General features: G+C 30.7%; 4 protein-coding genes and 1 long non-coding RNA gene across 5 annotated transcripts in view; 1 reads left to right on the forward strand and 4 right to left on the reverse strand.

The window, feature by feature from the left end:
- Positions 1–1,863: 1,863 nt before the first annotated feature.
- On the reverse strand, positions 1,864–15,972 carry LOC132717275 (complement component C1q receptor-like). Its single transcript, XM_060700711.1, has 8 exons — positions 15,881–15,972; positions 14,117–14,180; positions 13,599–13,733; positions 11,639–11,785; positions 10,712–10,831; positions 6,208–6,342; positions 4,826–4,895; positions 1,864–2,945 (listed from the first exon to the last, which is right to left on the reverse strand). Coding segments are annotated over exons 1-8 (675 nt in total). The 5' UTR covers positions 15,884–15,972; the 3' UTR covers positions 1,864–2,944.
- An 11,663-nt stretch (positions 15,973–27,635) lies between these two features.
- On the reverse strand, positions 27,636–41,209 carry LOC132717281 (cell death abnormality protein 1-like). Its single transcript, XM_060700715.1, has 9 exons — positions 40,998–41,209; positions 34,359–34,416; positions 33,180–33,305; positions 31,403–31,522; positions 30,988–31,122; positions 29,781–29,933; positions 29,413–29,547; positions 28,737–28,806; positions 27,636–28,440 (listed from the first exon to the last, which is right to left on the reverse strand). Coding segments are annotated over exons 1-9 (801 nt in total). The 5' UTR covers positions 41,001–41,209; the 3' UTR covers positions 27,636–28,439.
- On the forward strand, positions 36,012–39,757 carry LOC132717283 (uncharacterized). The gene is made up of 4 exons (XR_009623937.1): positions 36,012–36,585; positions 38,072–38,223; positions 38,541–38,647; positions 39,583–39,757. It is a non-coding gene; the product is annotated as an uncharacterized LOC132717283 (long non-coding RNA).
- A 7,617-nt stretch (positions 41,210–48,826) lies between the features above and the next one.
- On the reverse strand, positions 48,827–56,890 carry LOC132717277 (adhesion G protein-coupled receptor E1-like). The gene is made up of 7 exons (XM_060700713.1): positions 56,855–56,890; positions 53,533–53,602; positions 53,215–53,346; positions 52,016–52,141; positions 50,858–50,998; positions 50,425–50,513; positions 48,827–49,996 (listed from the first exon to the last, which is right to left on the reverse strand). Exons 1-6 carry the CDS (start codon positions 56,855–56,857, stop codon positions 50,437–50,439), a joined length of 549 nt encoding a protein of 182 aa, XP_060556696.1. The 5' UTR covers positions 56,858–56,890; the 3' UTR covers positions 48,827–49,996; positions 50,425–50,436.
- Positions 56,891–67,672: 10,782 nt separating this feature from the next.
- Positions 67,673–72,089, reverse strand: part of LOC132717278 (protein draper-like) — a 7,370-nt gene continuing 2,953 nt past the window's right edge. Inside the window, exons 2-7 of the mRNA XM_060700714.1 lie at positions 71,897–71,966; positions 70,780–70,938; positions 70,155–70,307; positions 69,637–69,756; positions 69,144–69,281; positions 67,673–68,827 (exon numbers count right to left, since the gene is read on the reverse strand). Coding sequence (XP_060556697.1) covers positions 68,763–68,827; positions 69,144–69,281; positions 69,637–69,756; positions 70,155–70,307; positions 70,780–70,938; positions 71,897–71,966 — 705 coding nt within the window. The 3' untranslated portion in view covers positions 67,673–68,762. The remainder of the gene's footprint in view (positions 68,828–69,143; positions 69,282–69,636; positions 69,757–70,154; positions 70,308–70,779; positions 70,939–71,896; positions 71,967–72,089) is intronic.

Raw genomic sequence — 72,089 nt, forward strand, 5'->3', positions numbered from 1 at the left:
AAATGCCACAAAAATAATTAACCAGACAAAACATTGTTCAGCCCATATCAATATTTCATGTGCGACTCTTTCGACCACTTCCAACGCTCAAACCCACTGACAACACGCAGGTCAGCAACCAACGTCAAGACAATGAGGAAGTATACATTCGGATACAGTAATGACTCTTAAAGTTATCAACACATGACTATTTCGAATCAAAAAGAAATACAATTTTCAGAAAAACGATTAATACAAATAATTTTGTTAGTTATAAAATTACTTTTTTCTCTAAACCCGTATTATGCCGGTTGTCCAATTGTCTGCGAAGGTTTCGCTATACAAGCTATTCGAGAATTGTTAAAGAAGAATATTTATTGTAAATCCTTTAACTGTTTCTGTTTGTTCTAACGGCAATCGGAGACTTATTTTAAATATGTTGATATCAAAATTGCTCTGGAATTTCGTAAAGAAGGTTTGTGGATGCTAACGTTTCATATTCATTCCGCTTATCATTTTATTGAGAATTTCCCACCACATATTACTTTTTTCCCTGAACAGAATTGCAAGGCAAAGCTGTCCCGGGCTTTGGCTTGCCCGGCTATAGACTACATGCCTATATTTGAAAGGAAATCAAATAATAATGATAAAAAATAAAAAAGTATACAAAATTCCTTACCTATCAGAGAAACATTCAGTATCATTTCATGTTGGGCGCCGTAATACAATGAAACTGCGGGGTATTGTGACAAATGACTACAGTTATTATTTTTGTCCTCATATATGTTTTAATTGTTAGGTTAACATGGAAATGAAGCTTATTATTATTTACCTTATATTCGGCATAAAGTCTCTTGCAATAAATTAAGCTATTCGAAATGTCTTTGTTCGTTTCTTTTCTCTATATTTTACTTTGTAATTTTGCAAACATTTTGCAATGATCTTGGGGGAGTTAACTTATCTACGTTATGGAAACAATTGTAAAAGTTGTAAAAATACTTTTAGTTATTTTATCTTTTTGATTATTTCAATTATTGCTTTAATTCTGTAAGACTGATTTTACCATTTTTAAAAGCTAATCGAATCAGTTAAAACACTAACTTGTGAATACCGGTACAGCTATGGTTTATTAGATGGATATTACATGTACTTAGGTCGGTAAACGTTATGTTAATATGTATGACAGTAACTTTATTCCGGTTACTGCTAAAGCAAGTTTAAAATGCAAAATAAACTTATATTTATTAAAGTGAATCGGTCTACAATGGGCAACTTTTCAAAAAGTATTTCAGAAATTGATCAACAACAGAAATGTACCATATTAAACAGTTTTTTTTTTGAAAAAACATTAGTATGGACTTATATATCATGAACAATAATATTTTGTTTTAGAACAAATCTCCTATATATAGATATGTTATATCGGATCATTTATCTTACACTTACCAAGAACATTCATAATAAATGTTTAATGCGTTCATGTTTTGTTTTTATGTATGATACTTAATGTTTTCATCGTAATTATTTATGGTATTGCCATGATTGCAGACCTTCCTTGACGTCTATGGAACAATCACTTTAAGTCTTATATTCTATGTCAGTTTTTCATGTAAATCTTTAAAAAAAATAAACAATTAGCTCTGATAGACACACCCTATTATTTTTCTATGTACAAATTCAAACACATATCTATTCTGCATATCTTTTATCCAGCGCTATGTGATTAGAATCTATGGAGTTTTGCCACTAAATAGATACTCGTACAACGCTGTTTTTTTTCGAACTTTCTTAGAAAAGCCTTAAACGTTTATTACATTAACATTTAATCAACTACAGTAGAACCGCACAACTATTAAGCATTCAAGCAAGAACATAAACATTCAATTTATTACAACTGTTTATTCAGTAGACAAGATTTGAGCAATATTCATATCAAAATAAATATTCTTTATAAATCTATATTTAGTAAAATAATCACGATTTCTCTTAGTTCTATAGAAAGGAATTGTCTATGATGTTCAACTTAACTTCATTGACAGCAAGTTATGATGTATCCTTTTTTTTCTCTTCTTTGTTAAGGAATAACTAAATTAAATATTCTTGCATGAAAAAGAGTTTGTACGTAATCACATGGCGTTCGTCGGAAATAGTGTCTTGTCAACAATAAGTAATTAATTTTAAAGATGTTCACATTAAAAAAAAGAAAGGAAAAAACCAAAAAAAACAACAGAAAAACCCATAAAAACGAAAAAAAAAGCAACAGTAAACCAAGTAAGCACCAAAACACTGTTCATTTAATGTTAATCAAATATGAGTTATATCCTTTTTTATGCATTTATTGATACTCAAAATGCTGAGATGTATTGAATGATGTTTATATACACTATTTACTTTTAATTTCATGCTAATTCCTGCAATTTATATTCCATTCTTTTTTCCAATTGCACTAAGTCTGTCTTCGAATATTTGACACTATTTTCACCGATTAATTGCCCATTATGCTTAAAGATTAAAACACATATTTGGCGTACCATAAATGCAATGTCTCAAAATTTACAAGCAAAATGATTTCATACATACAATAACATTTCTCATGCAAGAACTAAACAGTTGACTTTTGTAATTTTTGAAAAACTCTTTACACACAAACATAAAACAAATTTTAAAGGAAAAAGGTAAACATTAAAGGAAATAGATACAGATTGTGAAAAAAAATGATGGAAACAAACGTATTATGACTGTGTAGAATACAGTACATGTAGTTCCCTTTCTTGATTAATGTTTATTCATTTTTTATTTCTATTGAAATAAAGCGATTTTTTCTTTAAATGTCAATTCTACATTTGATTTGATAAATGAGAGTATATAAAATTCATTGATTGTGATGTAAAAAAGAGCAGTGAAGAAGGTATAAATTAAATGTCCATCACACACACACAATAGAAGCTTTCCTTTTGCGTCCAAATCTGAAATAGATGATTACATATCCTTCAACTTGTTGCATCAAATACCAATAAAAATCAGTCATTGATTAATTTAAAACGATATTCAGTGATATATTGTAACATATTATTATCAAATAAATAAACAGTAAAATTATGTTGTTTTCATATTCCATTGCTGATTCTAATGCTCATTCTTATTAGCAAGCATGCGTATTGTATGTAAACAGATAAAATGTCCTGTGCTGCTATTAAAAGAAGGTAACCATTAACAATTTAGCAATTATTCTTTCATGTGCCATTCCTTCTTAAGGATCAAATTCAAATATACTTATTTCATACTGTAACAGTTATAATGTAAATATTCTTTTTAACAAATGATTTAAAGTACAGGCGGCAGACATAAGGTTTTATAAACTTTAACAAAATAGTGAAAAACAGAATCCCTAAAGAAAGTCCAATACAACAAAATTTAAAATGTTGCAGGCTCGGTTTGATTGAGCCTGTTCATGGACGGTACTGGAAAGTGCAAGTTACCGTCCAGCCCCCCCCCCCCAGCACCGGCTTAAGCAGGATTCAACATTTAACATGAAAATGGTGAAATTTTGAATTTAGAAACATCCATTTACGTATGCCATTTATTTAAAGTTAATCAAGAACAAATAAGTATAAACGAATTTGAAAAAACCCAACTTACAATAGCAAGCAATTATCATAGTATTGCAAGCAATCCATAAGTCCCCTACCGGTTAGAACCCCAACAACATTCTTATGGGCCATTGACCATTCACTTATGTTTCTATTTTAAGTAAATTTGTTGAAGAAGTTCTTTAAAAGTGATCACAGTAAACAGTTTTTATGAACAGACAGACAGACGGACTGAAGGACACTGAAGGAGTTTGAAGAAAATCCTATAATGATTGAAGAATTTGGAGTAAAAATTACCAATTTCTCGAAAAAAAGTTCAAAAGGGACATAATTCTGGAAAAAGTCTTGCTAAAGTATTGACCTTTCTCACAAATGTTGAGTGATAATAAGAAACATGTATATAAAGTTTGAAGTAGATACATTCAGAAAAAAAGAAGTTATTAAAAAAAACAATATTTTTTTCATGAAAATTTTAAGTTCAAGGGAGGTAATTCTGATAAATTTCGTGCTAGAGTTGTAAACCTTGTCACAAATGATGTGGTTGATGACTAGCAACTTATATTTAAAGTTTGAAGAAAATACCTTAAGAAATAAAGAACTTATAGTGAAAAAACTTAAAAACTAGAATCAGAAATCTTGAAATTCAGTCTATTTGTTGCCATAGCAACCAGAATTTTCAACAAAGGAAGATAAGAAAAGGATGTGCATAATTTCCAGACTGCCATCTACTCATATGTCAAGTTTCATAAAAGTATTTTCAGTACTTTTTGCATTATCACTGGATCCGGGTTATGTGTAAAATTTGCCATATTTTCAGTATATTTGTTGCCATAGCAACCAGAATTTTCAGCATAGGAAAAAAAGAAAAAGACGTGCATAATCTCCATACTGCCATCTATCCATATATCAAGTTTCATAAAAAATATTTTCAGTACTTTTTGCGTTATCGCGGGATCAAGTTTTGTGGACTGACGGACGGACAGACGGACGAACAGACGGACGGACGGAGGGTAAACCTAAAGTTCCCTCCGGTAAACCGGTAGGGGACTAATAAGCATTGCATTTGTGTGCTATTGAAAATATGCAGTACGGCTATCCTCAACAGTGCGTATAGGATAGACGTACGACACCTACGTACGACTAGAACTTATGGAAAAAGTGATTTTTCTAAAAGCTTATAAATCAGGTAAAAACTTCAACATTGATGCGACCTATATTTCGAGAGACTTTATAAAAGTGTAGATTGTTGTATTTACCAGAATTGCTGTATAAGAGTTGCCAAAGCACACAGAAGAACCGTAAGAGTCCCTAACTGTATGGATGCAGCTGAAACGAAATTTATATACAAGTTCCTTTTTATCTTAAAACTTTGTACATAATTCGTTGAAATGTATAAATTGCACATTTGAATGTTAAATAACAAAATATTATCATATTGATATACAAAATTATTATGTTCTTTGATGTATGCTTACACTTTATCTCTCGCACCTTTAATGTCTTTTTAATTGTAAACTGGAAAATGTTAAACTACGGTGGCAGAAAGGTGACATGTGTTTGTATTTATCTCGTGCGCACGAGATACTATGTCGTGGCCACGAGTTACTAAGCCGTTGCCACGAAATAGCTAAGTTGTGGCCACGAGATACTATGTTGTGGCCACGAGTTACTAAGTCGTGCCCACGAGATTGGTAAGTCGTGGCCACGAGATACTATGTCGTGGCCACGAGTTACTATGTCGTGGCCACGAGTTACTAAGTCGTGGGAACGAGATAACTAAGTCGTATGCACGAGATAATTAACCAATCAGAATACACTATATATAATATGAATTTTTTAAACTTAACAACTTACTTTTACATGCAACATTAATCTTCTAAAATACTCAGAGACATAGATAACACCAATGTCTCTGAAATACTGAAGATATTCACTTTGAACTTGTCTTTAGGATCATATTAGAAAGTCATCTTCCAAGGCCCATCAGACATTTATTTTGACTACAGCCCTTTGTTGGGACAATTGTAATAAACAACGACATAGCATCTCGTGGCCACGACTTAGCTATCTCGTGGCCACGACTTAACTATCTAGTGCCAACGACTAAGTAACTCGTGGCCACGACTTACCAATCTCGTGGCCACGACTTAGTAACTCGTGGCCACGACGAAGTAACTCGTGGCCACGACATAGTATCTCGTGCGTACGGGATAAATAACAAAACACACACATGTCACCTTTGTGCCACTATGGGGTTTCCGTTAAGGGTTTAGACATCATAACTGCAGCTACTATTTATCTCATTATATCATCATATCTGGAGTCTTAGCTCAGGGAGGAGAAGTAATTTTGACCCCTGGTATTGTAAATCCCGAGATTATCCAATATAATTTTTCTTGTCTCGGCGCCATATGACCTAAATTGTGTTGGTGCGCCGTGAAACCAAACAAAACACATTTTCCCTTCGAGTAAACAAAGCAAAAATAAAAGTAACCTATCTTATAATAAAAGACTATTAGTGAATTACTGTCATTATTGTTAAAACTACAAAACCGACTGTAAGGACATGTTTCTCCTACAGTTCTGATATATATACATAAGATATATGGATATGATGTTATTTATTATTTTTATTTACCTGCGTTTTCTGCAACACATGCGCGAACATTCATGACATAACCGGCGTCACATTTACATTTGTCAGTGTCACAGTGAGAGTTATCAATATCGTCACATTCATCTCCGTTTTCCGCGCATGTTGTTCCGCTAACAGCTTTGTTTGATAGAAAGAATCAACATTTTCATAAAAATTCAGTAAGTATTTGGCAAATTTTAATATATTTTCTAAAACATCTTTAGACTCATTATGTATTTTTTATTGAATATTGTTCTCCAAACAGCGCTAATTATATCTTTAAGTACCAGTATTAATTATGAGAAAAAAGGTTTATTCGTTTTGGTTTAATACGTGACACATGTTAACAACACAAATGCTATATGTCTAATAATACGGTACCTATTTACCTATTTATTATGAATTCGTAGAAAAGAAAGAAACAAACTTTTTAAGTTAATTGTAACCATGAAATTTTTTCACATATAGATGCTTACAATCCCTTTTTTATACATTGAATCATTAATACGTTATTTTTGAATATTACATAGCATTTACTACGGTGGCAAAGAGGTAAAATGTGTGCTTTTTTATTTTTTCCCTGTTCACCAGATATATAGTGTACGTGTGGCCACGATATAAATAAAGTATTTCACATGTCACCTCAGGGCCACCGTAACAGTCGCACCAATATAACATGTCCATTTATTTGTTTATTTGTTTCGTTTGAACGAGAAATTATTTCATGGAAATGAGATAATTATATCGTTCCGCTCCACCACGAAATAAGTAAGGAACTGCATATGTCATTTCTGTGCCACCATTAATAACATAGTCGTTATCATTCTTAACTCATTATTATTACAATCGCAGCAACTTACTTAGAATGCATACATTATACTTTTCACCGAAATCAGTATCACATGCACATTTACCACCAGTGCAAACCGCATTTGCTACTTTTGAGCATCCATCGTCATCTGAGCAAGTTCCTCCTAGAACTGAATTATTATTTCATTATGATAACAGATTAGCACAAACACAAAATAAAGTACAATTTGAATTTTACAGTTATTGTAAAGAAAAAAAAAACGACTTAAATATCTAAAAAAGAAAATGTAGTTTCAAAGGATACAATAAGAGATATGAATATATATAATTTCGTTTGATTTACATTATTTGCTTCTCATTAATCTTAACTTATTATGACGTTTTAAAAATAGTCAAAAATAGTAAAGATACAACTCAAAAATATACTTCTGCAAAATGTAAACTGCACAAACTGTTATTATCTTTCCTAATCTAGACAACACAACACATCCTCATATCTGCTCACTCATTCATTTACCTTAAGGATTTCGTACCTTTATGGGCACTAATAGGAATAAGATTTCAATGATTTGATACCTTTCTAGATATGAAACATTTATCTTAAAAATTAAAAAATATAACCACCCAAAGTGTATTTATTTATTAATATTTATTTATTTATTTATTTATTGTTAATGCAACATCGCATTTGTGCGTTTTTGCCCATTATTTTCAAAACGACGATATATCTAAAGTAATATTTTTTTTTTTTGCATTTTTAAAACGACTAACATTTTTCTTTACATTTTTTACCTATACAGAAAACGTTAATAAAGTGACTTAAAGGTCAATCATGGCTCAGAAATGCTTTGATTTAATGCTTTTTTTTAATTGAGTGCATCAAAGTAAACAAATACAACATACTTTTGACACATTTATTGTTATCCATAGAATCCTCTATGTAACCATTTGAACATTTGCATTTGGGAGATGTTGCGTCTTTGTCACATTCAGCATGCTCTATACCGTTGCATTCATCGCCGGTTGTACACTCTTTATCTGACACTGCTTCCTGGATTGAAATTAAATATTACCGTTATAATGTTATAATAGGAACGTACGGTGGCACACAAATGTGACATGTGTGTGTTTTTATTTATGTCGTGTGCACGAGATACTATGTCGTGGCCACGAGTTACTAAGTCGTGGCCACGAGTTACTTAGTCGTGGTCACGAGATTGTTAAGTCGTGGGAACGAGATACTATGTCGTGGCTACGAGATACTATAATGTGGCCATGAGTTACTTAGTCGTTGGCACGAGATAATTAAGTCGTGGTAGCGAGATACTGTGTCATGGCCACGAGTTACTAAGTCGTGGCCACGAGATAGTTAAGTCATGGGAACGAAATACTATGTCGTGGCCACGAGATACTATGTCGTGGCCACGAGTAACTCAGTCGTGGACATGAGAAAATTAAGTCGAGGGAACAAGATACTATGTCGTGGCCATGAGTTACTAAGTCGTGGCCAGGAGATAGTAAAGTCGCGGGAACGAGAAACTATGTCGTGGCGACGAGTTACTAAGTCGTGGCCACGAGATAGTAAATTCGTGCGCAAGAGATAAATAACCAATCAGATTACATTATTTATATGAATTTTCCTCATGAAAAAGGCATGTGCTAAAGTACAATGATGCCCCTACTACACCTGTCTGTAAAAGTGCTATATATTCAAGTTATTGATTGGTCAGAGATATTACATTTAGCGTCATTGTGACGCTGATATTTGACCAAATGGCAGGTGTCATCTACTGATCAGGTGCAATGATCTTTCTCGCTTATATAAGTCATGGCTTATTCTTTCTAAATCACCCATCAGATATTGATTTTACATGAAGTATCATGTTCATGTTGACCTCAAACATCCTTTAAGGCTATATACTGTCCATGGACAATGTCCCTACCAAATAGAAAAAACCAGGACTAATTCCTTCACAAGTTATCGTATAAACAAGATTAACAGGCCGTTGTATCAACAAACTAATCAATTCTATCATAGAATTGTCCCTACAAAGGGCTATAACTATTTAAAAATTAATGTTTGATTTATGGGCCTTAGAAGGTGACTTTCTAATATTATCCTGAAGACATGTATCAAGCTTAAAGTGAACACTTTAAAAGATTAATGTTGCATGTAAAACTTTAAACAGAATGTTTTTCTAAGTTAAAAAAATATAAATAGTAAAATCTGATTGATTTAATATCTCGTGCACACCACTTTATTGTCTCTAGGCAAGGACTTAGTAGTTCTTGGCCACGGCATAGTATCACGTGGCCACGACATAGTATCTCGTCCCCACGACTTAACTATCTCGTGGGCACGACTTAGTAACTCGTGGCCACGACATAGTATCTCGTGCGCACAAGATAAATAAAAACAAACACATGTCACATTTGTTCCACCGAAGGAACGTAAACTGTCATCTTTCGTTATGATTTTTTTAAAACAAAATTGCACGTTTATAAGCCTAAACATAGTATCAATAAATAATTAATTTTATCATCATTTTTATTAAATCATTTGACGACCGGCTATATATACTATAGCCCAGGTAACCCAAAAACATTTTTCCTGTTGTTTTTTTACCTAAATAATGAGGGTGCGCCGTGAAATCAAACAATTTGAAAACAAACATATCATCCTTCCGTGTAAAAAAAGTAAATGAAATGTACCTATCTTATAATAGATGGTTATAAATGAAAAGCCGTCATGATTGTTAAATAGAATAACCTTAAGAACATATTTCTCCTCCAACAATACTTATAATAAATAAAATATATGGCATCATTTATACTTTTTATTACCTGCACTTTCGGCAGTACATTCGTTTACATTCATGACATACCCTGTGTCACATTTACATTTGTCATTGTCACAATGAGAATTATCAATACTGTCACATTCTTTTCCAAGCATGGTGTACCACTGACACCTTTATTAAATAAGAAAAATCCATTTCTATCAATATTTAGTACTTTTTTTTGACAAAAAATATATATGTTCAAAAACATCTTTAGATTCAATATAAAATTTTCATGAAATGTTGTACTCCGACCAGTGCTAATTTTATCTTTAAATACTACAAAAACGAGAAAAAAGGTTTATTCGTTTTAGTTGTGACACATGTTCACAACACAAATGCTATTGGTCTAATTTAATAGTACCCATTTACATCCTGAATTAAGAAAAAAGAAACACACTTAAAAATTGAAGAAAATTGTAATCATGAAATACGTGTACATACAGATGCTTACATGGTCATTCTATAATTTGAATCACTTATTATAATACGCTAGTTTCGAATATTGTAAACTTATAAGACAAACCATTTTCTTTGGTGGCAAAGTGTTGAACTGCGTACGTATTTGATTTATTTCGTGTCTTACCAGATAATGACTTGTTAACATATTGCCAAGATATGAAGTAGTTGGCATGTCACCTTTGTGCCACCGTACAGTCGCGCCCATATAACATTTCCACCTCTTTGTGTATGTCACGTCGGAATGAGAAATTATTTCGTGGGAACGGAGTATTTATATCGTCCGGTCCCAAAGGGGAATTAAGAACTGCAGATGTCTTTTTTGCCACCATTTATAACAAATTTATAAGCTTTCTCGATATTAAAACTAATTATTAGTACATTCGCAACAAACTTACTTCTAATGCATACGTTATCCTTTTCTCCGAAATCAGTATCACATGCACATTTACCACCAGTGCAAACCGCATTTGCTACTTTTAAGCATCCATCGTTATCTGAGCAAGTTCCTCCTAAAACTGAATTATAATTTCATAAGGATAACAGATTAGCACAATCACAAAATTAAGTACAATTTGCATTTTCCAGTAATTTTTAAGAAACTATCGAATTATATACTTAAAAAATGAGATGTAGTTTCAAAGGAATAAGAATGAATACAATTATATTTTTGCATTTTATTAACATTATTTGCTTCCCATTAAACTTAACTTATTATAACGTTTTAAAGATAGTCATATAAAGCAAAGAGACAATATTTAAAAATATACTACCGCGAAATGGTAACGGCACAATTATGTTATTTTCTTTTTTTCAAATTCCTTTGGTCATTTCCGAAAATTAAAAAAACAATAGTTTTTAAGTGTGATTTTCAACATGATACGTTATTCATTATCTTTCCTAATTTAGACAACGCAACCATCCTCGTACCTCCTCACTCATTCATTTACTTGAAGGATTACAGACCCTTATAAGCACTAATAGGTATAAGATTTCAATTGCTTTTATACCTTTCTAGATAGCATGGGACATTTATCTTCCTAATTTAAGAATTTTACAATCCAATTTTTTGTTGTTGTTACTGCAACCTTTTTGCAATTAACCTAAAACTTAAAAACCATGAAATATTTTAATTTAGAGTAATTATTTTTGCATATGAATTCAGCGCTTTTTGAAAAAAATTATATTTTTGTTTTCATTTTTTCCCTTTACAGTAAACGTTAACAAATTGACTTTGAGGCCCATCATGGTACGGAAATGACTTAATTTTGTTTCCCAAAATATTTCTAAAATTGAGTTCATCAGAGTTATCAAATACAACATACTCTTGACACATTTATTTTTATCCGTAGAATCCTCTTCATAACCATCTGAACATTTGCATTTGGGAGATGTCTGGTCTTTCTCACATTCAGCATGCTCTATGTCTTTGCATTCATCGCCGTTATTACATTCCGTTTCTGACACTGCTCCTAGTATTTAACATAATATTATTATTGAATTATATCAAAAACGTTTACTATTTGCTTTGCAAATTAAAATGATTTTGTTTTGAACAAAATTGCGCATAATTATATAAAAAGGTACAGGTAAAGGTCTTGATTATTATAGTGTCACCCTTTTTGAAAGGGTCACAGCCATTTCTGACTTAAGAGACACCTTTTGCTTGCATGTCATGTACCTCCAAACGCCTACCACTATGTCAGGCGCCAGGCGGATAGAAATCGGTAACCATTCATTTTAACTACCTCGCGGCTCACGAATCGGCCATTTCGGAATGAGTCCCACGAGAAACATTCATCTTTCAATTAACGCTCCCTGTGGGGTTTGAACCTTCGACCTCCCGACCGAAGGCGGACGCCTTAACCACTAGGCCAACGGTACCGATAATATTTTTCAATACAATAGTTTCAATTATATTATTATCAATAGGTAACATAATATCAGAAAATACTGGAATTTATCATCACCTTTATAATAATCATTTTAAGACCAACTTTAAGTATGTACCGATATATAAATTAGCAGAATAAACGTCATTTGATTTACCTGCAGCAGACGAAATAATGTACTTTGCTTCCACAGCGAAGACGAAATTTCAAGTTTTCAGCCCCTTAAAGTCATAACATTTCAAAAACATTCTTATTTTGAATTTAAAACCCCTAATGCCTCACACATATTTTATTGTAAGTGTTGTAAGCTTTCTCAATATCATTAACAATCGCAGTAAACTTACTTAGAATGCATACGTTATCCTTTTCTATGTAAGCAGTATCACATGTACATTCGTTACCTGTGCAAACCGCATTTGCTACATTTGAGCATTCATCGTTACCTGAGCAAGTTCCTCCTAGGACTGAACAATATTTCATTATGATTAAAGACTAGCACAAACACAAAATAATATTTAATTTGTAGTGTCGATTATTTGTAAAGGAAATAATGAACTAAATACATAAATACATACAATATTAAATGAAGTGTCGAATGAAACAATAATGTTAAACCATCACAATTTTTTTAAATTTCTGTTGATTTTTAATTTTGTTTTTATTATTATGTTTTTTTTTGTAACCATCTCACCTCCTTTTGCCATACTCCCTCAAAATTCAATAACCGTGACATTTATTTTCATGTTTTGACGTAAGTAACAAGTGATCATTGCCTTAACATTTTTTTGTTTTAATTTTTGATATTAAATGCATAAGCGTCAAAAAGACTCCCCTCCCCTTTCACAAAATCAAGAATAACTATTTTCATTCAACAACCAAAACCGATGTCGATATGTAGGGCATTTAATACAAACTAATGCTCCTAAACGTCTTTGTATATGGAAAGTAAACTCAGTTTTATAAGTGAAAAAAGCTTTTCCCTAGACACCAGTCTTCAAATATTGTTACCAGGAAAACGTCAGAAGTAAACCAAATTGATATAAATTTTGAACAGTCATTAGGGTTTGTTATCTTTATCTTTCATGCTTTTATTTGTAAAAGTTAAAAAAACCAATCATAAATACTTTTGTAACAAGTACTGCCATCAGCAGAATCTTCTTCATAACCATCCGAACACTTGCATTTAGTATTTTCACCGTCACATTCAGCATTACCAATGCCTGTGCAATCTCCATCCGGACAGTCTGTTTCTGACACTCTTTCTAAATAAACATACAATGTTAAGCTTATTACCTTTCTGACACGTAAACCTAAGAACTAAATCATTGGTGTAATAAAACGCTTTATATGCTGATAGATTTTGATGTCATCAAAGTAAACAAAAACAACATACTTTTGACACAAGTACTGCCATCAGTAGAATCTTCTTCGTAACCATCTGAACATTTGCATTTAGTATTTTCATCACATTCAGCATGATCAATGCCTGTGCATGTTCCATCCGTACAATCTGTTTCGGACACTTTTCCTAAATAAACATACAGTGTAATGCTATTAATTCCCTGACACGTAAATCTGAGAACCAAATAATTGATATCATAAAATGGTGATAGATTTTGAATTTATCAAAGTAAACAAATGTAACATACTGTTAAAACATTTATTTTTATCCGTAGAAGACTCTTTATAACCATCTCAAAAAAAATTGCATTACAGAAATGTTGCAACTTCGCAATAGCATGCTTTATAGTTTCATATTCACCGCCGGTTGAAATTGCACAATTTAGCATTTCAATATAGTTTGAATTACTTATCGTAAATTATATACAGCAAAAAGTAACAAAATGTCAATAAATATTGGACTTTATGTACTGATTTATAAAATAGCAGATTACACGTCATTTAACTTACCTGCAGCAGACGATATTAAGAACATTGCTAACACAGCGAAGAACATGTTTCTTATTTTCCGCCCCTTAAATTGATAACATGTCAAAACATTTTTATTTTAAAACATTGATAGGAAAAAACGACCAATATATCTTTAAATCTTATTATGCAATAAACATCATTTTAAAAAGCTTTTTAATTTTGGTTACCTGGTGTAAAACTTGCGTTAACACGAGATAAATCTGATAGTTGTCTTTTGAAAAAAGGAAACATTATTATTATTATTTCTGATGCATAATGTCCCTTTAAAACTGAAATAATAAAATGACGTACATGATTGTATGGCATTATTAGATATCGCAATATATTTCACTAATGGAAAAACTATTGCACTTAACATTTAAAGCTACATTAAATAAATATGTAAAAATATTTTGCCGTCGGCCTAAAAACCAAGCATTCTGCACTTTTATTAACCTTTTTAACAGTATTTTTGTAAATCTAATCAAATTAGGATTTTAAACAGAAAACCCCACGGTAACACTAAAGTTCGTATACGAATTTTAATATGCAAATGAAGACTATAATCTGCTCGTGTAGGCGCTACGTCACAGTTTTAAAGTTGCTATCCGGAACAACAAATATCATATTTTCTTGTGCAAACACACTTTAACCATTTTAGCTTCACGGTGCAATAAGCCTGGGGTTCAGAAAAAAGAAATCGTCTCATTGAAAATATTAAATTTGTATGAAAACATCCGTTACAATGCGGAAATATACCGTTAAATTAGGACTGCTACTTATAGTCATGTTTGTTGATTTAATATTGATGTATTGATGATGCGAAGGCGGAGTTTCTCATGCAAATAGAAATTGTACTTCCTATTTCGCCAAAATGATGTGGCCCATTTTTATGCTTATAAAACTCTTTTTGTTTGTCTGGACACCAAAATAAGATATGGTGTCGATATGAAACCCAATTTATGAATGGTGGCTATTTCTGTTTTTGTTAAATTTATTAAATGTAACTTTAACATTCAAAAACATTATTTTATCATTTATAATGTCCCATTCCACATTGTAATGGACATATTATTTACCTAAAATGACCTATTTTCCATTATCTTTATTTATCAAAACCCTTGTTCTCACAAAATGTATATTTAAGGTTATTTAAAATGTGAATTGATCCGACTTTCCCTAACATGGCATACGTACCATATCAAGTAGTGATCGATTGAACAATGAATTGTATAAAATTAGAGATATTTCGAATTAAAGACAATCCGAATTAAAGACATAATTATACTAAGTCTTTTCTTTTAGGTAAATCACTTTTGCTGTGACATTTGCTTTTTTCTATATATTTTACGCAATAAAAAATTAACCATCTTTACATGTTTAAACAAACGAGGTTTGCATTCTTTTTGCTGACACAAAAATGTATTTCATCTGTGATTTTGGTAAATGTGAGTAAGTTCTACGCAAAACGTTCGTTCTGTGATTAAACTGTGTATACTATCTTTATATACAAATGTAATATCATATTAAAATGCAAAGGTGCTCGAAAAAATACACTCTCATGTATTTTTAAAATGTGTATGAAAATAGAATTTTAATAAAAATAAATCATTTCCATAAAGAAAAAAAAAAAAAAAAAAATTGCACAAGTTATATACAGAAAATAAAATTCTAGCTCTGAATGAAATTTAAAAAAAATTAATAACCATAATGTAAATGTACTTTAGGATTATAAGACACAAAAAGGTAATGAATATTACTTACCATGATTATATCCCCGCCACTTCAAGATTGATATGACGACGGAGCGCGGCTGTCCATATTTATGCTCTGTGTCATCTGGGGATGTGCAAATTCGTCACATGACCAATGTTGTAAATACTCATAAAATGATGAACAGGTTTTAACTGTTATATTTTTGCAACCACCTGCATTTGAAAGTGTTATTTATTTAACCCAAACTGAAGTGTAATACATGTTTCTTAAATGATTTAATATCAGGGTTTATGTGACTGACTTGAACGAAAGCAATCCACCAATTAGAATACTTAAATTTTCAAGGATAATTTCGACTAGACTGAACATCTACATTAACATTAAATCTGCCTCGTCTCGGTGTTCGCCTTTCTACATTATCAACTTTTTATTTTTATTTGTATAACTGACTATCTAATCACATTGTTATTAATGAATGGATTGACTTCATGTTACAACAAAACATTCTTTAGCTTAAGACATCCATGTAGATTGAACTCAATTTTTTGGACAAGACCTCTAAAATGTTGAACTGACCTTGACCTTTCAAAACATTGCCCGTGAAGGTCCAATGTTGAACTTTGGTAAAATTGTCATAATTTTGTAGTACGGATTTGATTTATGCTTGGACAAAACAAGACTTGCTACCAAACAAACATATTGAACAATGTAGATGTGACATTGAACTTAAATTGACATCGGTTGTCAATGTGCAATTAATGAAATTTTCTTGTTTTGTTTCTGTAATAAGTTATAACTTTGTTTTTCATAATTGGGTTAATTTTATCGTTAGGCACATCTTTTAAGTCAAGACCCAAATTTATCATAATTTTGTTATTTATGTACGGATTTGATTAATACGTGGACAAGACAACATTGGTGACCCAACAGACATGTGGATAATTTGGATATGTCCTTGAACTTTAAATGACCTTGACCGTCAGATGATTAAATTTGATTATATTATAACTTTGTTATATATTTATGAAAAGGCAGACCTATTAAATTCAACAAGGAAAAGAAACATTTCTGTACTTCTTTAATTTTTTTTTAAAGATTTGTTTAAACCGTTTATTTGTTTGCTATTAGAAAAAGTGAAAACGACGGACATTGCACCTGTCCGTGTTTTGTTTGTTTCAATTTTAAAACAAGATAGATTCTGGCACAAACGGTTTTCTTCTCTAATCTAATTTAATGTATTAAAATCATTCCACGTGACTTTGTTTTCTTGTCGTTTCCATATTTCTGTGACAATGCGGCATTTTGGGATATTAACAATTCTATTTGAAAATACGTTGGCGTAGTAGGTGGGCATTCCAAATACTTATATTACCCTGATTTAGTATCAAGGTAACATGTGGAGGTATGAATCACCTTAAAAGACTGCTCTTAATTTTACCTTTAAGTGTACCCAGCAATTTGATGATTAACTGAAACATATGAACGAAATAGATTGTTTAGACAAAAGCATGTTGAAAGGAAAACGACTTTTATTGCACAATGAGCGAAAATATGCATTTACTGTTTAAGATAGTGCATGATCTATAACATCAAAAACTATGCTACGTCATCGACTTTAATCTAGACCGCCTCCGTGGTCGAGGGGTTATAGTCGATCACTTCTTATCCAGTTACCTCTCTGGCGTGGGTTCGATCCCCGTGAGATGCTTTGGTAATTTAGCGCGGAGGAAGGTAGTCTAGTACTGGTGTAACTCTCCAGGAACGATTGTTAGGAAACTACCCGCCTATATGATTGAAATACTGTTGGGAAAAGGCGTAAAATGAAACAAACAAACAAGACTTTAATCTAAATGTTTTGAATTGAATTTTTGTATTTGTTACAAAGATGTGAAGTACAAAATGTTTCGTATAGAAATATAAAGTAACATTGATCCTAAATTTAAAGTAGTTATAAAATCTTGTTTAAATATCCAACGTGCCAAATAGATAGTAGATGTAAACATCACTTATTCATCATACACAGTTATATGGCAACAAGTACCACATGGGTGTTGAGTAAATTGTGAACAAATAATTACAAAAGGATAAGAGTTATTTATTAACTTAAGACATAGATCATAAATCTTCGCACCTCCATTGATAGAATAGATCCTTGTTACATAAATATGCCATAAAATACGTGATTATTTGAAATAATCCATCTGTATCAATGATAAAATCAAATACTTCACTTACAAACATTAATCTTGTTAAGACTAGAACAAATTAATACAAGTCTACAGAAGTATCTTGGCAGATTTATTATTCATTATCAGGTGTTAAAGCCTATAATTCAGCAATGCAATTTCTGTATTTCACCGCATGACAATGCTAATTTATTTCATTATAAACTTAAAGAATGCAATAATACGATACATTATAGAAACACCACTGAGTCTATTGGAGGTAGGCCTGTTACAATAACTTTTGTGCAAACTTTTAGGTAATGATCTTAAGGTTTTCCAGATTGATAATTTATTATATTCAAAATGAACCCAAAATAAACAAACGTTAAAAAGATAAAAAAGCGTTGTAATGCTTTTCACTCAACTTGGGCAAAATTTCGCACAAAAAAACTTTATATTATTTTTTATTCTGAATATATTCTCACCGTATCGCATTATTCAACTGTTTCTACAATCTTCATTCTAAGAGTGTGGGTATACTCATACTGATTAACTGAAAAAAATTGATGGTTGATGGGTCTGCTCAAGTACCCTTGTAATTGGATAAGGTACACAGAGTCGCATAAAGTACTTACTAAAGAGTCGCTTGTTTGTTTGCGTCAGTGTGACTTCAAACAAACAACCACAAGTAGGTTTGATTTGTAACTTTTTTTATTTTCAAGGTTTAAAATTGATTAATCGATGGCACCTTAGATGCTGATATCGTATACAAAGGTTCACAAATATTCAACTGATTATCAAACATAGTATGAAAGATAACCTGCTAAGATATTTATATTCATTAGTTTGTATAAAGACAAGGAAGTAATTAAAAGAATGCACTTAACAAAACAAACTTGACAAATATCACAGATCTTCCTTTTTACGAATTTGCTTGTAATATTGCGAACAAGTGCAGTGTAAAATTAAATACAAGAAGATATATACCTGATTATTAGCATTTTCAAAATTTAAATTGAATCAATTGTTTTAGAATATAAGTCTATATGATCTTTTATTCATTTTCATAACAAAAGTAATAATTTAACACTACGTTTAACACTCAATAAACCTTAGCTGTAATCCTCACCTTCTACGTTTTTGTATATACGCTTTCGATTTTATTTGTATTGTGAACTAGTTGATGAAGACAGAGCAGCTCAAGATGGTTTAAAATTCAAGTTGATTTGATGTTTAAACGGACCTATTTTTTACTACATTATAAAGTTCAATTTGGTTGCTTATGATGTGGACATTCAAACATCGCCTTCAAATTTGATTCTTGATATATATCAATATATTGTATGTTTTACGGTGAGTTTGATAGTTGCTATTAAAGGAAATACAACATTATCGTTTTCATTTATAAAAAACATACTTTAGTTTACGTTTTTTTTATAAGATTATTATAATAGCAATATACACTTGTATATATAAAAGTATATGTATCTTGATGGCATTACTTCTGAATGTTATTAATCAATGTATCTGATTGCAGTCTTATTCATTGCTCCGCGCCCACAGGCGCGGAGCTATTTGTGTTTACTTTTTTTTGTCCATGGGCCCGGATTTGAGCAATAAATCCTTTCGATTAACAGCTAAAAGTAAATCCGCATTCAAGAACTCCTTTCGATTTCTATATTGGTTTCCCCGTCGGTGATTCGCAGCATGTCATATTAAGGACTGAGAACCGGAAAGCAGTTCTGCTGTTACATAAATTCGAAAGCTATAAATAGCTATAAATGTTACTTCGGTTATAAATTTGTTATTTCCCTTTTTTAGTAGAACATGAAATTATAATTTGTTACATATGAAATACATTTATACAAAGCAAATCAAATATACTATAAGTGATTGATTTTGTCAATATAAAGAAGATTTCAGACAAAAGATTTAAACAATTTTGCTTATGATAATTATTTTTAATTTATATTTATGAAATTAAATGTTTAATAATAACATGTTGATATATTGGTTGTTTTGAAATAATTAAACGTTAGTATATAAGGTTACATTTCATTCCCGCCATTGGAACAGCATATTAATTTTTGAAAGTGGTATGACTGGTGATATAATCAGGGGTCCATGCTCGACAGCGGGAGCTGCATTTTGTACCTTTGCGAGCGGTTGGACCTTCGTTATGGTATTTCCACATTCTCAGCAAAGTTTGTTTTCACAAAGTCTGTCCAAAGTGAATGTAGGCCAAAATTCATATAACAACAAAGCTCACACTGTTATATGATGAGCCATTTGCAAGTACACTTTCAATTCTAAACAAAAATTAAAATGATAACAATAAGAAATTTACCTTGAATGGGCTACATTTCTGAAGACCAAAAACATTCTGTTGCAAAGTTTTATGCACATTTCATGAATGGCAAAATCGAGTTTAAAGTATATTTAAGTACAAACAAATGCTATGTTTTGCAGAAAATACAAAATACTTTAAAAAACATAAATCTTAGGACAGTAGTTTATCTGACCTTGAAAAACATGCCCTCCATGACATGTGTAAATCAAAGGGCTGCAAGCTCTGTGGTATTTTCTGATCCCTGCAATCTAAATCGTACTGTATATCTGTATGTGTTTTCCTGTATAAGTTTATTTTTATGTACTATAAGTCATCTTGCAGGGCACCAGAGTTTGATACATACGGAATTTTGCATAACTAGAGTTGCATCAAAAAAAAAAAAAAAATTATGTTAATTTTTTATGATAGCCACACTTTATCCTTGCATATCGTGGCTATTTCCTTAACAAAGACACTAAAAAAAAATTAAAAAAACGTTGACTCGCCTGGGACTTGAACTCCAGACCTCTCACACACCAAACGAGCGCGTTACCCCTGCACCACGGAGAAGTTTTAAAATCAAAAGCTGAATAAAATCAAGTGATTCTAAATTTAGAATTTCCATTGCATTTTGGGTTAGGGTAATTCCGAGGTATTTTGTTCAGGGTAAACCTGTTGTTTAAAATTGAAGTAAATAAGTTAGCAAAAATCTTCTCGCCCAAACAGTCCAACATGTAGAAACTGTATATTCAACTACTCGGCAGTCAGATTTATTTGTGTAGTATTCGGTAATCAACATCGCTAAAAATAGCATTTTCATTGATTAAAATCATATTCATCCGCGTAATTTGTGAGTGTGCGTTTATTGACAACTCTATAAGCCAACGCTACTTTAAAAGTTTGAAGGTGTAGTAATTTGTTGGACACTTGTAACAAAAAAAGGTTCTTTCTTTTAAATTGCTGGTTTTTAAGCAGTTTTGAGCGAGAACTAATTTGTGTTGTTAGGACTGTTAGGAAATTTTGTGTTAGACCGTGGATGTAAGCTATGTATTATCTGATCTGCGATCAGAAAATACAAAAAGTAGTACCATGAAAATAAACATTTACCTATTTCTTGTGTACATGACAAACAGACACACTTCACTGTTACACATAAAAAGGTTAGATTTTAAAGTTTGATTGTGTTTTCATTTTTAATTAATTGTAGTTCGTAAGGCCATAAAAGATGACAATCGCAACTACTCGGCCCTTTCCGTCAGTCTTCGGATAAGGACCTCGAACACAATAGTATGAATACACAGAACGGATGCGGTATTCCGGTCTAACCTACGCTAAGAAACTAAACATGTAAACAAATAGTAATTTAATGCTGGGAGTTGTTGACACGTTTATTTCCAATATATGTAGTAAAAGTCAACCTAAAATAAGTGAATTCATAGGTACAAAAGCAAACAATACATTATTTATAAATTTACTAATATGGCTGTAGAAACCGAAAGTACAAAAAACCAACCTGTTGACATTTAGTCGGATTTATCTAAAATTGAACATCAGGGGGCATATTTAAATTACAAATTGTTGCCAGACATATTTTCAAGCATAAGAGTACCGGAACAGACATTAGATGTCAAATATATACATTCGTTTTACATTATCTCTGTTTCTGTTTACATCTGTAAACCACGTGGTAGAACTACTTTCAATCCGTATTGTTTCCGAGGTTAATATAATAGATAATAGCCGAGGCAGTTCCGAATGAAAAGATGATTGTTTTCTTGCACTACTTTTTTTACAAAAAATATTGGAGGCCATGTGCTTAGAAGGACATGAGATACTGAATTATTTGGAGTTAAGTTTTGAAAGATTTTTGTATTTGCTGCAAAAAAAGCTTTTGTTGGCACTAAAACAGACTTTAAAAAGGATTTTGCCATTCATGAAACGTGCATAAAACTTTGCAACAGAATGTTTTTGGTTTTCAGAAATGTAGCACATTCAAGGTCAATATTCTTATTGCTATCCTTTTCCATTTTTATTTATAATTGTCCTTAAAATATAAACCTAGGAGTGTACTTTCAAATGGTTCATCATTTTACAAAAAGAGTTTTGTTGTAATATGAATTTTGGCCTACTTTCACTTTGGACAGACTTTAGTGAAAACAAACATGGCTGACAAAGCGGAATCACCTCAAGCATAGGCTATAGATAGATATCATGACAACAACAGAAACTTTGATCTGCAGTTTGAACATGAAATGTTATGTTTTTTACTGAATGGTTTTAAAGCAATTCAACAAAAAATATATATTGATCTCCCTAAAAAATTAATTAACAATAGTTTTTTTTATATATTACCAATGTCAAATAGCTTTCATATCTTTGTCTCGCACGAATATGATATTAGTGAAATTCCTCATACCTACCTAAAATTCAAGTAACAGTCTTCTATTATATTGATAAATACTGTATCACCATGTAACGCGTGTATAACAAACAAAAATCCTGACTTTGGTTTTTTTTTTAATTCATCCCATTTTTTTCATTCCAGAGTGTGTTCTACTTTCAGTATTGAAAGAAACCATTTTTTTTTAATTTGACATGAAAAATATGCATGTAATATTACTATATCATAATATAAGTCCCTTTTGTTACTATTTGTATATTTGTTACAATTATAACAGACTTTGATATTTCTATCATCTTCTGTTACTGACTACAGTAGTGACACAAACAGAACACAGCACAGTCATGTCACATAACATTTACAAGTCTTGTTTGTATTCAATGGAATTACTTTTCTAACCAGGTAGGCATCAGTGAAAGAATTTTATATTAAAAAATTTTCCCCTCTTTTTTAATAATGGACATTGCATAAGATAAGTATAATTATGCAAAAAATTGGTTTACAAAACATTCAGAAAAAATCTACAATAGTACTTAATCTGAATATAACATAACCTGTGCGTAGGAATAATTTGGTAAGGTATCTGTAATGAGCACATTTTTTGCGCGGAGCTTCTCAATTGCTGCATTGCAGCAACATTTGTACTTGTAACATATTAGATTTGTCCTTCTATGTATATTGATTTATATACAGAAATGCAAAATTTCAAATGTATGTATGCCAATGTAGTGATGAAGATTGTTGATGCAGAAATCATACCATTGCTTTTGATTTAAGTTTTGTGCAGTATGACAAACTATTGTTGAGAAGTAAATATTCAATACATGATTATAATAATGTCAACTTATTCAATCGTTTATGTTTTATGACATATGCAAAGTGAAAACTGTTTTTATATTTTGTTTATGTGTGGTGATTAAAATCCAATGCTTACGAATGTTGCTTACTACAATTTTAGAAAATGTTACCTTTCCTTTTGAGACAATAGAGACAGTGTTGTATGTTAGAAAATGGCAAACGTTTTCTATTAATTATAATATATTCATTGAATTATGTTAAATCGAATAAAACATTCATTCTAGCCTTATTCACGAATAACAACAAATCCCGGAGAAATACTCTTCTTAAAAAGGTAAAGGTGGGGGGAAATCCCGGAATCGGGGACAACCGGGATTGTATTAAAAGCAATAAAACATATTTGTGATGTTTGTCGTAATTAAAGGAAAAAACACAACGTTAAATGCTTTTGATTATGCCGTATGTACATACGGGTACATACGGGTATCTTTATACTTAAGATTGAAACACATTAATAGCTTACAGTATTAAAGTTAACATAAAATGCGGAATTCACCATACAAAGATCTATGCCTAAATGTAAAAATCAAAGTTTTTGTAATACACAATTAAGCTTAACTTTATGGGTTTTATGTATTTTATTATTAATATAATTAGAAAGATTATTAAAAACAATTAACATAAATTAATAAAAAAAAACAACAACCCATAGACAACTATTCCATTTTTTCCTGTTTAATGTGTCTTGTATTGCATGTATTTTTGTCTGTTCGTTTATTCCGTGTCTTGTCGTCTGTTCCATTGCCGTCTGTTCCATTAAGTGTCTTGTTGAATGCTTTTTAAGTCTTGCTATCTGCTTTTGTATGCTCCGTTACGTCTCTTGCTGTCTATTAGGTTACATCATTTTATCCGCCTTAGTCATTGTACTCGTGGAAAAGCGGGATTATGTTTCTCATTGTATTTTCTATTGTGTTTGGACTATTAAGTTTTTATTGCCTATTCTAGTTTTTCTTGTCTGCTTATAGCAATTATGTTGTTGTCTGTTCCGTAAAGTCTCTTGTCTTGTACTGTTGTCATGTGCATTACTCTTTCAATTCTTGTTTGTTCTGTTAAGGATTTTGCTTCATTACGTTTTTGTTGTTCTATGTTCGTTCAGTCTTTTGATGTTTGTATTTGTAAACATATTCAGTTGTTGCGTTTACCGTTAGCTCTTCTATTTCGGTCCTCGTTTACTGTTCCGTTCCGGTCTTCTCCTGTCTGTATCGTTGTGGTACGTGTGTCTTTTTCAATTAAATCGCCTGTTTAGTTCTCTTCGAGTATTGTTGCCTGCTTGAAGATTGATCCGTTAGGTATTGATTGTTACAAGTGACGTCTCTTATGAATGCTTTTATTTGCTGTCTGTTCTGTCATGACTTTTAGGGATCTTTTCCGTTAGGTCATTTGAATTGAGTATTGGTCAGTTAATGCTATATATTTATGTTTTTAACCGTTTAGTCTCAGTCTGATAGTATGTTCTATTCGTTTAGTCGATAGAGTTCTATGTTCTGGTTTTGTTAGTCTCGTAGTCATTTCGTTCTTTTAGTGAAGTAGCGGGGGATCGAACTCACGACCCCTTTATTAGTAGGCAGACAGTTTTAACAATGCACCATAGCGCCTGCTCTGGAAAACAACTGTATTTGAAAGTCCTTTATACATTATTACTTTAATGGCGTACAGAAAACGTATTGTAATTCAATTCTAACACATCTACTTTGGTAGCCAACCCACGTGACTTTTTATATATCGTCGTCAAAGAGAATATCACTCGATTTAACAAGTATTTATAGTGATGTAATGAATATTTTAATTCAAAACTTATTGACTGCTCTTGTAAGGTGAAGTGAAGGATACACTTCCATTATTTGTTACCTGTTAATGTAATATATATGAAATAAAGAAGATAACTCTTGCCAACTTTGCGTTTTGAATGAAGAAAAGTTGGTTATCTTTGGTATCAAATACATATCAAACATTTACAGTAACTACAATATAACACAGTTTTGCCATGAAAGAATTACACTAGTGATCATTTTATTTAAAATATCTAATAACTCAATTCAAACTGATTATAAGAAAGAAAGTGTTAAAACTGTTATACAGATAATGACAAAAAGAAAAACTTAAATTACGGAATAAAAGAAAACGTTAAAAAGATTGATACAAAAAGCTAAAACAAAAATAATTCATACTGCCTTTTAAGTTATACAATAGGTATTAAATTTTGTGTTTAAAAATATATAAAGGCGAGTTTTGGTCTGATTGAAAATAAGTCGCAGACACTTTTTATGTTCAACAGAACAAACTTATCTTTTTTTAACACAGAAATAAATCATTTCAGTCAATTGAGCATCTATTTTATTTTGTTTTATATCAAAGAGTCCAGCGAGGGGCACCTGAGATCTTCTTCTAAAAATAAATCTACAAAACTATACAATATGAAATATCGAAGTATCTGTGTGATGCACATATCTTGCACTTTATAAATGATCGACTTTTCGATGCCAAAGAACAGACAGAGTAAAGTAAATGTGTGTTTTTTCCACTTTTTATATAATGAGAATTTATCTAACATTAAGCGTTACAAATGTCAACATTCTTGACAAATCCAGCATCACATTCTCCTAGCATCATATAGTGAGTTACTTATTCTGTTTCATTCTTGTTTGCCCGTTTTACACGTTTTATCGCTAACAGCGTTTTAGTAATAGCCACTCGAGTCTAATTCAAAAGACGGCAACTTTTATAATATAAATGCACCGTGATAACATGAAGAAACGTCATCTCATTACAAATGGTTGCTTTGATTTTCAAAAGACTAGTGAATATACCTCACTTTTAGTTCAATATTTAAAAAAGAAGACAAGTTATATATGAATTCCCATAATGAATAGTCTATTTGGGTGTAATTGGATACGTTTAATTTTTCTTTAAGTAACATAAACTTGAAATCGTAAATTTTGTTGTTTGTACTTTTATAAAAGAAGGCATTTTAGATTGAGAAGTAGTCTATCAGTGTGACTTATTTGTGCATTTTATTTTCAAATGTCTTTAAGACCACCTCCTCTTTAAAGGACTGTAGCCACGTCGTTGCATCGAATTTATGCATCGTTAAACAATATTATTGCGTTCCCACGCCGAACCTTTAACGCTTTGGGGCCACTTTTAAGAGGAAAAGATATTTTTCCAAAGTTTGAAACTGTGTGCTCAGACTGAAATGTCAGAATTCTTTTATCTATGAGTATATACGAGTATATATGTATCATATAAAATTATAGATATTTACTTTTGACAAAATCACAACATGGGCAATATAAAAATGGTTCGACTCGATAAACGGTCTGATTACTTTCAACAGATGTTTACTTTTGGTAGCGACAAAATTTAATCTACAAATTCTTTGGAACAAACGTTGTGTTTGTTAGAACTGTCTTATCTTTATCGTCTCTACATTATATCCCCTTAAACGGAACATAAAGAAGAAATTGAATAACAGTATTGATGGAACTCAAATTATGTTTTTGACGAAACTGATGTAGGTTTAGACCAGTATCTTGTGTGTTAATTTTTAGATCATTCGATCTATATTTTTCCAGAATCATTATTCTTATTGCAAAAATGAAAAGTACAAATACGATTTTCAATTTTTTCTGAGTATAATTTGTTATGAAATTTTTTCATATATTTTTTATTTTAAAATTAATGGTCCAGTTGATCTATTTAAGAAATTTTTAGGCTTTTGGACCTTAGTGGCGTTCTTTTAATTATCATGTGCAGATGGCTCTTACGGAAATACTGAAACATATTTCTATCATATCTGTATTTTGTATTTTTTTCTTTGACAAAATTTAATACAATATTTTGTAAAACACTATACAGTAGCTATAAAGGTTTGTACACTTTGTATATTATACAAAATATTAAATGCATTGAAAATAAACTGAGTCTTCATTTTGTTAATGAATGAAAGGTTATTTACATGTTTTATAAGTCATGTTTGGTCGGTATTTTCAGTGGACATATAAGATAGAGAGAATACATAAATTAATGACAAAACAAATACGCAAGGGAAGAAATAAAATCGCAAAGCTTTAAATAACAACTGTTTATTTAGTTTTTCTGATATTTTTGTTACAATTATAGAATCCAATTTTATATATTTATTAGATGTCTTTATATTTTAAAATAATATTTCACACATTTGTCAATATAATTCACTAATGCTTCATTTAGAGTTGTAAATATATTTATACTAACCGGTTATTCTACATTTGCATATAATTTAATTCTCGAATGAAACATATGGTTGTACATAATCATTTGGCGTTCGTCGGTAATAATATTTTACTAACACTTTCTTGTTTTGTTTTAAAAGGAATTTCGTGATTATAATTGGAAACTCATGTAAAATTTAAATGCATTACTGGTAAGTTAAAACAAGTTTGTGACCATCCTATTACAATACAATCACCGCTGTTGAAATTATAGGTAAATTGTGTTCATTTGAATTACGTTAATCATCATCTGGCAAACAAACTTTAATTTTGCAATTAATTTACCTTTCTTAAATATTATTTTCACCGATTAATAGCCCATCTCGCTCAGATAACATTTAACATAATTTACAATTATACGAAAAGTTATGTTTTGAAATCAACAAGCAAAACATGTTCATATATACAGCCATATAATTTAAACAAGAATTAAACAGTCGTTACTTTATTTTGAATATTTAAAAACTTTTTGTAAATAAAACAAGAGAAAGTCTAAGTAAGTTCCTTGACAACATATCGCTATATCACACTTTCATAGAGAAGAATAAGTTATGACGAAAAAGTGTCAATTGCAAAAAGATGAAGCCCCATTCCCGATTCTCAATCTGAAAAAAGTAAAAGTAAATAAATGAAAGTAATAAAACAAATGCCGTCTGTCAATGTGAGTTTTTACTACAATTCCATCTTTGGATAAATCTCATGTATATCTTAATCATAGGTAAATACATTCAATATTTATTGTACAGTAACCTACGTTTAACCTTTAATATTGAACAAATAGTATGGTATGTTACTAATTGCTTTAGACTTTTTTGTAAAGATTCTATGTACGATGAATTCATTATAATTCCATTTAGAACAAATTAATCAAATAATCAAATATAACGAAAGATGCATTTACCAGAATAGTTGCCGCGCCAAGGCCAAAACACTTAGATATATTGTCAGAATTCCAAATTGAACCGATGTTGCTGAAACAATAATTAATAATAATCATGAAATTTAAACTCTACACATAATAGGTAAATACTGTATGAATACATAGTCTCATTACAAAAACTACCCCAACAATAAACAATTTGGCATTTTTGTTAAACTTAAGATTGAAACAAATTAACTTGATCAAGTATATTTCTTGCAGCTTTTTAAACATAGTTTGTGCATTCTCTTATTCAAATTACACATATTCAGTATGAATTTCCTAATTTTTCATAAAATTTCTGCATGAAAGAATTTGCCTTTAAAGATAAGCACAGTAAATCTTTAAATTTACAACACACTAAACAACATTATCGTGAATTACAAAGTAAGTGAATAGAAAACAGTGAGAGATAACAATATATATAGCGGGTATTTGTGTACAATTATTTCGTCTTTGCATTTCCACTTTCCCTTTGTATGTGTGAAAATGATGAATATCATGATTAGAATTTAACTAAATAAACCTGTGTCATCTGCACAATATTCTTTATATAGTACTTTGCGCTTATTGCGATACACACTTCAATATTCAATACATAGTACTTACCTGCACTTTCTGTTGTACACACATTTACATTCATTACATAGAAACTTACCTGCATTTTCTGCGGCACAAACGTCTGCATTCATAACAAACCCATCATTACATTTACATTTGGAAGCGTCACAATGTGAGTTTGCAATGGCGTCACATTCTGTTCCAGCTGTGGTACATGTTGTTCCGCTAACGGCTTGAAATAGAAAAAGTTATGTTGGAAAATACATTTCCATTAATTTATTGATTTGTATATTGTTTTGCAATGAGCAAAACATGTTCATTTAAACTTCAATGAGTGAAATTGAACTTTTTTTATTTCAGAATGTTATGGACTTGCGAGCATTACATGAAAATTGAACTAAAGCATTCAGTTATCAGCTAATACGTTATTGATTTTCGTAAGTTCTGATAAATACATACACTTACTTTTCACACACGATTTGCCGTTTGTTCTATCTTCTGCAAATCCATCAGAGCATTTGCATTTAGCACCGGTTTCAGCATTGTCACATTCTGCATTTTCAGTATGCGTACACTGGACTGCAGCATCTTTGGTACAGCCTGTATCTATCACTTTACCTATAACATATGACTCGGAACAATTTCTAAGTTAAAGAAACAGTAAGAAAGTTAAAATAATAATAAGTTAAATTATTATGAATGAAGCGGTTCTTTAGCACAGAATGTGCAGTTAACGTTTAGTTTACAAGATCAATATGATCTGTACCTAAAGGAAGTGCCTTTATCATAGAATAAATATCAATAAAATTATGACATGAAATGATTGAAGATTCAGTCAATTATCTAAGACGATTAAAAGTCGAAGCTGCAATCTATCGTTTAAATGTAAAGAATTTAATAGATTGTTTTGAAAGATGACAAACATTTGATTGCGTTTAATAGTTTAATACCTGTCATAAGAAGAACATGTTTTTCAATCAAAATGACAATACATAGAGGATATTGAATGAGTGTAGGTTTAATACTAAACTTATTGAACGAGTTGAAAAATATTGTTTTATTCAACGAGTTCAATAAATTTAGTATTGAATCTACACGAATATAATATTCTATTAATCATATATATAAAATTTGAACGGTAAACTGTTAACAAGAGTCATTTCTATTTGACGCGCCTATAGTGTAACGCTAACATTAGCGCGCTTTAACGCTATGTTTTTACATGTAGCGCAAATGGCGTTACGTCAAAGTGTTATTACACTAGTGTAATATCGTCTAGTGTAATATCGTTTTTATTAAATGACTTTACTACACTCCTGCATCGCGGTTTATGTGATAAACATTAAATAAATTATTTTTATTAAAAATAACAATAATAGCTTATGGCGTAATTATTTCGCCTGCTCTGTACAAAATCACAAATTCTTTGGCTTAGATACACATGCACTTTTAAGTCACAAATAATAAAAGCGTATAAGAAGTATTTGATATTTTTTAAAGAAATGACTTTTGAGTTGCAACAGCAAATACTATTTCCAATATCGTAACTGAAACGCATCATATCCTTTTCAAACGAGTAGCATCCTAATAAAGAATAAGAGAATGACAAGTGCCGATAACTAGAGAATCCTTTCATTTTTTTTGTATTTGGATTAATTCAAATCATGCTTACCAGAAGTGTCTGCAGCACACACGTCTACATTCATGACAAAACCATCATTACATTGACATTTCCCTGCGCCACAGTGCGAGTTTAGAATATGATCGCATTCATTTCCATTTGCTGTACAAGTTGTTCCACTGACAGCTAAAATAAAAAATGCAGTAATTTATGGAATTTGATTTAGCATTTGATGGTTAAATATTTAATTTACAAAACGTATTAACACCTAATTTTAGCCTAGTTATAGCATTGACACAATACGTTCATAAGTATTTACATATATAACAGTCTTCTCGTCATTGTCATTAAAACAAAACTTTAGTTTAAACCCTTCTGCGTAAAAAGCAATGTTTCCGAAATAAGTTTAAAAGTTACAATATATTAATTGCAATTTTTCAATATATTTTCAACTAATGCGTTATACTTTTGGTACACAAAGAGTTCTTTTCTGCATAGCCATTCTTACACATGCATTTGCCACCTGTGCACTCGGTATTTGATAACGCTGGACAACCGTTCGTTTCATCACAAACATCCTCTAGAACTGAAAGAAAAAGAAAAAAACAACAAACATTGATTACTATTTACAATAAAAAACATGGCATAACGTTATTTCAAATTATCTAATAGGTATTAGTCTAATTCAGTCAATGCAATTGACATTTTGTTTAATGAGTTTGAAATATGTTTTACAAGGTACTTAATTAAATCAGAATAAAATTAAACTATTTAATGAGCTTATAATGAAATATAAGCTTAGATTGATTGGATTGGCTTTGAAACTTCTTATTTAAAAATGACGTTTTTCACAAAACTAGTTTCAACACAAGAGCCGGTTGAATCGAGTGATAATCCCCGAGGAGTAGGTTAAGGAAGTGTCAGAGTTGTCCCTGACAAAGTTCAAAGTGTAAAAATGAATAAAGGACAATAACTCCAAAATTAAGCAAGGCAGAGTTAAGGTTCTTTTGCACTGCACTTCTATTTAATGAGAGTAACCTACCGACAAACCTCTTATGGTTCAGAGCTATGTCTAGGACAAAATTCAAAGTGAAAGAATTAACAAAGGCTATAACTCAAAATAAAGCTAGGGCGATTTATGGCTCTTTAGCAGCACTGTACTTCTTCCCAAGGAGATCTATCTACCTACAAAGCTTCATGTTGATATCTCTTATATTTGTAGAGTTGTGTCCCGGACAAAGTTCAAAGTGTAGATATGAACAAATAGCAATAACTCCAAAAATTATGCAATGGAGAGTTATGGCTCTTTTGAACAGCATCTCTATTATCTACCAATACAGTCTCATGTTGATACCTCTAATAATTTTAGAATTATGTCCCAGACAAAGTTCAAAGTGTAAATATGAACAAAGGGCAATAGTTCCAAAATTAGGCAAGGCAGAGTTATGGTTCTTTGGCACTGCTTTTACATAATCAGGTCTATATACTACAAGTTTTCATGTTGATATTACTTAAACTTTTAGAGTTATGTCCCAGACAAAGTTTAAAGTGTACAAATGAACAAGGGGCAATAACTCAAAAATTAGGCAAGACAGAGATATTGTTCTTTAGCACTGCACTGTCACCCAATGAGATACATCTACTTTCAAAGTTTCATGTTGATATCTCTTATAGTTTTAGAGTTATGTCCCGACAAATTTCAAAGTGTAAAAAAAACAAAGGGCAATGACTTCAAAAGTTGGCAAGACAGAGTTACGGTTTATTTGCACTGCACTTCTACCCAGTGAGATCTATCTACCTACACAGTTTTATGTTGATATCTCTTATAGTTTTAGAGTTATGTCCCGGACAAGGTTTAAAGTGTAAATATGAACAAAGGGCAATAAATCAAAATAAGGTAAGACAGAGTTATGGGGCTTAAGCACTGCACATTTTCACAATGAGATACATCTATTTACAAATTTTCATGTTGATATCTCTTATAGTTTTAGAGTTATGTCCTGGATAATGTTCAAAGTGAAAAAATAAACAAAGGACAATAATTCCAAAAATAGGCCAGGCAGAGTTACGGTTCTTGTGCATTGCACATCTGCTCAATATCTACGAGACCTATACAAAGTTTTCATGTTGATACCTCTTGTTGTTTCAAAGTTATGTCCCGGGCAAGAAAATCGGAGGAACAAAGTGGCGACTATATGCCCACCTTTCGGGGAGTATAATTATTTCAATCAAATATTCTGAACCTTTTTCCACACATCCGTCTTCATTTGCATTCAACTTGAAACCGCTGTTACATGCACAATTCGTGTCGTCACCACACGAAGAATTTTGTTCGCAGTCAGTATCTGCGTTACATCCGGTAGTCAAAGCTTGAGAGAAACAAAAATTACGTAAACTTTAAAAACAAGTAAAATGGTTTCCTGCGGGGAACATATTAATGATATAAAGATATTTCATTTAACTATTTTCAACATTGTTTGGGAGGGATAAATAAACGTTGGTATCAGGAATATAGTTGACAATGATCGATCAATATAGAAGAAGGTCTTTGGAAACTGGTGACCGTTGAAGACCGGAGAAGGTCGAACATAAAACAATTATTTCTTTTTAAGAAAATGATTAAATAGGCCTACCATTTTATGAATAATTCCGAGCAAATAAAGAATAAAGTAAACACACAAGTTTACGCAGAAAATATCTCTATTCATTATGGCAGATGCCACTACGAATATTTTAATTTTGTAGATTTTCAGTATAAACAATTTATTGTTTGTAAAATTTGAGATAGATTTTAAAGAAACATTGATAATTTTCAAACACAACATTCAAGTTTTTCCACCTTAAACGGTAAAATAATCCTAGAAAATTAGAAATATCACGTTATAGATTTTTGTTCTTCGGACTAATTCCCTAGAGGTAAATCCGTAACGTACCGACAAACGGTATTTAGCTAGGTTTTCGAAAAAGGTCAGTTAACCAATCATGTACGGTTTACAGATCACATGCTCCTCCATGTACCGAAAACAGGTCACGTGCTCCTCCATGCCTCAAAAGTTAAACGCGTACCAATACCCTGCGGTCTCCAGACCGCAGGGAATAACTTTCATCAAGATTTCAGATATTAAGAATTTTATTGCATAATAAATTGCTGCCATTTGGTAATCTATTTGCAAAACGATAATACAGCTTGGGTTGTACATGTTACAATTTTTTTTATCAAAAGTATATTATATAGTAAGATATAACTTAATTTTCCCGACTGAGGTAGATCAACTTACAGACAAACAATAGCATCGGTCAACAATAGTTTTACATGTAGGGCACACAATAGGCACATTATCTCTATTTGTAGATACAAAGATACCTTGTCACTTTGATTTCTGAAAACCGTTGACAAGTTTTATGTAATAGAATGGACATACCTGCTTTTGTACAGTGTATAAACACTATTCCAAGTACAACTGTGGGGAATAAGAGTCTCTGAAATAAGCATAGCAAAACTGAAATAATAATGATCAATAACTATTTGTTTTGTATAAACAAAGTAATGTGAATGTTTCAATATCTTCTATTCAGAAGAATTGGGATTTGTTTGTTTATATGTGAAGGCAAAACTCCTTTCTAGAAAAATGATTGTTTGTTTGACTGGGTTTTACGTTAAACCGACATAGTATAGACCATATGGCGACGTTCCAGCTTTTACTGGTGATGGAAGACTTTAGGTGCCCTTTCGTGCATTATTTTAGGCACGAACAGGCACGTGAATAGAACCATTGACGTTCCGTAAGCTAGCTAGATAGCTTCCTAACATGAAAGGATCTAAAGTCCCTGTCGGGATTCGAACCCACAGCGGTGAGGGGCAAGTGGTCTAGAAGAATGTGCCGCTATATATGTGAGTCATGTTTAAAGAACATTCTTTATTCATATATCCACAGATGAAACATTTTCTTGAAAACAAATTGATCGTTGTACATGACAAAAACATAAACTGATTTTATTGCATCATTTTTATTATTTGTACGGCACCTGTTTACATATATATGTGCAATTTTCAAAATTCATTAAACACACTTTTAAGATAATTAAAAAAACAACATTTATGTTTCATGATTATTTGACCAAAGCAACAATGTATATTTGCGAGTTCAAAAATTTAACAAGGTTTAACTGCCATTTGATGTATGTAGCACTGCAAAAATGTAGGTGCACGACTAAAGCAATTTTCTTTTAAATTTTGTATTATACGGATAAACATTATATCCGTGTAATACAAATTTAAAAGAAAATTGCTTAATTTGTGCTTTTTTGACTACGTTAAGGGTGTGAGGTAGCATATTTGTTTAGCAACTTATTAGTACGTAAACACTTATAAAATCATCTTTTAGAATACATGCAATATACGTAAAAGCCTCTTTGTATAGCCTTTTTCAGTTTAAGCTTTCTCACAGAACAAAACATCATATTGTGAAGCTGAATATTGTGTTTGTGTTTAAAATGTTCGCCTAAATAAAATTAAATTATAGGGAAACTTTTTGTTTTGTTATGCAATGTATTATGATAATAAGACTAGATCTAAATAAAGAAAAATATGTTTTTTTTTACATATTTTTTATTTGCCAAAGGTAACTCAATGGAATAAAACCTATTGCATGAACAAATATTTACACATACGAAGGATGCTCTAAAACAATACCACTGGCTATTTTGTTTTAAATTAACTCAAGTTCGGATCATTTTAGTTTGCTACCTTATTCAAACTACTCGTGGTCTGACCCAATGCTCCTCTTAAAAAGATTAATCAACTTGTGTATACTCCACAATTGGCACACTCATTCCTGTTAGTTCGTGTTGATAACGCTATCTTGAAACGCCAGACGACGATGTTGTTTACAACGGGAAAATGATGGACACGCAGAAAATTAGAAATCGCGCGATCAAAATGTTATGTCCTACAAAAAACCTTGAAAAAACGATCATAAGTGTTTAAGTGGTATAAGATATTAAGTAAAGAACGGGAACACGGGCATTACGTGGCCATTGATTGCGTAACGTAGAAGCACAAGGTGTCACCCCGGTACGGAATTAGACCCAGCCCGTTGTAGTCTAGAAAGTAGTTCTTTTAAATTTTGAAATGGCCTATTTCATATCATCTTAATTGATACTGGTTATATTTTAAGTATATCTTTAGTAATTATGTACATGAAGTTTCATTTCTGAGTACTTTAAAGGTTGTTTTTTATGTATTTTTGCAGGATTTCATTTCTGGGTGGAAGGTTTCATGAGGCACTATGCACAAGAATACACACCAGTTACTATTTGGAATATTCTATAGTGATTACAGAAATTAAAAGCTGCAGAAAAACTCCAAGGGCTAATGTATTATTTTTTTGTGCTAAATTTACTTGGACTGCATTGGTGTTTAAAGAAATGGTCATGAAGTTTCGGTACCGGATTTGTTTTGTCCAGAATTTAGCCTTAAATGTGATGGATTTACTATAGGATATATGGGTCGAAAATTCAGTAGGCCGTGTCCTAAATGTAACAGGTTAAAATGGGATTTCTAAGGAACTACTTGGAATAAAGTGATGAAACTTCACCTACTGGTAATGCTTGTGGATAGCAATCTGAATTTTAAAGGATAACAGTCAGGTTTGTATATTTCAAATTTTATTTAAAAATTAAATTTTGACAATTTAAAAATCTGCCACTTTCTATTGATGTTGTCTCCCCTTGCCATAAGACACCATTTGCTTCACTCCATTTGCATGCATTTCGTTGACCACAATACGGAAGTGGTTACACAAGAAGTAGTGCCTATGTTTGATGCTAAATATTTATGAAGTATTGAATGAAAGACTTTGCAAAAATGTCATAATTTAAAAAAGGGGATTAAAATTATTGACAGATTGAAATTTGAAATAATTTCATATGTTATAGAAAGCAAAATGAACATTATTGACGAAAGTTTACTGCCTGTTTGCAGCCAACTTGACAGCATATTTTCATGCGCACATCATTTAGGTGAAGTTTTTGAATTGTCAACAAAATTAAGTGAATGGTGTTTGTTTCAAACTTCTCGAAAATTGCAATTTCATTTCGGGTCAGTATATATAGAACATAAAGTAGAAATAACTGTGGTCATATGTCATTCATCTGCTGGCAGATATAGAAACAGTGCTATATTGTCATTATTAAAGCTGCTATAGACTAGTTTCATTTGATAATCATATTGAAATAGATAAATAGAACTGAAATTGACACGATATGTATTTGACAGTCAAGGATATTGTAATTTGTATATGTATATGCAGCTTTGAATTTTATTTCATGATGCATGTTGTGTATAAGTGTAATACATAGGCCTATAGATATAACATTATCCTGTTGGGGAGTGCAAATGGCAAATAAGAAATTGCACTTGTCTATAGTCTGTTACAACAGTGATGATGTTGTTGTTGTTGTTGTTGTTGTTGTTGTTTTCACATGATTGTGGGGGGGAGGGTATTTTTATTTTTCTTCGCAGTTGTCATGTTTACAAATGGCAAAAATATGCTCTCCCGTTTCGACCGGCAATCAGGTCATCATCAGACATTCTGCCATGAATGTGACGGGGCTTATTTTCACCATAACTCAGTTGAAATAACAATGCACAGCCACATCAATTCCTGGTAGCCCTACTTTGAAGGGCCTGCTGCATCAAGTTGTCCTTTGTGGTACTCGTCATTGTACTGGCCTTCACTTCTCGCAAGGTGGTACATGTGTTCTAGTTTTGCCCGTGTTTCTTTTCTTTTCATCTTAAATTGTCTTGTTTTTTGGTAATGCTAAGGCCTTTGAAGTCTGTTTGATGCTGATTTTAGGTATCGAAGTGTTCTTGGTGATAGGGAGTGTCCTGTTATACTTCGGACATTTTTCTCAGCAGAAACTTGAAATGAATTGTTAATTTGCAGAGTTTTTGAAGCTAAGCTGCCCGCAAAATTCCTCGAAAAGTTGATTTCTTTAGGCAGGGTGGATAACACAGATCTGTTAAAACTTTTGCACTTCAAGTGTTGCTTGTCACACTTTTGATGGCGTACTCACTTAGGCGTATTTTCAGAATAGCGGATTATAGCTCACGGTCATTTCTTGTCAATTCTAGGATGAATACCATGTGTGGGTAGATAGGAAGAGTTATACCACCAATCACCAATATTTCCTACACCGGAACAAACTAGGGATTCCTCTGGACAGAACTTACAGCTACCAGCATAACACTCTAATGTAGCTATACGGATTGTCAGTAAGCCTAAGGTATGTAAATTTCCTTCGAGACCATTTTTTTAAGCGAAGTTTTCTATAATAGCACTGCATCTAGCCTTAATTAATATCCTTAGCAAAAGCTCTAATAGCTTGTCTTGCACTGCCAGATAGGGTTTTTCCTTCAAACATTGTTGGGCTCCAATTTGAACCCAGTCCAAGTTTTTGTTCACAGTGTAAGTTGATGTTTAATTTATCACATTTTTGAGCACTGTGCTCTTCATAAACTTTGTTCATCATAGCAATTTGCTTTTAAATCTAAATTGATCACTTTATTCCCTTGCGGTTCACTGTTATCTTTTATTTTGCAGACTTTTCTGTGAGCAAAGCACTGGTTTTGAGGAAGTTCATACCTGATTTTGGCTGAGATGTATGCAAGAACTACTGTTGGTTTGTTCGGCAGCGTTCAAGTGAGGAGGTAAAATCTTGTGTCCTTTCTTGAAAGTTCCACTATTAAGGCGTCTCTTTCCCATTGTAAAATAATATTTTTAGGAGTATGATGGGCTTGAAGAGTAAATTGATTTAATACTTCCTATTCAATTATTTGAATTGATTGCCTTGTTCTATAACAATTTTAAAGGCCTTATCTGAGTAAGAATTTACTTACAAAAGGCCATATATAGTACTAGGGTAATAGAGATGTTTATAGATGGTATTAACAATGAGTGTAGTCTGTGTATGTATATACTTTGCTTTGTTTACTGATAAATTTAAGTAAAAGTCTTAATCGGGAAGTTTTATAGCAATTTTTAGGGAAAAAATCATTATAATGGCAAACTTTATGCCCATTTTTCACTATTTCAAACTTAAATTTTAAGCTTTTTTTTTAAGAAAAAATGGATAAATTTTACCATTTTATACAAACAAGGTATAATTCATGCATAGTAAACCTGTACAATATTGGCCAACAACAAAAAACTTTATTTCATGAAAATCTGTCTTCTATTTCTGAAGATATGTTATAATTTGTAATGCCATTTTTTTATCTAAAATTCTGTTGGCCGAGCCTGATTTTCCGCAAAGTGGTCACCCTTTAAGAAATGCTCCTGTATCAATGTGAAATGTAAGAGACATTGATTTCTTGATTAATATTACTTGTTCAACAGAAAATTACCAAAAAATGTGTGTAAATGTTCTTTTAAATGAAATTTTATGTTCATTTAGGTGTCACCCCGGTACGGAATTAGACCCAGCCCGTTGTAGTCTAGAAAGTAGTTCTTTTAAATTTTGAAATGGCCTATTTCATATCATCTTAATTGATACTGGTTATATTTTAAGTATATCTTTAGTAATTATGTACATGAAGTTTCATTTCTGAGTACTTTAAAGGTTGTTTTTTATGTATTTTTGCAGGATTTCATTTCTGGGTGGAAGGTTTCATGAGGCACTATGCACAAGAATACACACCAGTTACTATTTGGAATATTCTATAGTGATTACAGAAATTAAAAGCTGCAGAAAAACTCCAAGGGCTAATGTATTATTTTTTTGTGCTAAATTTACTTGGACTGCATTGGTGTTTAAAGAAATGGTCATGAAGTTTCCGTACCGGATTTGTTTTGTCCAGAATTTAGCCTTAAATGTGATGGATTTACTATGGTAGCACTCCACACTAAATTTCAAGTTTCTGCCGTCAATGTCCTACAAGCAATATGTCTGATAAATCTGATCCCAAACTACACAACCTGGAAAAAGAATACACATTTTGTTAAGAACATATATGTCATACCATTGCAAATCTGTAATGAAATCATCCCATGAGCAACAGTCGGGCAGTTAAAAAAATTCCAATTCATTCCGTAAAAGCCAAAAATATATAGTGGTCCGAGACCCAAAACAACATTTTTCGTCCCTCCAGCAAAAAATACCTGCAAATATACGGTCTACAAAAACTCTGTCACTGCTTTAGCAACTCCCTGTGCATGCAAAATATCACAAAGAAATAGGTGCTTGGCCTTGTAGATTTTTTGCTATTGCTGAAAGTTTGAACCCCCCTGTAAAATTACTTTTTTTTCACCGAGCATGCTGTTAAAAAGCAATGTTTACAAACAATGGCGACCTTGACATCAATAATTATCAGCATGTGATTTCTAACCATGTTTTCGAATTTGCCAATGATCATATTACATGTCACAAAAACAAATTTCATGCTGAAAATGCATTTTAAAGACAACCAGTCATTTAAATCCACAATAGTCACTATATCCATGAAATCCTCCCTGGCCATTCGAAGCTGCGGCTTCATTTAGTGTGGTGTGCTGCCTATAGGATATATGGGTCGAAAATTCAGTAGGCCGTGTCCACAAGTTGTACGTTATTATGGCGTTTACGCCGCTGTCGCCGACATGTGTTTATGTAAATTTAAATAATGTTGTAATTTAAGAAGCTACTAACATGTTTTTTCTATTTAATTTTGTTATTAATTCTTCTAAGCATTATCAATATCTCAAGTAAAATTTACGCAACAAAGTCCATGAATTTTTATATTACCCCTCGTAGTTAGGCGTGTATTAAAGGTTAAGGAAATTAATTGATACATTGTACGTTGAAAGAAGTCCTGAAACAAATTGTTAAGGACACTAAAAGGTGATGAGAATCGTTAGATAAATTTGGCTTATCTTTAAAAACATGTAGAATTTTATTATTCACGTTGAATGTATATAGTTACATAGTATAAATATATAGCAAGATTCACAAACTATATGAATATTTTCTTTTGAAAAATTAATTATATTGTAATACTGTTTAAAGTATAAAAAGTGACTTACCATGATTATATCCCGTACTCTGTTTGTTCAATATAACACCCAAGCAGGGGTACCCGTATTTATGCGTAATGTAATATTGGGGCAGTGCAAAATAGTCACATGACCGTTGTTGTAAATCAGCATTGGAGAATATTTTTGAAGTTTTGCTTTGCAACTACCTTTATTTATCTTTAGGGTGTCTATTCAAACAAACATAAATGCGATGATTGAAACTTTTTGAAGTTTGAATACTCTTCAAAGGAGCTCCACTGACGTCTAAAAGTATATAAAACATAAAATTGTAAAACAGGGCACTTTAAACAGAAAACATGACAAATAATAACAAAGGCATATAGTACCCAGCATCAAATTGAAATTCAATATCAAGAGCAACATTTAATCATATTTGAGTTACAGGGCCTTTATTTTCTAGGTATTTTGCACAATGGAAATAATTATGTTGGATAAAACTGAGTGAGCGAATGATATATTTCGCGAACAACCCTCATCAAATGATGTTAAATCGCGGTAAATCTTCTTGTCCCGTTACATGTATATCGTATTTGATTTTTTAATTCTCAAATGAGAACACGTAAATTAAATATTAACTTCTTCTTGTTTGTTTATTATTTACCAAAAAAATTAAAATAAATGCCTTTCAGAGTTGACTACGAATAAACAAATACTTTAAAACAGATTTGATATTTAAAACAAATTATATGGTTATTACATTTATTGGTAAGTGAAGGCGTAAATATCTGTTCCAGAACAGAACTACTCAGACATGTATAATGAAACAGTAATGAGAAAAAAAAGCTACTTTTCTGTCAGAATATCAGATCAAAGATAAAAAGGGGGAAGCGATATTCAATGTACGCATGCCCCACTATTAGACAGACAAATAAACCTTTAAAATCGTACATGCATAAGTACAGATTCGAAGTTGCTGTATCGTATTACATAACACTATACCGAATAAACAGATTATATGTTATAGATTAGTAAAACAAAGATGCACTTTCTGAAATGTTTAAATATTACTTGTAAAATATTCAGGATTAAAAATAGCATTATATTTAAAGTGATAAAAGCAAAATCCGCAAAAAATACATTCCTTCATTTGAAATGGCTGATATCTACGCTATTAAATTCTGAATTTCACCATTTTCGTACTTGGAGGTTTGTCTTTACCACTATTTTACATGGCATATATTTATATTTGACAAGTTGGACGTTCATTAAAGATTTTCATTTCATTCGTTAACGTGTGTCCTCCGAACAATAAAAAATAAACAGACTTTAATCATCATCGGTATTAAATCTATTCAAAAGACAATCAAACGGACAAAAAAGCAGACTTTATCCTACTTGATTAAAAGTTTACAGTTACAATGCTGATACATTTATCCAATTGTAGTTTTCAGAATCTGAAGAGTGTTCTTGTAGTTCGAATTCGTTTTTAAGTGCCTTGCAAATAATATAAAGATGTAATATTGCGATTCTTAAGCAGTGGCACATCAAACTTTATTACCACCACAGCGTCTAGCAATTGCTCTTTTCAAAATGTAATATGATATAAAGGATATAAAAGCTTGAAAGTGAAATAAAAAATAAGGATATGGGGTTCTTAATTGTTAAGATTTTAGTAAATAAACACTAATACGAGTATGCACGTAATATAACAGTTATGCTATGAACAAACATGAAGTACTTAAGAAGCTGTAAAAATACTCTCCTTATTTCTGAGCATGTATTTACTCACTGCTTTGCTTTTGAAAAACAATTTATTATCTATTAATTATTAATATGATTTGCAATAAATGTTGATTTATTCCCTAAGTGATACAAGTAATAAAGTTTGCAATTGCATTACCTTGTTAAAAAAACTAGTTTACGTCTTGGGAGGTTTGATATCTAAAGGGGAGATACAAAAAAAGTTGTAGTAAGTATAGTCCGTTCTTTACATCGAATGCGTAGGGGGTAATAATTTTTAAGACTCCAGTAATTCGAACCCGTTGAATCAACTCTTACGATCACGAGTTCATGGTCGTCACAGAGGGCATGTGTTAGACGTTTTGGTTGACAATTGATATCAACGTAACGAATTCTAAATAGCAAGCGACCTTTGTCACAATTATGATCGTCTTAAATGTAACTTAATAAAGTTAACAGCTAGTACATTCGGATATAAAGCACTACACAGTCCATTTAATAAATTACATTTTTTATAGTTTGAGCAGATGTTTAAGTCTGACAACTATCGTACTAAATTAAACATGTAAAAAGGATGGCTTCAAAATATATTTAACAAAACCAAAATAAAAGTGGCAAATTCATCTCTATTATTTCGTATTGAGCAGGTTAAAATTCCATCTTGGTTAAAAAAATAATTTTAATCGTATCGGAAAATGTCTAGTACTACCGCCTTTTGAAATATATTACAGAAGTTGGATATATATATTGCATATTCCTATTCCCTGCCTCAAGTCCCGAGTTCCAAACACAATTGTATAGGGTGTGTGTGTGTGTGTGCGCGTGTGTGTGTGTGTGTGTGTGTGTGTGTGTGTGTGTGTGTGTGTGTGTGTGTGAGCACTCCTACCTAAGTCTAACAATTAAATTCATGAAATGATAAGTGGTTTGAAGTGCTGACCACGGACGATGAATAACTAGTAAACATGCTTGATTTAGGCATACGATAAATATCGGAAATTTTAGAAAAGATTGATTTTGTTTCTTTTTGTGTATCACTATCCTCTCTTTTCATCAAGCGAACCATTAAATAAGATTTGAAAGGATAATATTTGGGTCTGACTTCATAAGATATATAGCTGATATTACAGGCGCAATATAAAAACTATAGCTTCGCAACCATTTGCAATGGTAATAAGTTAGCTCCATAATGTCTTTGTCGTAAAACAAGTCATTGACCAACTGTTCATTATTTGGTAAAATTGTGAATCTTATAATCGTTCAAAATATCAAGGAAATATTTTTTTATCATTAATCTTAATCATTATTAAGGAAGTTATTTCCTCCTAATGTGCACGAGTTTTACCCCATCTTGTAATACATATCTGGTATTTTCGTATCCGTTAATATATCCATTTTGATGTGATTACATCGAGAATGAAACGACACTGTAAACATGAACAGCAGTTTTTTCAAATAAAGATTGACCATGTATTGTTTGCTCTTTCATCCGTTAGTAAGGTTTTTTGAATTATTATTATTGTATTAACTGTTTGTGATTTACACTGGGTCAAATAAAATCGGATACAAAGAGGCTTCGCTTATTATTATAGCAATTTATGAGTGTTTTCTAATTTATCACAGTTTCCACAAGGCAACGTGAACAACATGTTTTAAATTCCTATATCGAAAGTTGTCGATTCATTATTATGCCCCCGATGAGATGAGTTAGAGGTCAATACATGTTTTACGAATCTTCATAACAAACGTTGTATCAAACATTCGATAGTCTAAATTTGTCTTTACACAGTTTTAAAACTGGCAGATTTCAGCTGTTATTGAAATTTAGTGACATTGTGATTTATACTTACTTTTTATTTCTTAGAATTTCTTTTGAATAATAATTTATGAAAAACTATTCTGATTAAAGCTCAATAAAATGTGGAAGAATATGCGATGGTCCGTCTGTCCACACTTTAGGTCCGTTATTATTTTCCTATCAAAAGCTTCAGAAGGAATGAGTCTAAAAGTATTTATCTTGGTAGGTACATTTCTGAATACAGATATATATATCCACTGGACGGAAATGAATTTACTTAATATCCTTCTTCTTATTCAAACAAATATTTATCTTTCCAAACTAATAATCCCGTACAAGGGCGAATATTAACTATGAGAAATACACTGATTACAATTTAAACTGCATACAAGTATATTGGAGAAATCAAGAAAATATTCACATGAAATGTTGAAGTTATTTAAGTAAAGCATGAGACAATTAATCAACTGATACAAAAAAATCCTCGAAATAAATGCACATATTATCATTATAAAAAGCAAAGTAAGAAAACTGTACAAGGACGCATGTTTTTAAAAATACTGTTTAAAAAACAACTTAAAATGCTTTTAAATGTTGTTTATTGAATAAATTTATCACAAAGGAATGATATAAACATTACAAATATCCATTTAGAACAAACTTATAAATATATAAACATTTTTAAGAATCAAACAAAATGGAAAAACAATAACAAGAAAACAGGAACGAACATGAAAAGACAGAATGAGAGAAAATCCCGTTCAAAGGTAAGTTTAACTATGACATATGCTCACAGATAATATTTAATCTGATTAAAAGCATGCTATAGAATTTATGAAAAGTTTAGATCAATGTTGAAGTTATCACTGTATATAAGTAGACAATTTCGTCAAACTTCTGATAAAAAAAATTCCAATAAAATGCGCCAATATAAAAAAAAATGAAAAAAGCAAACTAAGAAAACAGTATAAGGGCGAATCGCTTCTTAAAGATATACTGAACAAACTTTAAATTCGGTGTGATGTTGTATATTTCATAATATTATCTCATTGAAATGATAAAAAACCTTACAAATTAAGTAAAAATAAAACAAATTCAGTTATGCACATCTTAAGAAAGAAACAAAAGGAAAAAACAACAAAAATCATAAAAAATAACAAAAAACAAAGTAAGTACCCAATATTAAGGCGAATCTTCAAGAATCTATTTTTGACATAAATGTGAAGCTAGGGATTCTGCCAGTCAATCATAAAAAATTTTAAGCTGAAAATAAACTGGAAAATCTGTGGATAAAGTCTTTACTGATTTCGACTAAACATACACAAAGGCGAATCATACTTTCAATATCATTTTTGAATCATATCAATTTTTGAATAATATTCACTTGTTATGATGCTAGTGACTGAAACAAAACTTTCTTATTACTATTTAGTTATACATATTATTGCAAAATTAAATGTGTGCACATTTCTAGAGTGAATTGAATTACCTTGTCAAAGTTGAGAAAAACCTTTCTGTCGTTCTGTGTGGTACCTTAGAGAAGATAAGTTTATTGAATTATGAATTGAATCATGAGATGTGAAGTTATACTATTTTTTCTTTTTTGTTATGTTCGTTCCTGTTTTCTTGTTATTGTTTTTCCCTTTTGTTTGATTCTTAGAAATGCTTATAAGTAAATTTATTTCCGTCCAGTGGATTGTTAAAAATAGTATAACTTCACATCTCATGATTCAATTCATAATTCAATAAACTTATCTTCTCTAAAGGCCTCAACAGACGGTAGGATTTACTTGTACTGCACTAATTAGAGATAAGACGTTCACTTTTCAAAGCAATACAACACTTGAATTCAGACGGTAATTCTACACTGTAGGAATCATCTGAGGTTTCCCTAAAAAGGATTCCTCCCAATTGATCCTTTACATACTTTACTCACTAAATACTTTTTTCGCCATGAGAATTGATTGAAACACCTCCATTTAAATTGTTTTTTTAAATGTGAAGCCTGAGCGAGACTCAAACCTGAGACCCTCGGAATACTGTACTGCGGTTCTACTGACTAAGCTATCCGGCCTCCTACAAACTACCTCCCCTCCCCTAATTAGAGAACAGTTCAATACGGTGACATAATCATTTTCGGAACAATTTGGGATTCGAACATACCACAACTTTGGGTCTCCTGAAGAGTTTTTCAACATCATTTTTACCCCATCTACTACTATGTTTACCTTTTAGCCCTCATTGTTCTGGGATTTCATTCATTACACCCATTATCAGGAGATAATTTGGTTATCTCTTACTTGTCATTGTGGGAGGTCTGTAGAAATCTGTACGACAAGATTTTCAAAATAGAACATGTCCTATCCCTTACATCTAGACTTAAAGTTTCCGAATTTAAGAAATAGTAGCCCTCACACATTAAGATTTGCCTGTACATCTTAGTTTTAATTAGTGTTGTACTTCAAAATCCTACCTCTGTTGATGCCTTAAGGTACCACACAGAACGACAGAAAGGTTTTTCTCAACTTGACAAGGAAATTCAATTCACTCTAGAAATGTGCAGACATTTAAGTTTGCAATAATATGTATAATATGCTTTGGTTAGTACACTACCCCTATGTAATTGCGGTAATTAGGTCAGTCTCACTGTGATATTTAAATTGATATGAATTCCTTATGTAATAATTTACTAGAATTATAAAAAAAGTCATATGTTTTTCAGGTTAATCATTAATGCAATGCTTTTAATACAAATTACGTATTAATTAATGAAACCTCTTATTATTAGGAAATATGCGTTAAGATGTTACTACTAGCATGACACTTACTGGGGAAAGCAAATGAAGTGTAAGTATCAGTGCCATGTGGGCAGATTTTTAATTTATGTATAAACAACGTAGTTAATTATGGTGCAAATGAATCAAATACTTTTGTCTGTTTAAAATTAGCGCTTATTATAATATTATCATTATTGTCAGTGCTTTAACTTTCATGCTGGGCTTGATTTTTTTCAATTTTCTAGTTGTGCCAGGTTTTGTAGGGATTTCGATTATTATTTTAATTTTAAACAAAAGCCACTGGATTGTCTTTTTTAAACAAAACAATCAATTTAATTTATTACTCAAACAAATTATTTGAACTATTTGTAAATACTTAATATAAATAATGCAAATCCTCGTAATAAAGCAATTACATCTGTTAGCGATATCCGCAGATCAGATCGTCATTGTGGATAATTTATCAATGAAATAATTTATCATCATTGTTTATTTAAAATAAGAAATTGCAATCTTAATCTTATCTCTTTTCGTATTATTATTATACTAGCCAGCTATTTAACTTTAATGGTTGGCTTGATTTTCAACTTTCCCCGTTGTGTTCGTTTTTACAGGGATTTCGATAATTGTTTAAATTAAAGGTAACAGGCCGCTAGATTGTCAAACAAACAAAACAGTTACAAAATATATTTGCATTAAATTTTTATTGCAAGGATACATTGATATCACTGTTATGCGACATATTTTATTGATAAGAAATCCTCCCATACATTACCTTTTAAATTGAGTAAAACAATGCATGCTAGAGATTGAAAGTACTTACCGTATTGTGTATTCCTGTAAGCGCAACAAATTGCAAGTACCTCTAGATTTATTACCATCTTGATATTGCATGATTACTGCTTGGTAAACAAATTAATCAAACAAGATATTTATACAGATCTTATTCTAGTGTATAGGTCAAGTTTGATAATGCACATAAAACGAGTACGTATTTGTAGATATTTGATTGAGGAAACCATGTGTATTTGTAAGATTTGTCAACGTTTTAAGCTTCATTTATTTAACTGACTGTATGCAGACACAAGGTCACTAACTTTGTAAAACTGATCATTGCGTGAGCTCTTTTTAATTTTCTTTTCTATATCTTCTTATCCACCTAAGAAGCGTTCATCTTCTTCTTTGCGGCTGCCAATTATATGATGTTTGATCATTACTCTTCATTTATATTAAAAGTAATTTCGTGATAATGGGCATCATTATTACATTTAACATATCATCACCATCATCACCACCGCCATCATTATCATTAGCATCACCATCAACATCACCACCAACACCAACACCAACATCAGCACACCTCCACCATAATAAGAGTTTCGAAACGTTTCAACATACTATATGGTATTATATTTTAGTATGTTCACTGGCATAGAATTCATTTGAGAGAGGCAGCAAAATTGTACCTATGCATGCGGTATAACTAGCATATTTATATACCTGAATGACAACATTATTTAGAAACACGCCTTTAGGTAACTTCAAAGTTCATCAAAGATAAACACTTTTCAAGTTGCAACCGTTTATTATTATAGAAATATTATGCATGTACATTTTCTTTTTAAAATTATATCATCATGAACAAAGAATTTAATAAAAAAAGTGTATTTATGCTATAGTGTCATCATTCAACGGCATGAACGCACTCAAGTAAATCAGTTTTTAAAACATCTTGATGTTAGATGTTAATTCTATTTGATTCTGTATGTATTATATATATTTTTAAATGAACATTTACGTTTAGCCATAATCACATGGCGTTCGTCGGGAATATCATCCAGTGACGTAAACACTTATTAAGTCATGTTGATGACACTGAAAGGCCAACCTTCATCATTATTTTTTTTAAGATAACTTTTTTTTTCTCAAAATAGTGTCTTTTATGTCAAGTTCCACACAAACCTTGTTATATTAACACAACTTTATTAAACAATACAAGTTGATATTTTGGTATATAGGTAAGATCTTTTTTAACTTTGTGAGCTTTATCGAAACATTCTATACGCACATCACGTGATTCCGGATGATACTCAGTACCGATTAGTAACCATTTCGGTTTTTACATACTTATCTCTGTATAAAACAATGTAGCATGATCTACCAAAAATATATTCATATAGTAAACGTTTACCCTTCACTTAAAAACTTAACAGTTGTAAGATTAATAAAATCAACACTTCACTTTAAGCAAACAAATCAAGAAAATATAGAAGGGTAAAGACAACATATGTAAAACAAAATATAATGAAATATAATTATATTTTTATAAGGAAATAGTGTTAAGAATAAAAAATAAACATTAAAACTATTTAGAATCTTGGGTGGAATCCTTTACATTTTTTAATAACTTGTAACTTGCATTAACTGTAGTGGTTCCATTATTTATAAAATAAATTCTCATGTTTAATTGAAATATATAGTGTATATACATGTGTATGAAACTGCTATGAGCAACATTGATAAATAGAGATTGTGTTTTAAAGTTTTTAACTATGAAATTAATGAATTCACAATACCAAACAAGATATCCTGAAACTATTACTTTTCGAAGTAAATCAACTGCATTTACCGCAACAATAAAGAAAGAAAAATGTCTTTTTCAAACGTATACATGAAAACAAACAAAACAAACAGAAGGTCAGGATAATTCGCTGTATATTTTCCGGGAACACAACCTGAATAAGATAATGATACTGATCTATTGGATATGTTACGTGTTATATAAAGAAGAAATGAAATAGAGAAAAACAGAATCGCTAAAGAATGCCCAAGTTGCCTTACAGTTTTAATTTTTGCTCGCCCATATAGTCTCTTTCAGGAGGCGAGGGTAAACAAACCCAAACACACAAGCCTGACAGTTTGTGCTTTTCCATTTCGAATAAATTAATGTGTTTTTTTGTTCATTTAAAAAGGTAGGATAACAATTGCATAAGTAACAACAATCAGAGAAGTCAATTAATTATTATTAGAATATTCAAATACGATATATATATACGATAAGGACTATTTTGAATTTATAGTAGTTGTGAAAATACCAATTGTTTTCTGCTTTAATTGCTGAAATCAATCAATAATAAAATATATACGCACAATTAGTACTTACTATTTATTTTCTTTAGAACAACACAAAAGAGAAAGAGGCTGCCGAAAGTAACAACGCTAGTGACATGGCGCCGAATCCAATGGTTGTAGCTGACATGGTAAATAAAATTTTAATACATTTCTTTTCTTTTCATAATAGCAATACATTTTAAACGTATCAGTCAGCCATTTGAAAAAAGACATCGTTGCAATTAACTTAATGTGTTGAATTTCTTTACTACATATTTATTGTATTGTACTATGTATTGGTAAGAATGAAATCAAATGATTATCCATCCACCATTTTCTTGATAAGCAAGAACCAAAAGAAAAAAAGAGCACTGTACAATAATGTATAAATAATGCTTTAGATAATATGCTACAAAACAGCTATAGTCTTAAGTAATGTGAAAAAATAATTGATATGAATAATAATTTTTCATAATAATACTTACCAGCATTTTTGGGGTCACACTTGTCACCATTCATAATGTAGTCAGGCTCACATTTACAGTTTGATGTCTCTGTGTCACAGACGGCATTTCCGATAGTGTCACATGCTGTTTTATCTGAACCGCAATCAATCCCGCTGACAGCTTAATATTGTGTTTGAAAGATATCACAAATGAGTACATTGAGTTATATGAATTGTCTGGAGAACAAATAATAGTTATTTAAATCTATAACCTTAGTTTATAAGATTTAAAGCAATACTAGTATCGAATGAAATATTTCTATATATTTTTTGTAAAAGCTAAAATCACATTGTTTCCATTGTTTAATAGTCGATTCTCAATAGGGATGTAACATACAATATATCTGCTATGAACATTCAATAATATTGCACGTAAACTGATAACGACTCGCTTCGACAGCTAAGGGATGATTTCTACATGCATCTTTCGCCAATAAGGAAATATACGCATTTCTTTTATTCGGGAATTTTGATTTATTTCGTTTTACAAAATTTAAACATTTCTATTATAAGATTATTTTATTTCACATAAAATATTTCTATGAAGATTTACGCGAACAGTTGTACAAATTTTAAGAATAAAGCCCAAAGTCAAAGCTACTAAGTCGCCCATTTCCCTTTTGAGATAGCTAAAAAAGAATGAATTAATTTGTTGTGGCGCTCAAGTAAGATGCAGAGCGCAGTTTCATTTCTTAACTCTGTTTTATCTAATTGCAGCGAAGTTAATTATACGATTTATGTTACTGGGATATCAATCAAATGGTACAAAATATTGATTACTAGCATGGTATAAGACGCTTAATAATGCAAAATTATATATGTACAATGACAGTACATTAGTTATGAACGGTTTTGTAATACCCACTACATGTTTTTATATTTTTTTTCTATATCATATTATTTAAATGGTAGTTTGTTTACAGGATCTACTAGAATATGATAAACAAGATCAACAAAGAAAGGCGGTGTTCAATGAACGCAGCCCTCACACGACGTAGCAACAAGAGTCAGCGGCAAGGAACTCAGGAGTACCCCAAACTAAAACAGGAAAGGGCGCAAGGGAGAGCACGGACAGGCTTATCACTAAAACGTTACATGAGAAATCCCACTATAATTTTTTTTTTAAATGTTTACTTACCTTTTGAGCATAACCCCTCTTTATTGAAGTAGCCATCGTTACAAGTGCATGTTTTAGACCCATCATCTCCATCACACTTCGAATTAGTGACACATTCGTTTGTATCCGTACACGTTTGGTCTAATGCTAAAAAGTTAGTATAACAATATGAAGAAAACATTTTAGTTAAAAACGATTTTCAAGTAATTGCTGACCATTGTACCTAGATGACATTTAAGGCTCGTTGTTATGATAAAACTTGTTATATCTAATTGAGCTCATTGTTTTCTATTTTGGGCACTTTCACTCTTTTACTTGAGAACAATAAGTCATTTTTCAGGGAATGACATAAAGTTTTATCTTGAATGTTCTATAACTATCGTTTCATGGATACATGCGGATGTTTTTAGATATAAATTTTCATCAATTCATTTTTAAATTCTGAATTCAGACGGAGGATGGCAGCGTCAATCGAAACATGCATTTACAAATATTTTTCATGAGTCGACTCCATATAATCAACCTGGCCTTGAAATATATTTAATAGTGACTTATTGTGTTCTTTAGAGGTTCTGTGTTCCCTTTTTAACGTTAATAGATCATACATGCATAGATCATTGCCATGTTATTATATAGAGCCTTAAACAGGGTTATCCTTTTTCAAATGATATCTTGCTTCTCATGTCGGTTATGTTTCATAAGAAGATTAAGCTATGATAAGTTTTAATAAATGCCTTTATTCATTAATTTTCTGTTTGGGTTTACGTCGCACCAAGACAGTATATGTCAACTGGCAACTTTCCAACTTAACTTAAGTGAGAAAGACCTCAGGTGCCGGTAATGGGTAGAAAAAAAGATTTATGTAAGCTTCGCCTATCAGCAACTCCACCCCCACCCCCAATATATATATATATATATATATATATATATATATATATATATATATATATATATATATATATATATATATATATTTGCACACAAAGCCTTTTATATTACCAAATAATCAAGAATAAATATCTTTAAAACATACTGCATGCCATAATTAATGAAAAAAAAACAAAAAAAAAAAACACAAACAAAATTTTCTGGCTATTAAAAAATAAATATTAAGATAATATGCATATAGAATGTGCTTACAGGACAGATGCAATTAAATATTTTCCACAGTTTTCCTAAATTTGTTTCGTCGTTTGCAAAAAAAGAAAATGTGAATTAACCTTTTGGACATGCTCCATTTTCTTTTATGAATCCGTCTATGCATACACATTTGTCAGGTTTACACTCGGAATTGTCTACCGAACATTCATCTGTTACACCCGTTGCTGGTGGTGTACAGGTTTCGTCCAAAACTAAAACATATGAACGAATGTTTAATTTGTTTATTCACCATTATTTCGATACTAACATTTAAGCTTAATAAATACAAGTAATGAGATTTTAAACAATTATTATACGCTAAAATAAATACACTTTCTAGCATAAATTAACAGGTCGTTTTTAATAAAAGTGGTGGTCTGTCATTTTATTTCTGTTACCTTTTGCTTCGCCATCGAAAATTGAAATACTCAGTAGCAAAAAGCCAATCAACAATATTTTTCCTAGCGTCTGTAAACAAACAAACACACAATCAAATAAACAAAACAAAAATAAATTAATAAAAAATACAACAATGAAAAATAATTAAAGACCTCAATTTGAATATTTTTTATTGTTTTAAGTTAGAAAGAAACTAACAAATTTTCACCAAAGAATGTGAATATAAATTTCTCTGTAAAAACGTTAAAAATAGTTCAATGAGTTGATTCCGAAATTCACTTTCCTTTGTTACCCGTTACCACAAACAACAACAACAGCAAATTACAAATAAAAAACAAACAAAAAAAAAAACAAACAATTGTATCCAATTTGGATAGAGTTAAATTTATGTTGCCATTTACTTGAATATACTCGTGTTGTAAAACATTGAAATGAATGAAAATGTCTTGAACTGTTGATGTTGTTGCTTTTTTGTTTTTGTTTTACGGGTATAAAAAATATAAAAAATGAAAAATAAAACCTGGAAATGATTTGAAAGAGGTGTTAAGACAATAAAACCTTAGATTGATAAACAACCAAGTTTTTTGTATCATTCTTAATTGTCAGTACTCGTAGACCGACTTTATATGTACACATGCGCGAAAAGGCCGATGACACATGGTTTCTTAAATGCAAGATATTTCTATTAGGACCAATTTACTGATATTAGAATCAATGCATATCAATTTAACAAAAAAAGTGACGTATCATTTCATTAAATGTAGAGATAAAAATTCAATTAAACAGTTGTGGTTATAATTTTCATATGAAATCTAAAACAAACACTGATATGACTTTCAAGTTGGAACGAGTATTAATAGAAATTGGTCTACAAAAATATTATTATACACATTGAATTTACTTGATTTTCTAAAAACTGTAAATAAATCAATACCTGTACAATGCATGTAATGAATAATAATTTATACATTTGTGTGTGATGCATTGAACTGCATGTGCTATACCATTCTCTAAATCAAGCAGTCATAAAATTGTATACGTCATGTTGAATTGTTTTATCAAACTATGGTTACCGATGTTTACAATGTTCTTTATTTTTCTATGAATAAGAAAATGCAGCACTTCATGTAAACTTTATATTACAATCATAAAGTTTTCGATCATGATTTTCCAAAACTCTCAAAACGATAAATGTTAATATTAAGACGACCTTGTATTCTATATTTTTATTTTGCCACAGCGGGCCGTGAAAACATAGAGCATAACTTAATTGCACCAAATAGAAATTGTAAAAAAGCCTACAAATCTGGATTTTCTACAAAAAGCGTAATTTATATTATACAGGCCAATTTTGGAATAATTCGGTCTTTAAGTTTACAAGTAAAATTGCAATCACTTTATCTAAATGTGATAGTAATGTGGCGTTATTTGTAATACAGGGTAAGATTCCCCGCATATTCAGCATACGAATTAAAGTAATACGGCTGTATGCACAAATCGTTTGTCTATAATTAAATTTTTTGTCTTTCAATAAACGTTTTTCAAGGGATTTGTTCATCGGAAATGTCCATCTGATAAAAGCGTTTTGCAATCGTGCAAACGCTAATTTGCGTTTTACGTTTAGTTTTCATGTTATATCGCTTTTCGTGCATCTGCGTTTGTTTAGCGTTTGCCCCAGAACGTTTGAATATAGCGCGTTTGAAATACGTAAAAGCTTTCCTAAAAACACGTAATGAAGGTTCAATTGTCATAAATTACAACGAAAATCTTGAAAGAATTATTATGCTCTAATTAGATATTACTCGGTATCAATACGAGTATATATATTTACAATTACATATAAGTGTAATTGTAACATAAACATGTTCTCTGTAGGTAAACACATTAAGAATACATAGTACTTTAATGCACTGGCAATTATTTTCAGCAAGAACAAATCAAACTTGACATGTAAAAGGACATGCTTCTTCTTACACATTTGTTTTGCATTATATTATCCAAATTAGATCAATTTAGTAAGGAGTTCCTAGATTTCAATAATTTCTGCAATAAAATAAGAAACAAGTGGTCGTATTGCAGCATATAGACTTATGCAAACTATTTTCTATAATAGAACTTTTGCAGTACCTAATGTATATAGTTGTCTTCTAAGAAAAGTAAGGTTAAATTAAGAAGGTGTGATCAAATGACTTTAAAATATCAAATAATAAATTGTAGAACTAACACGCTCAAGGTTTAAAATATGTGTATCAAGAGTAGGTCATGAATTTTGAAAACTGATCAAATGACTTTAAATATTAAAAACAATTGTAGAACTAAAACGCTCAAAGTTTAAGATATGTGTTTCAAGAGTAAATTATGAATTTTATTTTAAACTCTTCTCACATATCTATCAACTGTCTGGTTGTATGTACGAGTTTTTGCAAGTTTATGGTCATTTTGCACAATAAGAATATTATTATTGATAAAAGAGGCTTGAAGCGAATAATCATAAGTTATTGGTTAATCAAATTTATAGATATCTCTTTAAAAATATATTTCAATTCCTGTCATGATCCTCGACTTGTTTTAATTGAAACAACTTTCATGGTTATCTTTAAAAATTGTTTTTCTGGAAAGGATAACTATATCACAATTGTATTGAATGACAATTGTGATCACAATATTATTTCATTTAAGGAAATTAATTTGAAATTTATTAAGAAATGCATATGTCAGAAAAATAACAACAACAAATTTGTTTTCTATTTTGACGCTACTAATTGACATAATGCTCATTTTGACTGCAGTATGCTTTTAGCCCGATGTAAGTTACCAGCAAATAAAATCTTTTGGTTTTATTTCATTTTGCACAATAATAATATTATTCTGAAAAAACGGAGTGAACGAACATGTTTACATCAAAACTGTATGAAGGTATCAAACAAGTGTCAGTTCCGTCATGTCAAAAAGAAAACAAAATCAGTGGAGTCAATCGGAGTTGCAGCAACTTGAAAACTAGAATCCAGTTTGGTTTTAAAAAACGTTATGTGCCACTGTTATTTGAGAAATGAAATTCACATATTAACATTGTTAATTTCCATTTAAAGATATTGAAAATGTTATTCTAGGAAAATGAAGCAATCTTTTCATGTTATGACTTTTGTATTTTTATTTTGTAAAACCTATTTTTTTCCATAAAAAAGGTACAAACCAGAGAACGTTTTGCCTCAACAAAATCCATGTATAAACGGAGAAACTAGCTTAAAACATGACAAATTTCAATAGTATCGATATCAAAAGAGAGAAAACGCCTTTAAAAATATATAATAAGTTACTAACCATGATGCCTTGTCCGCCTATGGATTCAATATGACACCCGATAGAATTTACCCGTATTTATACTTTACGTAACCAGGGGCTGTTCAAAACAGTCACATGACCAGCGTCGTAAATATTCAGCAAAAAGTTTGCAGTTGTTGGCATGAACTAATAGATTAAGAAGATTTGATCAGTTTACATTTGAGCATATGAACATATAATGTGATTAATTCCTTTTTGTTTTCGAAATATTGTTACGTTCTTTATAAGTTGCTTCCAAAAGTTGTGTTACTTTTGCGTTTTTCATACTAACACAGGATGTTCTGGTTCATTAAATCTTTACGGCAATGTAGGTATATCAAATAGCTAAATAAGCACGAAATTTAATTAATGCTTCAAACCACTTGATTTTATATAGTCATTAAATAAACATTCAGTATAGGATATCCCGTTAAACAAAATAAACAACCAAACAACCTTATACAAATACGAACATCTAGTAATTAATTAATTAAATTGAATGCTTAATTCTTTTATTATAAAAATTACAATTGAAAATAAGGAATCATAATACCATTGTGTTCTTTACGTATTGATAAAGATATTTCAAGTATATAAATAGTAAAATAAAGAAACTCGAATGTTTAACATGCATGGCCAAAGTAAACCGTTTTTCAGAAAAATAATAGTATATTTTTACCATGACAGCTAAATGATAGAATCTATTTATTCATATAAAAAATTCATACTAATGCACCCCAAGTGGTGACAATAAATATGCCATGAAATACGCGACAGTTTAAAACAAATTAATAGTTTAAGACAAAAAATAACCCCACTTATAAACAATATACATTGTAAATATCTTGGCAGATTTATCATTCATTGCCAGGACCTGTGTTAAAGCATATAATCAACCTTTGTATTAGTGACACACATTTCGTTTAACTTTTAACAAAATGCAGTCCGTAATTATATTATTTATTTATTTATTATATTATTTACCCCCCCCCCCACACACACACCAAAACAACAACAACAACAAAAACAACAACAACAACAACAACAACAAAAAAGACAAAACAAAAAAAAACAACGTACTAAATGTCTTGATTTCTAACTGTAACTTTCAGGAGTTTTAGGTTATCAGATTTAAAAGCAAGTTTGTTCTTAAAATGTTAAATAACGTCATTATTTTGAAGGGTAACATAGTTTTGTTTTTACAAAATAGTAAAACATAATAATAAAAAATTACGCCTAATATAGAAAACACGAAAAGCAGTGTCAATTTTTTAGACGAGGTACGTCCCCTGATATATTTCTTCTCTATAAATTTGCATAAGAAAATATTTCACAAAAAAGAAAGTACATTTCAACGTGATTCTGATGAGGGAAATGATGAAAACTAAATTATGTTAATGTAAATTATATAACAATTTTGGTGACACTCATTGTTATTATATAGTATATCAATCGATACAATGTGATCGCAGGCAGTGAAATCATTACACATTAGCTGCATATTGGGATATCAAAAAAGGTGAAACTTTGAATTAAGAAAAATAAGCAGATGTTCATGTGCATTTCTTGCATTTATTAGCACATTTGATTGATTGGTACACATGAATGTAAATGCATAAAGGTCATCAAGTAATGTTTCAATGCAGCAGTTGCAACCCAAATTTTAAGTGGTCTACATTTGTCGCATTGGTTGTTATATTTAAGAGAAGACTAAAGTAATCTGTATATCATTAGTAGCGTCAAAATTTCTTTAAGTGATTCAGATATCCCGATGTATAATGAAGACTTTTTCAATACTAACTATAATTCCTACCCATAGTTTGATTAAAAACAATATGGTTAACTATGGCAAATCATAGGATTTAAAAACATAGAACTTTAAGAGCAATGCAAGTTTTTGTTATCCAGTTTTACGCAATTTAAATACAAGAAATACTTGACGAAACATTTTATTGTTTAAACATATTTCGTTCTTTTCTGTATAGCCTGTCTTACAATCACAGGTACTATTTGTACATTCTATATCGACAACCCTAGCACCGTTTGTTTCAACACAAGGGTCTCCAATAGCTGTGCAAAAAAGGATGTATTTTAATGTATTATATATCTTTTAGAATTGCGATATTCGTATAGTAACAAAAGAAATATTTCAAGAATGCGTATTCGGCGTATATCAAAAAGCAAAATCGATGCAATGAGTGTAAGAATGAAATTGTACAGGTTTAAAATGTTTAATAAAGATATATTCGTACGGTTTAAGAAGTAGTATATTAAAAAATAAGGAATGCATGCAAAGGTGTGGAAAAAAGTAATTGATTGGATTATAAACAAGTCATAGTCGTATATATTCATAAATTCCGCACACAACACTTAAATGTCAAATTAACGTATAAAAGCATTAAATATTAAGAATGAAACTTATAAATCATCTTCAAAATATTTAACCTTGATTCATCTTTAAAATGCGCGGTTAATATTTTTTATTATTTTATAATAACAAATTCCGTCACCACAGAACTTTTAATTTTATCATTTTTTTGGTGGACAGTATTTTACGAGTAAAAAAATTCTTATGCAATTGCAAAATAAGTTACTCAGGATATTATAATCTGTTATGAGCTGTTTGTCTTGGTCCCCAAATATTTTTAAAAATATTTCAGATCAATATAATTATGACCAGACAATACTGCTCTTTTTTGAAGCATTTCACACAATAAGATTTACGATCATGGACAGCAATTCATATATGTCTGAAGAGAATAGATGTACCCTTTGGTTCAACTGGAGTAGTAATGAACAGACCAGTAAGATGAACACTAAAGAATATTTTGCCAGATGAAAGGTAGATCACAAGACTTAATTTTCATTTTTACACATAAATAAAGTTCAGCTACAGTAAAAAAACATTATAAGTGCAATTAAAATATTAATTGATATATTCTAGAAATATCATAATTCTTGTTACCACTTCATAATAAAATGTATATATTTTTAAAGAATTCCATTGGTAACAGTGATAAACACAAATTGACAACTGGTATTTGAATCGCCTTCAATTGTAATATCTCTTCACGGCAGTTGCAGAACAGATGAAAAAGAAACTATTAAACAGTTCAAAGAAGAATTACTGAAAACTGAGGAAGAAAATAAAAAGTGATATTGAACTTTTGATACAAACAAATTTTTAAATGATAACAGTTGCATATCTTGTTTATACAGGATTTTCAACATATGTATATTCATTACAGTTTTCAATGTTTAAAACATCAGCAAAAAACATTAAGAGCTTATATTATGAAGCAAGCAAAACAAACAGCTTGACTGATAGAAAGAGATAGATGTTGCAAGCTGACTAAATGTATTTTTAGCATATTTTAAAGGACCATTTGTTAAGTCTTTTGTGTCTTAATTCAAATAAAATAATTAAAAAGAAATCATCGCATTACTTTGTTTTAAACAATACTTTGTTTTCAACATTGTGCTTTGTTACATATATGATATAAATATTCACAGCACTTGAAACCTGCAATTAATATGAAATATCCGTCATAAATTTCCAACTCTCGCATTTTCAGTTGTCACCAAGTACACTTCTATAAAATAATTCAAACAGACAATGGGTAATATTGACTGTATGAAATAAATACTTAGAAATAATTTATAGTTGTGTGTTTTGCGCAAATATGAATAAACACCACGAAGTTCTTCAGGAGCTGAAAAAATCCACTCCATATTTGAGTATTTTATTACTTTAAAAAAAAAAAACAATTAAATATTTTATTATACATTTTCGCTCAATGTTGATTTATTTTATTGCATTCGACAATAGAAGATATTAAATATGACAATTTATTACTAGCTTGTTTACCTGGGTATCTCATTCATGACTGCCGGATTACAAACATATAAATAAAACAAAACTCCACTGTGTAACAAAGTATTGTTTCCCGGACGCAAATGTATAAGTGTGTGTCGAGGTATTGCGTAACACTAACAATCTAATTTATGAAGTGGTATTTCAAAAAGTTGTATCATTTCATAACAGGGTATAACGGATCTTTCTGTTCATTTTATCAGTAGCACAGATTAACTGTTTCTAATAGGTAATAGTAATGTATTTATTGAATGTCGCTGTTATCAACGGAGATGTTGCCCTTACAGTTTCTCTAATGAACATTCTCTAGTAATCCGAGTTACCAGTTTTCTTTTTTTTTTTTGGTAATCTCGAGAGAGACACTGTTATTTCTTTTACCTCTAAAAACCATTGTTAAGCAGTTTTACTAGAAACGAGCTAGAGTCAAGTTCGTAAGGATAACTAAGCAAGACTTAAACACACCTATTAATAATATGTGTTCATATTTTAACATTAAAGAATCATTTACTTTTCCTGCAAAGTCGTAGTTTAGTCTCATTAAAGTAAAAATAACACAAAAATCTGTTATACGAATTTATTTATATATACGATATAAACATCTTATAGATATTGATATTGAACAGCAAATGATAATACATGTTAATCCTTAATGCTACTTAGATTTGTTTGTTTGGGGCATTTGATCAATCAATTAAAGCATCATTTATATCAGAAAATTTAGAAACAATTAAATGATTCGCTTTTTCTCTTCATCGAGGAACCATTATTGTACCAATAAAATACAAAAAAAAAAAATACTTGGGCATGAATTCATAAACGAGGTGGCTGATATTACCGGCGCAACCATACCTTGAATATTTATACTATTGCTTCATCTCGTGTGCAAGGGTCATAAAAGAGCTGCACGATGTCTTTGGTTTAAAACATCAACGGTCTATTGACCAACCGCTAATTATTTGAGTTATGTGTGTGTATACTCATCGCTAAAATGTATGTACCTTACCTCTTTTCTATGCATATATATAGTGTATTCATTTGAGCATCAAATTATTCAATTAAAACATGTTTTATGAATGCTTATCGTTGGTTGCATTGATGTTTAAGAATGCCCCATCTCGCTGTATTTCATACTTATTGGTAATTCACAAAACTGAAGAAGCAAAATACAGATACGGTTAAAGTTAATGTGAAGGTGCTATATAACAACAACAACATAAAAAGGTGGGTAATTACAACTGCTTATCAACTTCTAGTGAAATGTTTTCGGTGCATTGTTTAAGCTGTATGTTAAGCAATTTTAATTAAATACTTTACACTCGCGTTATGCCCTGTATTATCCGACAAGACTCAACATTTTCGCTGTGTAATAATATTTAGTTTCTATAAAAAATCACAGCACTTGAAACCTGCAATTAATATGAAATATCCGTCATAAATTTACAACTCTCGCATTTTCAGTTGCCATCAAGTACACTTATACAACATAATTCAAACAGACAATGGGAAATATTGAATGTATAAAATAAACACTAAGAAATAAAATATAAAAGTTGTGTGTTTTGCGCAAATATGAATAAACACTATGAAGTTCTGCAGGAGCTGAGAAAAATCCACTCCATATTTGAGTATTTCATTACTTTTGAAAAACAATTTAATATTTTATTATATGTTTTGCACTTAATGTTGATTTATTTTATTGCATTCGGCAATAGAAGATATTAAATTTACAAATTTATAACTAGCTTGTTAGTCAACTAGAAATCGTCTTGGGAGGGATACAAAAGATTTAGGTATTTATGTACAATGTCAATGTACTTCAAGCAGCGACATGCAATTACATATCAAAAAAAGATTGTTAGGTATCACGTAACTAAAACACCAATATTACAGGCTAATGTTTTTAAATGATTTGATATCGGTATCCTATTTAATAAAAAAAAAAAGATTTTTTCCTAGTGTAGGTGTAATGTATTTAACCATTAAAATGTTTTCAATATCATTTCATTTTTTTACACAGGGTGCATGTAAGTTTTTGTCGTTTTAATTGACGTATTTCAGAACTAACTATGAATCAAGTTGAAATGATTCATCAATTATATCGTCTAAGCGTTATTTAGTAGCAAAAATGTATGCAATCCGATAATGAAGCGCTTTGATTTCTTATAAGGAAATATTTTATTGTTTTAGAATAACAAACATTAAAAATATGTGGCTGAAGCTATAGATGGCTTACCTAGGTATCTCATTCATGACCACCGGATTACAAATAGATAAATAAAACAAAAATCCACTGTGTAACAAAGTATTGTTTCCCGGACGCAAATGTAAAAGTGTGTGTAGGGGTGTTGCGTAACACTAGCAATCTAATTTATGAAATCGTTGTATCATTTATCTGTTCATAGTATCAATAGCACAGATTAACTGTTTCTAATAGGTAAAAGTGATGTATTTAATGAATCCCACTGTAATCAATGGAGATGTTGCCCTTACAGATTCTTCTTTGAACATACTCTAGTAATCCGAGTTACAAGTTTTCTGCTTTTTTGGTTTATGTCGAGAGAGACACTGTTATTTCTTTTACCTCTAAAGACCATTGTCAAGCAGTTTTACTAGAAACGAGCTAGAGTCAAGTTCGTAAGGATAACAACAAATAAACGTACAAGACATAAACACACCTATTAATAATATGTGTTCATATTTAAACATAAACGTCTCAGTACTGCCAAGAATCATTTACTTTTCCTTCAAAGTCGTAGTTATTAACATTTAAGTAAAAAGAACACAAAAATATGTTATACGAACCTTTTTATATATATATATATATACATCCTTTAGATATTGATATTGAACAGCAAATAATAATACATGTTAATCCTTAATGCTACTTAGATTTGTTTGGGGCATTTAATAAATTAATTAAAGCATAATTTATATCAGAAAATTTAGAAACAAATAAATGAGTTGCTTTTTCTCTTCATCGAGGAACCATTAATAAAATACCCCCCCAAAAAAAAATACTTGGGCCTGAATTCATAAGCGAGGTAGCTTATATTACCGGAGCAATCATACCTTGAATATTAATACTGTTGCTTCATCTCGTTTGCAAGGGTCATAAAAGAGCTGCACGATGTCTTTGTTTTAAAACATCTACGGTCTATTGACCAACCGCTTATTATTTAAGTTATGTGTGTTGTATAATCTTACCTTACCTCTTTTCTATGCATATATTTTTATGTGTATTCATTTGGGCATCAACTAATTCAATTGAAACATCCCTTTTAACAGTTAAAAATAATTGAATAAGTAACCCTGAATTTATATTATAATTAGCTCTCTTCTTTGGGCTAAGTATTATAGGAACATTGATTACCACATCAATAAACCAATGCAAAAGATCTGTGTTGATTCTGAATTTCATAAGAGATGTAGCTGATGTAACCGTCGTAACCATACCAATAATCTAAATACAAATGCTCCAATTTAACTCGCTAAATGGCTACATGATGTTTTATTGCTTGCTTTGAAACAAAGTTTTCACCAATAGCTCCTTTTTTTATTTGTGTTTCTTATCATTGCTAAAATATTTCTCATCCTGAAATATTTCTCATCCTGTTGTAAGGTTATTTGAATTATTATAGTTGCATTAACTGTTTGTGATATACACGAGGTCAAATAAAATTGTATAAAAAGAGATAACATGCAGCAATGCCGCTCATTTATTAATTCTAATTTGTTACAGCAATCTAAAAGTGTTTTTCTTATTTATTACAGTTTCAACAAGGCAACCCACAAGAAATATCAATTGCTTTTGCCTAAATATGTCAATTTATAATCTCGATGGAGTAAAGGTGAATACATGTTTTATGAATCTTTGTCGAACACATGTAATATCCTTTATATGTTAGTCGATGTTGTTCTGTACTTGACTGAACTTTCAGATTGATAGTATTCTGTCAGACGTTTTTACCTATTTTTTGTTTTTATCTTTAAAATTTTCTTCTTTTGGAAAATCATATTAATTAGCTGATTACCCAAACTGCAAAATATTTGAGCACATTGTAATGTGGTTGTTTCTTCTTCTCTCTTTACATACGTCCTGTAAGCATTTTCCTTTTCAAACCTCCAGAAGGAATAATCTTTAGATCGTATATCTTTATATGTATAGTACTGAAGACATATAGATGGCACCTATTGATTTAAAGATCTCTAGGTCAAAGACACCAAACAACCGCGTCTTATCATTTTCTTGAGAAAAATAAGCCTATATATTACTTGGTAGGAATGTTACATATGACTGTTCAGTTAATGACCCCTACGGATTTTGAAATTATTATTTTAAAAGTCAAAGTCACAGGGAATATAATCCTTGCCCAAAAAGTCACTTTAGAAGAAATAAGCCATGCTTACTATTTCGGTTTTTTTTTTGGTTTTTATTGGTAACATTAGTGTCCAGTTGACACGCTTCTAATGTATATATAAACAATGTAGTTAATTATGGTGCCAATGAATCAAACACGTGTTATTGTGTTGTTTGTTTTAATTAAGCGCTTATTATAATATTATCATTATTATCAGTGGTGAGCTTGATTTTCAATTTTTCAGTTGTAGCAGTTTTTGTAGGGATTTCGATTATTTTTTGAATTTCTAAACACAGGCCTTTGAATTGTCTTTAAAAAAAGGAATCAATTTAATTTGTTACTCTTACAAATCATTTGAATTATTTGTATATACTTAGATCCTTGTAAAAAGCAATTACATTTGTTGGAGATATCCCCGGATCGCCATTGATGATAATTTATAGATGTTAACCATCATTGTTTATTTAAAAACAGAAATTGCAACCTTATTCGATGACTATTACAATGTCTGTGTATTGTATCACTAGTATAATGTTATATCACAGAGCTTTTCTAATAAATTATGACAAAATAGCCGGCGAAGTATTTAAGTGCCTTATAGTGCAGTTATATATATTAATGAAACTAATGTCCTCTAATGTATCTAAGCATAGCAGGCTGGAAAATCAGAGGCTTCTAAATTTTAAATTTAAATGGTACTGACTATGTCAAGTAGGTGTGAAGCTATATGCCATGGTACGTTAGTCAAAGTCATATATTAAATGTTTTATCACATACTTCTAAAGTGTACTACATTGCAATGTAAAAATGGAAAACTAAGAACAACAATAGAGAGAAACGTTTCTTACAGTCAATGTTTAATCACATAGATTTCATGCCAAAACATGTCAAATCAAATTCATTGTATCTGAAATAATGCATACGTAATGACCATGTTGATATAACTTTGTTATATTTTAGAAATCAAGTAATTTCTATCAAATCTCCAAGGTTTCCCATATATTCGTTTTGTATCTTCTTTCATATTGAAAAAGAGGTACATCGAAAAACTAGATACTAAACATCTGAGAGCTACTTGTGAAAATTGACCACAATTATAACGAAATCCATTTGTCGTTTATTTTAAAAGAAAACTACTGTGTTTTTATGAACAAGGTCAAGTACTCATAGTATAGTATGTTTGTTTAATATCTGCATTGATATGTTTATTGTGAACATGGGATGGCAGAAACATTACTCATCAAACAAAACATACTTTGTGTAATATTTGTGTAATATCGTCACTATGAAGTCATTTAATGTTTTAGAAATACATTTCAGTTCTTCTCGTACCTTTTTTTACAAATGAAACTATGCAGCACATTTACCTTTTGTTTGATGTTGATTTATTTCTATTTAGATAAACTATATTTGCCTTTTATAAAAAAAATACCTGGGAAAACCCTCAATTCATACTATTTGGAACAGAAAACAACACTTGGGTAAACTAGTTGTTGTATTTACATAACCACGGCATGTTGTTTGTGATTCTTAACAAATAAATATGTGATGATATCAAGTGACAATATCCAGTTATGATACCCTCGGAGAAGGTCAATGATTGTTTAGATAAAATTCGAAAATGATGAAAATTTGCAAATATAATATGAGAAGACAATTTATTAATAAGTTTGTCGTTTACAAATTTCAAAGTTGTTTCACGGCATATAGATTTATTTTTATTCATTTAAATGAAATGTGTAAGCTTTTGAATTATTCTTTGGATAAGCAATATGATCTCAAATAACTGTGTTCAAATGATGCATTGGACATTATTTTTTATCTCAGCCATGTCAAACAAAACACCCTTAAATAAGACCACCATCGTGACTGGATCAAAGTGGACTTTATTGCAGGTTGACCTAATTTCTTGATCACATAGCCATTGACAAATAACAGAGAATATTTTGTTATTTAAAAAGAATGATCATATTTGCGACATGGTCCCAATTCAGGGGTGGTCTTTAGTAAGGAATCTACTGTAGATATATTAATCAGAATTAATTTAATGCGCTACAAATCGCGCAAGGGGGAATATCAAACAAACGAATGTATTTTAATAGCTTGAATAGTACCAATAAAACTTTTTAATTCAGGACGAATAGCTGCAAACATAAACATTATTATAAAGACGCATTAGTGAGAACGCATCTTTTGAGTTCCATCTGGAAAATCATAAGCACATCACTTCTTAACTGGAAGATGATTCCAAATCTTCTCCAGAGATATTCTTTTAAACTATAAAGGAGCATTTATACTCAAATAATTCAGAAAAGTTTTCATACAGACTTAAAACAGTAACAACGAAAACTTCAGCAAGCAGTCACTAGCATGTAAGCTGCAATGTATGCAAGCTCTATCGTCCACGCTCCTGCCACTTGTTCTAGTAGACATACCTTAAATCAAGGAACAATTACATTATAACTTTACAAAATTGTTAGCTTAACCCTTAATTGTAGTCATATACTTAACCCTTGATTTCAAATGCTGATATAGTAATCAGTATTTCATAAACTGTGAAGTTATAACAAAACACATTCAATATTTTCAAATGTTTATTAAGCAGATGTCTTTTATCGTTATCATAGTAGCAGTTGTTCAATAGTTATTCTGTTGATTTGAAATGTTGAAGATAGTTTTGAATTGAACACTATATAACATATATCAAAGTGTAAAAAACATATTCCAATCATTGAAGAGAACTGCATTTAGTGTCTGAACCTAAGATGATCCTTTCATGAGTAATATATGTACACATAATCACATAGCCTTTGTTAGGAGTGTTATACTATATAAATTTATAATACTTATATGATCATTACGCAGCTTAATCATTAAATCACACTTATAAAATTGTAATGGAAATAGGCGATTTTCAAATCGAATAAGAAGTTCATACAACTGTTTATAATTTAACGACTTATTGACATGCAAAGCTTTACAAGTACTAAAAGGAATAATCCACATCTAGATATCACTCAATACCAACATTGGCCAGTTTCAGTCAAAAGTATTTTAACATTTAACTGAAACCAAATTCATATGAAAACATTATATTTACTCATTATTTTTTACTAGGATATAACATTTGAGATGATTTTTGTATCCAGACAGATAATGATAACCAACGCGAAAGTCAAGACTTAACAAGTAGCAAAATAGTTATATATTGGAGTCATATAAAGGTTGGAAATATGAATTTATTTTTTTGATGACAATATTGTGAGAACTATGATATATTATAAACCAATACAAAGCATGCAATAAACTTTCGTATCAATAAAATGGCATTATATTTTTCTTTGCTTTTCTAACCTATCGGAAATTCAAGATTAAATTCCACTCAAAAGCCAATGAGTTATACTGAAAATAACCGATATTTAATTTGATCTCAACTCTGATTCAACATAAGATCGTTTATTGTTTTAAAGATGGTTGATGTGTGTGCTTCTAACGCCATTTATGTTACGAAAGTATTGATATCATATAAAAGACATATTATTGATTGTCTGATTGTCTGGAAAGTAAGTTCCACGTTTTACATATTAATACTTAAACACTCTCTGCTTATCATAGGAAGAACGTCCACAAATATTTTAAATGTGTCTCTTAAAATCGTAAGCTAGTAAGAAAACTGCTAATTAAAAGATTTCAAGACGAAGAACAGCAAAAATGCCATCCATCCTGTTTTGAAAGAGTTGGCTGAAAGGGAAAATATAAAATTAAATGTTCAAGTGAGCTGTAATCCGTTGCGCGCGTACGTGCGTGTGTGCTTGAATATTAAATACAATCTTTTAGTGATCGCGTACAAAATTATAAACAATAACATGATTATCCCTTTTAACACTAAATGCAATAAAATATATAAAATCTAGTTTAAGCGTTTAAACTTTTAACATTATTATTATTCAGCAGAATTTTATTCTTTTAAATTCACTACTATAATTTGTACACGCACGTGATGGATTGCCGTAAGCTTATAGAGTAGCATAACGTATCTAATCATAGTTTCCATTACCATTGTTGCCAACGCATTCGTCAACTTTCATTGTAAAGCCAGGACTACACGTGCATTTTCCAGCATCTGCATCACAAATAGAATTGCTTATGTCTTTACAACCATCATCAGTATCAGAACACGGTGTACCTTTTACAGCTGTAACGATGTGCAATATACGAGTTACATAGTTGTTGTGTGTGCTTTAATGTTGATGAAATAGAATTAAAAACATTCTCTAATTTCATTTTTTATTCAAGGTTATTGGCCTAAACTTATATCAAGAAGCAAATAACTTTAAGTATTTTATTTAAACGCAGGTGTGAATTATTTGAATTGTCCAAACTTCTTCATTCCCTGACGCAACACGTACGCAACCATTCTACAGTGAGACGACCAACTCTCCTTAACTAAAAAAAATGGTTAGTCATACATGACTGAGCTGTAACAATAAAACCGTAAATTTGACACTAGTCCTAAAGCATGTAAAGTCTACACTAACAGCAAAACTTACTGAGAATACAGTCATTTTCCTTTTCCTCATGGTCAGTTTTACAAACGCACTTTGAGTCGTCGCATACTGAATCCACAACACCTGGACAAGCGCTATTTCCAGAACAACTACTTTCAAGCGCTTAGTAATAAAAATGAGTAACAAAGTTTTAATGATATGGCTAAGCCTAAGAATGTTAGTTAAAGATGGATTTTGTCTTAAGAACCTAAATTCAAGAACTAAAGTCATATTCCTTTTTTAAGTTTACTGTGTGTACATGGATAGCTCTTATATCTGTTTCAATAAAGAATTGAAGATAAACGTAATTCTGAAGCATTCTGACTGAATAAATAGTATACAGGAAGTATTTACACTTAACGTTCTTTCCTAGCAAAAATTAGTTTAGTATAGTTCTGCTTTACATCAATTTTTTTCTATAAACCATATAGAATTAAACATTGTCTTTCATTTTCTGATGCAGTTTTTGTCTCAATATATAAACTTGTATAGTAAAATGCATTTCTTATTCTGATACTTACTTTTTACGCAAGAAGTGTCATCATTAGGATCTTCTCTGTAGCCGTTAACACATCGACATTTAGCGTTGCTATCCGCCTCATCACATTCTGCATTTACAGTGTGAGTGCATTGACCTTCTGCTTCTTTTGTACATTCAACATTTGACACCTTGTCTTCAAAACAGATTATTTAGATTTTATTTTTGTGAAAGAGAAATGATAGCTCATATGTTCAATACACAGAGCACATATGTTCAATACACAGAGCAAAAGAATGACCATTATAATGGTTAATGCCACTCCTTTATTTAGCTTGTATTTGTTATATTTACTATTTGTAAACGTTTGATTTTACATAGTCCAAACAACTATTTGTCGACACATGAAAAATGAGTTAAAGATCATACATGGTACAGCGTTTGTTTGTTTGTTTTTAAATCACACTTACGAACTTGTGTTTTAAGCAGAAGGTGGACAAGTTCATTTTTTGCAGCAATTAGTGTCTGTAATCATAAGAACATATAATTTCGAATGTTCGGAGACGTTTCTTGTCTCAATAAATCGTATTTTCTAGCACATTTAACCCTGAAATTGTGAGCTTTAAAAATATTAAAGTTAAAAACAGAGTGAAAATAATGACGTATACCTTTTTCGCAGGTACTATCCGTGCTTACTACAACTTCTTTGTAACCGCTTGAACATTCACATTTCATTGAACCAGCTGTATCATCACACTTCGCATTTTCAAAAGCTGAACATTGGTCTTCTCCATCACTATCTTTACAGGCGGTTTCTGATACTGTTGCTTTATATTTAAATATTGAATATGTCATTAATGTTATTAATTTGTTCTCTACGATTAAACTTTTATCTCTATAGTGCACAGTTATAGTTTTTCTCTTCGTCCTTTCATTTTTTTAGGGACGTAACACTTGTATATATTATTAATATGATCATACGCAGTAAAAAATAATGAATAAATAGTGAACGCAATGCTTTTAAAATCATTATAATATAATTTTATAATCTGATTTACAAGAATCATTTGTTAAAAGAAAGTCAGTAACATATGTATAGATCTTATTAAGAATAACATTGACCTATCTAGAGGGATTATTTTGGATATGAAATAAGTTTTTCTTTAAATAGACTTTAAATTTTCGTATTCATTTTGGACAAATACAATTTATAACTGACTATCATAGCTTTCTCTAACAGATACATGTGCGTAAAGTAAACTCCAATGTTCACAGAATCAGGAATGACACATCTTTTTCATTAGCTAAACCGGTCCTATGCGTTAGGCATCTGATAAAACATGAAACAGTTTTATCATCTTGATTATTGACTATAACCGTTTGTATGTAATACATCTGGAATTTCAAAGTATCATGTTTATACTTTTTTGCTATGTATGTACATTTTTTTGCTATTTTCGTAAACATAAATTTACTTATTTTTTTCTATTTTTGTTTTTGTAAATCTTGAATGATTCATTGAGACAAAAAGTCGCATTATTAAAAAGGACACTAAATATATTTTCGGATGGTTAGACCAGGATTCGAACGCCAGGCCCATCACAACACATCCTAGGAGAGTGAGTACTCCTAGATCTTTACAATATAGTTATCAGGAAAAAATACAGAAGCAAACTAAATTATTCTAAATGTAGGATTAGAATTCGTTACTCTGAAATCATTTATTATATTGTACATATCGATTACATTGGACATTATATTATTATAATTTGTCTAAAGTATTACCGGCAAGATACATGTAAGAACATGTCTGCAAGCTCAGTACTGCAGCGAGTAAGAATATTTTCCTCTTCATCTGCAAAACAATGATTATTAACTGCAATAGTATCAGGAAATATTTTGAAAATAAATCTTATATTAAAGAAAATTTTACTTGTGAAAAACAATATCTTTTATGTTTATGATAATAAAAAGAAAA

The sequence above is a fragment of the Ruditapes philippinarum genome, unplaced genomic scaffold (genome assembly GCF_026571515.1).
Source record: "Ruditapes philippinarum isolate M1 unplaced genomic scaffold, ASM2657151v2 ctg1378_1_1_1_1, whole genome shotgun sequence".
NCBI lineage: Eukaryota > Metazoa > Mollusca > Bivalvia > Venerida > Veneridae > Ruditapes > Ruditapes philippinarum.

Bases quoted from the DNA above. Each gene is read 5' to 3' on its own strand.
- LOC132717275 (XM_060700711.1), bottom strand. The intron at 11,786-13,598 runs GTATGTTGTTTT...GTTAAATACTAG, and splicing joins TGGCAGTACTTGTGTCAAAA to GAGCAGTGTCAGAAACGGAA. The intron at 4,896-6,207 runs GTAAATAAAAAT...ATTTCGTTTCAG, and splicing joins ATGTGTTGCAGAAAACGCAG to CTGCATCCATACAGTTAGGG.
- LOC132717281 (XM_060700715.1), bottom strand. The intron at 33,306-34,358 runs GTATGTCCATTC...GTTTCTCTCAAG, and splicing joins TATACACTGTACAAAAGCAG to CTTTGACTACCGGATGTAAC. The intron at 28,807-29,412 runs GTAAGTTTCTAT...TTATTGTTTCAG, and splicing joins TTGTGCCGCAGAAAATGCAG to CAACATCGGTTCAATTTGGA.
- LOC132717277 (XM_060700713.1), bottom strand. The intron at 50,999-52,015 runs GTAAGTAAACAT...CACAATATTAAG, and splicing joins AGAGGGGTTATGCTCAAAAG to CTGTCAGCGGGATTGATTGC. The intron at 50,514-50,857 runs GTAAGTATTATT...TTACCATGTCAG, and splicing joins GTGTGACCCCAAAAATGCTG to CTACAACCATTGGATTCGGC.